Source organism: Juglans microcarpa x Juglans regia, chromosome 4D, assembly GCF_004785595.1.
Source record: "Juglans microcarpa x Juglans regia isolate MS1-56 chromosome 4D, Jm3101_v1.0, whole genome shotgun sequence".
NCBI classification, from domain to species: domain Eukaryota; kingdom Viridiplantae; phylum Streptophyta; class Magnoliopsida; order Fagales; family Juglandaceae; genus Juglans; species Juglans microcarpa x Juglans regia.
Genome location: NC_054600.1, coordinates 16059216 through 16131304, shown reverse-complemented (window position 1 = coordinate 16131304; position 72089 = coordinate 16059216). Strand labels below are relative to the sequence as shown.

Genomic DNA, 72089 nt, shown 5'->3' with positions numbered 1-72089 from the left:
TTAAAGTAAGCCTTAAAAGCTTCATTTATCTCCTTTGGCTTATTAAAAACTCTGCTGTTGAAATCACTAATTTGTTATATGTTGTTTTTCCTTCTCCTCTGATTGACACAAGTATGGAAATACTTGGTATTTCTATCTCCATGCTTATACCAATTCTTCTTTGTCCTTTGTCTCCACTTTAAATCTTAATTCTCAAACACTATTCCCAACTCCCTTTGGGTTCTTCTAATCTCCTCAATGTTGTGGCGCCCTTCCTCTATTTGTAACCTTTGAAAGCTTTCTATTTTGTCTTTGATTTCCTTTTCCTTATTCTTCTCAAACTCCCTGCTCCACTTGGTTAAAGCCCCATTGCATCGACTGAGTAGGTCTTGCACTTTTGAGACTGGATCCAACAACATTGAACATTTATTCCATTCTTACTCTATTATTTTCTCAAACCCAACCTCAATTGCCCGCCCTGCTTCATATTTAAAACCTTTCTTCCCATACCAAATTCCCTTTTTGGACTTCCACATGGATAAAACAATGGGTCTGTGGTCTGAACTTCTGGCTGTCAGGACCTCCAAACTTCTTTCTCTACAAATGTCAGACCAGAATGTGTTAGCCATTGACATGTCTAAACGTTCCTTTGTGAAAGTTTCATCACCATGTTTATTGCTCCAGGTGAATCTATCTTCCCTCCATCTAATTTCATTCAGATCACTCTTCTCCACCACTTTTATGAAATTCGACATTAAATATTCCTTTCTAGGCGTGCCCCCTTCCTTTTCTTCATTTGTAACTATTTCACTAACATTACCCATAACACACCATCCATGAGGAATGAAAGGTTTGAAAGAGTATAAAAAATCCCAACTTCTCTCCTTTTGTTGACAACTGGTTGTCCATAGAAGCATGTTAACAACCATAAGCTTTTTAACACTTCATCAAAAATTCATACATTAATATGTCTCTGTGAATAGTTGTTAAGTTCCACCTGCATCTCCACTTTCCAAAAGAGTGCTAAACCATCCCCCTCCCAATTGGATCCACCACAAATTAATTTTCAAACCCCATCTTCCTCTTTAAAGCCTTATACTTCCTAGATTTAAGTTTAGTCTCCATGACAAAAATTGTTTCTCTTTTCCTTTTCCAAGGAGCAAAGGTCTTGAACTTTTCAAAAGTTCTCAAGCCCTCACCTGTTTCTGCTTGGTAATTTATTGTTATTGGTGGGGCTGATTTATAGCCATCGCCAAATCATTTGCCAAATTGTCCACAACTGTCTTGCTACCTGTTTTAGCTTTTTTCATCTTGCTCTTCTGTAATTCATCTTTGTCTTCATCAATTAAACTTCGTTTTGAGTTACCACTGTAAGCTATTTCCTCAGAGTATTTACCAGTTCCCCTTGCTCTCCTCTTCCAAGTACCCCCATTCTTCTTTTGTCCTCTTAATTTCTCCTCAACCTTCTTAATTTCTCCTCAAAGTCAAAGCATTATCATGGGCCAATCGATTATATTGTTGACCTTTGGCCTCGTAGGGAAATTGCATAAACAGTTGGTGTCATTTGTGGGATCGATTTGCCACTCTCCAAACAAGAGGTCGCATAACCCAACAAAAACTAGTTCTACACAAAGGAGGCACTGTCCTCAATGGAGGATTATAGAGAGAGAGAGAGAGAGAGAGAGAGAGAGAGAGAGAGAGAGAGAGAGAGAAGGAATGGAGTTTTAGATTTAAAAAAAGTGGAGCAGTCTAGCAAAACCACACCTAATCATCTATGAAGAGCTCCTCACATCTCTACAAACCTCCAAGAGAATGGGTAAGCTGGAATGTGGAGATAGAATAGTTGATACATCCCTACTATCTAAATTATTTAGATTTTAATCCAGAATACTATCTTGGGCTCAACTATAATTCCAAGACATGCAAGCGAAACAAAGAGGATATGAGAGTGGGAGAAATCAAAACAAAAGTTACTTAATGGCAAAACAATCTCCATCACTCTCCATGAAGAAAAATCGCTCAACGATGAACAATCTCTATCATGCAAAAATACTAAAAGGGGAGCAACCCCCGCCAATCAGAAATTTGAAGTAGTAGCTAAATGGCTCAGATCTTTATGAGACTCCCAAGAGATAAATAAGCTAGAACATGAAGATAGATAAGCGACACATTTACTCGCTAGTATTAACCAAAAATATGTTTGGACAACTAGATCTCAAGCAAGAGCCTCAAGGCCAATAGATGGAAAAAAGAGGATGCACATGCAGAGCATTACACGAACTATCCGCATTCAATGGTAATCAACCATCTCTGAAAAAAAGCTTGAATGGTTGGTCACTTAGTGATATGAATCCGCGGGAATGGATTCTCTTAACTCACAATCAATTTGAAAACTCTCCAAGAAAGCCAAAATCAAGTTAATGGATGGAAAATCTAAACTCGATGCGAAGTCGTTTCAGGAACCTAGATTATATCAAAATCTAGACCCGTTGAAGAACCTGTCTCAAGAACCCAGATTACAAGGAGGAATGCCACAAATGTTGTGATTTACCTTTGATAAGTTCAAAAGTTCAATCAAGAACAAGAGGAGTAAAACTCAACTCACAATGAATAAATTCATCAAATTTCATAAACTCAATTATTCTAAACTAATAAAATAAGTACTTTAAATGAATTAAACAAGTTGAAAGCCTTCAAGTGCCCAAAGCCTTTAAGTCATGTTGTTGCCCTCTTCCATAGCTTATCAAATGAATCCAAATTGGATCTTCATCCTTCAAGCCCATCTTGAATGTTAGGCTCTTGCTAAACTTGTTCCAAGTGGATTGCATCAATCTTTACATTGCCTCCATGATCTTCTTGGCTCTTGACCTTGTAATTGACCCATCTAAAAGTTGCAAAGGATATTTAAGAGTAGGCTCACCTTGGTTCCTATCATTCCCCCTCTCCTCAAAAGAATTCGACCTCGAATCTCCACCTGGATCAAAGGGAAAATGGTTAGTAACATTGCAAATAGCAGAAACATGATACTTACCTAGAAGATCCATTAGATATGCATTTTCATTAATTTGTTCAAGAATTTGGAAAAGTCCATCCAAGCTACTCCTGTTATCAACAGGCAAAGGTGTTAAATCTAAAGTAGTAAATGGATTAATTCTATAAACAATTTAAAAAGGTGAAAATTGAGTAGTAGGATGAACACTCCAATTTTTTGTAAACTCAATGAATGACAAACAATACTCCTACAAATGTTTATGAAACATATCTAAAGCTTTCCTCACACCAAAATGACCACTCCAATTATATGCAAACTCAATGAAATGCAAATTATACTCCCACAAATGTTCATGCAACAAGTCAATGTATGACAAATGATACTCACACAAACGTTCATGAAACACACCTAAAGCTTTCCTTACACCAAAATAACCACTTCAATTATACGCAAACTCAATTAATGGCAAGCAATACTCCCATAAACGTTCATGCAACACGTTAATCAATGACAAATGATATTTCCACAAACATTTATGCAACACTTCAATGAATGGCAAATGATACTCCCACAAACGTTCATGCAACACATCAATGAATAACAAATGACACTTCCACAAATATTCATGCAACATGTCATTGAATGGTAAATGATACTCCCACAACCGTTCATGCAAAACATCAATGAATAACAAATAATATTTCCACAAACGTTCATGCAACACGTCATTGAATGGCAAATGATATTCCCACAAATGTTCATACAACACAACAAAAGTCTTCCTTACACCAAGGTTACCCAACAAACCACCATGTCTATCACTCACAAGCAACTTACGCATAAAACTAGTAGGCATACAAAATCTATTCTCTCTAAACAAGTACCAATCTAGTTTATAAAACTTACCAAACGATGTTTTCTCACATGTTCCATACACACTAGCAAAGTCATCATCATTAGCATGCAATTCCTTATCATATTCAAGTCTCAACAATTTTGCATCTAAAATAAAGACAATGGCATACCTTCTTGCTAAAGCATCAACCACAAAATTTTCCATACCTTGTGTGTATTTGAATACATGAGAAAATGTCTCAATAAATTGCACCCACTTGGCATGCACTCTATTCAAGTTACCTTGTCCCTTCAAGTGCGTTAAGGACTCATGTTCTTCAATGAAAGGTCGGGTAGAAATTGCCGCACCAGGCACAAAATCAATGTAGTGCTCTATTTCTCTAATAGGTGGAAATCCATTAAACATACCACTTGGAATCATGACCTCATATCCCTGCAACAAAGAAACAACAATACTAGGCAAAGAGTTGTTAAATTCGTTAGTATAAAAGCTTGCCTTAGCATAAAAACTTACTTTTGTCTTTCTGTTTCTCTCTGCAATCTCTCTTTCTTTTTCCTTTCGTGGCTCCACTCTTTTTTCTTGACTCTCAGCCACCTCTCTATTTTCTTGATGTTTCGGCCTCATTCTCTTTTTTCCTCTCACTCTCTTTTTCCTTTCCATTCTCTTTTTTTCTTTCACTCTCATCTTTTCTTGAACTCTCGGCCTCACAATTGTTTTTTAACTCATTCTCTCTTTTTCTTAAGGTTTCAGCCTCAGCCTCATCTTTTCCCTTACGTGGTTCGGTCTTCCACTTTGTTACAGCTTGATCATTTTTGTCCCACTTTAGTTTCCAAGGAGTACTAGAAGCCAAAGTATACCTTGATGTACCCTTTCTTTTCAACTGCCTCTCCACCTTCATAGCTATATGTACCATGTCTTCTACCTCCACATAATGTTGCAAATCAACTACATTGGCTATCTCCTTATTCAACCCACTCAAAAATCTAGCCATTGTGGCCTCCCAATCCTCCATTACATTAGCCCGAATCATAGCCACCTCCATCTCCTTATGGTAATCCTCTACACTCCTAGACCTTTGTGTAAGATTTTGTAGTTTTTGGCAGAGGTCTCTATAGTAGTGGCTAGGTACAAATCTCCGCCTCATGATAGCTTTCAACTCTTTCCAAGTTTCTACAGGCCTCTCAAGATTCTTCCTCCTATTGGTCATTAATTGGTCCCACCAAATATTAGCGTAATCAGTGAACTCAATTACCGCCAACTTCACATTCTTCTCCTCCGAGTAATTATGACAATCAAACACCAACTCTATTCTTTTCTCCCACTCTAAATAAACTTCAGGGTCAATTCTACCTTGGAAGGATGGTATTTTCATTTTGATGCTCCCAAGGTTCTTATCTACTCCATCTCGACTCCCTGGCTTTGCCCTAAGTCCTCTTCGACGCCTAATTCCTCTATGTCTACCCAATCCAACTTCAGATGTTAGGTCTTCCTCATCCTCACCATACTCTCCATTCTCATACCCATTCTCAATACTAGGCTCACGTCGCCGCCTATCTCTCCCACCTTGTAGATTTCTAATCACTGCTTCTTGATGATCCATACTATCTCTCACTTCACCCAACACCAAGTTCAACCGCTCAAACTGTTGTTGCATAGCTTGCAACACAATGGATGACTTATCTGACATCACCTTTGGTGAAGAGCCACTCCGGTGAGACATTGTAAAGTGCTGCACGAAAGAATGTTAGTGGAAAATCTCACACACTCCCTTACGTGTTTACACTCGAATAATGGCACTCCACTCGTGTTTCACTCTTAATTGACTTTTTTCTGATAATAGTCTCACACTCTCTTGTCTTTTACCTTAGTAGTTTTCCCGCTGAAGTTCTTTAAGAACTAGTTGAACTAAATCAAGACAATACAACCATGTATTATTCCAACTAGTAATAGAGATCTAAGAAACAAGAACAAGAAACAAGGAAGGAATAAAATGACATGAGACTCCAAGAATTTATACGAGGGAAATAGTAATTATAAAACAAGATACCAACTAGAAAGATGTATTCAGCCCCTTTGATGATAAGATTCAATCAATAAAAGTATTTCCTTCTTTTTGTTATAACTATGTAGCAACCTTTGAATATGCTACATTTTCTTATCTTCTTCTTCTTTTTTTTTTTCGAATTTTCTTTTCTTTTCTTTTCTTTTCCTTTCCTTTCCTTTCTTTTCTTTTCTTTTGTTTATTTTCTTTTCTTTTCCTTTTTCTTCTCTAATTCAATCACAAACAACAACAATACTCAATTGTGAAAATCAAATAATTGAATTCAAGCACAAATGAATTGACAACGAAATAGAAGAGAATCAATAGAACGGCACTCCAAGCAATTGACAAACTTAGAGATGCATTAAACCCTAGAATTTTGAAACCCTAGGTGATGCAAATTTCAGCCAAACCCAAAACCTTAAGAATTTCGGCAGCCTACTTTTTGTTTTTGCAATTTTTTTTTTTTGCAACCCTAGAACAATGTAGCCCTAGAATTAAATTTAAGGATGCAAGAAATTAAAAGATAGAATCAGACCTGATTGGAAACCTTGCTCTGAATACCAAATGATATGAACCCGTGAGAATGAATTCCCTTGAACCCACAATCAATTTGAAAACTCCCCAAGAAAGTCAAAATCAAGTCAATGGATGGAAAATCTAGACCCGATGAGAAGTCGTTTCAGGAACCTAGATTATATCAAAATCTAAACCCGTTGAAGAACCCATCTCAAGAACCTAGATTACAAGGAGGAATGCCACAAAAGTTGTGATTTACTTTTGATAAGTTCAAAAGTTCAATCAAGAACAAGAGGAGTAAAACTCAACTCACAATGAATAAATTCATCAAATTTCATAAACTAAACTAATAAAATAAGTACTTTAAATGAATTAAATAAGTTGAAAGCCTTCAAGTGCCCAAAGCCTTTAAGTCATGTTGTTGCCATCTTCTATAGCTTATCAAATGAATCAAAACTGGATTTTCATCATTCAAGCCAATCTTGAATGTTGGGCTCTTGCTAAACTTGTCCCAAGTGGATTGCATCAATCTTTGCATTGCTGCCATGATCTTCTTGGCTCTTGACCTTGTAATAGACCCATCTGAAAGTTGCAAAGGATCTTTAAGAGTAGGCCTACCTTAGTTCCCATCACTTAGCCTAGATGACTAAATGTGGGGTGCCCTCGATATCTGCTCAGGCACTATAATTCTCTATTCTTGCTAGAACAAACCATGCTAGAGTGCTTGCTCAAGCGCAACATGTCATGATTGGCCTAGAGGAGAGCCCAAAAATCCAAACCCAACCCATCGGTAAGAACAAAAAAGAATACTAAACAGTGCATTTTGTGGGTTAAGCCCTAAGCCCCCTATGCTTTTTCTTCTCCCGCCTCAACTCTTTTTGCTCTCTCTCTCTCTCTCTCTCTCTCTTTCTCTCTCCAGTTCGTCTTCCATTGCCCTCTCTTGCTGCATTATTACCTTCTAGCTCCTTTACTACCATGATCCACGTCGCTCGACCCTAATGTTTCTTAAATATAGCTCTCTTATTTTTGAGATTTTGTATTTTGTAATTGGTTTGTATTTACACACTAGTATAGGTTCGTTGCATACTGAGTCGGTAGATTCACCCGTTTATCACCACCATCTTTTTTCAAATGGCTTTGATTATTGTGACAATTGGAATAGATATGACGTGACAAGATTAGATGAGAAAGTTGAGATAAGTGCCAGGTGACATAAGTGGATTCGTCTGATTTAAGAGAAATTTTTACCAATGTTTAGTTTATTCTGTTTGGAAGAATTTTTTAGACATTTAATTTTGGAGGATTTTTGTATTCAAGTTCTTATTATTGTGGGTTTCTGTTTAAAGGGTTCACCCCGGGTACTGGGCGTGACACACTAGATCTTGATTATCATCGAGGCATGATCGCCTTCAAGCACCACCCAGGAACTTTGAGCCCTCACCACACTTCAGCAAAAAAAGAAAGAGAAAAGAAAAAACCCAAGAGTGGGGTTGTGTCTTAGCCACACTTGAGCACTCAAGAAATTGAACACTCACCAAACACAACCTTGAATATTAGGCCACTTAACTAAGGTTTGCATGTTTCACGCTAGCTGTTTGGATTATTTACACTTACTAGTTTAATTTTTGGTGAAAACTTGTCATAAAAGACGGGCAGTCCTAGAGTCAAATACTCGAGCCCCCCATGGGGCTGCCCTAGAGTCTAACACTCGAGCCCTTTCACAAAACAAGCAATCAAAGTTAATGCACGAACATGCGATCAGTCATACACTTGCACAAACAAACGTTCTAAAGCTCCGTCCTCAAAGGCCCTTACAAGGAATTTACAAAGTTTTCTTGAGTCCCACCCTCGCATATTTTTGGTACATGATAAACAAATGGAAAATCAATGATAAGTTCCTATAATTATTTTTCTACATTTGTCTTAGACTTTCTTTTATCATAATTGACTTTTCTATTGAAAATGCTCAACTTTTTTGTTAGACAAATCAACCTTAAGAATTGAGGGGTTCCAGTGGATATAAAATGAACTATGGTCTAGCCTATTAGAAGCCCATTGCTAGGAATAGAAGGAATAGATTAGACAAGTAAGAGATAAAGTCAAAAGTTGTTGACTACATATAAGAATGTGATAGTGACATAAATCAAATAGGGCTCAATTATTTCAAAGAAGAAAGAAAAGCTCTATAAAAAGCATTACAAACATGGAAATCATTTCAAAACTCTTTTCGACATTGCTCTACACTCTCGTGTGACTCTCTCTAGATTTTTAGGATGAAATTTTTTTTAATCCTATTTTCTCTATTGTATTGAGAATTGTGTAAGACCGTGAGAAATGTAAAATCACTAAACATAGTGGATTTCTCCATCATAGGACTCGTGGAGATAGACTTTTATGTCAAACTACGTAAATCTCTGTCTCTTGCTTAATTAACATTTTATGTACTTTATTTATTATTTAATTCATAGATGAGTATCCAAGCACAAGATCAACGTCAAAACATCATCGTTAGCCATTCAATCGTACTGTTGGCTTTTGGCCATAATGAAAAATTGCACCAACAATATTAAAAAGTCGTTTTATAAAATTTAATAGGTTTCTTTTTTAAATTTCTCAAGAACCACCATCCCTATTATAGTGAGAATGGTGAATGAATCTAATTAAGAATTGTAGTGCTGCTAGTTTTACAAGAGAGAATGAGTCATCCCTTTTACTAGGGTACCATATGTGACATGACCTGTAAACTCAATACGAACACAATATGAAATTAGCGGGTTTAAATTTGATATAAATTAGTTTACGTCAAAACAAGTTGACCCGTTAAGACACAATTAATAAATGGGTCAACCCGCTTAACTAAAAATCAACCCGTTTAAATTTTATTTTAAAGTTACAATTTTATTATTATTGAATTATAATATTGGTATTTCTCAATATGCTTATATTTTTATTTTTTAGATTGTAATTCTGGACATATACTCATATTTGTTATTGTAAGGTTTGTAATATTGGCTTTATTATTGGTTAATATTTGAAAAATATTTATATTTTTTGTTAGTAGGTAGTCTTATTATAGATATTGTAGCTACTAATAAATATAAATTTCAACTTTTATATAAAATTATGTTAATCAGGTCAAATGGGTTATACGTGTTAGTTTAACCCATTTATATGAAATGGGTGACACGACATGACACTACACATTATTTAAATGGGTCAGATTAACATTTGAAAGTTTGACATGTTTAGCTTAACAGGTCGGATTCGGATTGATCTATATAGTTGAATATTTATGACTTGACGCGACCTGCAAACACGAATTACAACCTCTACCCTATATTATGCGATTAAGGCGTCGCTTGACTTTGAAAGTTTATAACTTGGGCTATCTAGATTAAATGCTATCTATTCTTTTAAGTGGAAACAAGTTTACAATATTTTTTGAAAAAATAGTTATTTGATTCTTAAGTTGATGTGTAGAGCGCACCATCTTAAATGATAAGATTTGATTTGTAAAATTTAAAATTTAAAATTTATCTTTCAAATTAAATTATGCTATATAAGTACTTTAATAAGTGTGTTTTATGTTCCGACTTGAGAATATAAATTTTCCTAGAAAAAAGAAATAAAGACAAAGAAGTGGAAAGTGCTCATTTAAAAGTTGTATAGTTCATAGAAATTACGAAGTCATATTTCAAGGACATGCTTCTTTTTGATAAATGACTTTTGAGTAGTACCAAAACATAATTCCTTTGAACTAACGAAAGATTCTTCAATTTGGAAAAAATTCACGCAAAGTTTTTGTTTAGATTGAAGGTTTCAAATAGGAGAGAAGTAAACATATAAAGTGAATCCTATAACATTAATTGCTCATTTACTACTATCCAAAATATTTATTTGGGTGTCATTAAATCTTGTAAGACTCACTATATACATTTATCTCTCTCACTTGAAACTTTCAAATTTAAGGAACGTTACACCCTTTAATTACTATCAATTTTCTTTAAAGAAATGCTAAACATGCTATATATTTAACTACAAAAATCTTACAAAGTTCATACGATTGATGGTACATCGGTTTTATAATAAATATCAATTTGACTTGTTTTTAATTTTAATTTTTGATTATGCTTAATCATAGGTGTTGCTTAAGAAAGTTGACAAAAATAGCAAATGGCCATTTTAAGGTGCCGTTCATCTCATCTCATAAATACTCTCAACTCATTTCATCTCATCATTACAACTTTTTCAAATGTTCATATAAAATATAATAAACAATTTAACTTTTTTAAATCTCAAAACAATAATAATATTAAAAAATAATATTCTAATAATATTTTTTTTAACTCATCTAAAACTATCTCAATTTATCTCATCTCACCATCCAAACGAACCTTAAATATTGGAGCGTGAGATGAAAATAAGACTCGCGATTCAAAGAAGACGATTTTAATAGCTATAAATTAACCATTCATGAAGTCCAATAAACGACACGGTTGTGAGATTGTCTCATTTATCAACAATAAATTCAAGGCTTGAAATCATGAGAATCTATAGAAATTAATGAATGTCTTTTCCACAATAATTTTCCTAATTTGGACTTTACTAAATAAAAAATACTACAAGGAAATCTTGTACTGTACACTTCTACTTAACCAACATGTAATTTGTCATTTTTACCATTTTATTTAAATATGCACATATTTAAGCATTAAGATAGAATGACAAAAATAACAAATCATATATTGATTGAGTGGAAGTGAGTGGTGTAGGGCTTCTATATAGAATTTCTCTTATAAAATAGTATAACTTCAATGTATTGAAATGTAACCACACACGCCCTTAAGTCTGGTCCACATACGCCCAACCAACCGTTTGCCCATGCTAGGCTCCACCATCGCCTACCCCATGAGCCACACTTGCCACATAGCCACACACGTTTCCCTTTTCCACTTATTTCTTGTGGTGCCCCTAGCCTCTGATTGGGATTGGACGGTGATTGAGACACAGGGACATATAATACAAGGCTACACACCCCTTGTACATGATAGATAATATGCTATGCACCTAAATACACTAACAACATGCAATAGTGTAGCAGCATAAAAATTAATAAAAGTCAGATAAACTAAGCAACATGATAAGCAATTGCGAAGCACATTGCACCATACTAATAATATAACCCAAAAACATTGTCCAAAACATAAACATGAGTCATAAAGGCATAAAATCCCAAAAACCATGAAGCATAGTTTAAAATTCTCAAAACATGGGATCTCCACAAAAGCAACATAAATCCACAAAAGTAGGCCATAAATATTGTTGCCTTCTTCTTCTTCTTCTTCTTTTAAAAAAAAAAAAATACTTAAGCTCTCATACTCTTAAAAAAGGTTTTAGGCTTCACACGCTTTTCCAAAGCCTTATCCTTGTCCCAGTTGTTACATCGCTTGAACTCTAAGATGAATTCAAGTATACCCGTGATCTCCCCATCAATGGCCTTGAGTCGCTCCAGGATGGAGGGTTCGGGCCGATTCATAGCCATCTTAGGCACAATCCTCTCCTGAGAAGGAGGTGTCGTTCTCTTCCTCTTGGTCATGGTCGTCGTTTACTAAACCTGTCACAATTTCTATCATTCCAGTTGGGGAATGGTAGTGGAAACTACTACAATGAGATTTCAAGAAATCTCAGCAAGTAATTATACAACATATCACAGTTAACACAAGCATACAAAAGGTATATCATGATATGCGTGCATGGACATGTACTTGACTTATGCCTTAACTAGAATTTGACTTATGCACTTGACCATTTTCAAAACACTTGTAACAGAGACTTAAGCTTTTCATAAAAACTTCTTTACTTTTTCTTATTCACGTGACCTTATTCAGAACTTGTCTTATTAGAACATATCACAAGATTTGCATCGAGTGATCCTTAGCACTTATGCTCATATTCTTATTCAGAGAGTGGATACAACACGGTTCCCCTTAGCACCGGATGTTCCTGCTAGTTACCGCACCATCAACGGTTAGTACACCGTGATGAATAAGTCATAAACAGATATTCATATTAACTCGACTTTACTTCGTCAGGTTACATGTCTTATGCACCCACTAGCGTTAGGCGCTTCCTCGCTCCGGAATCTTTTAAAAAGAATCCATTCGAGGCTCGTCGACCCAGGGGTTACCACTCCATTCTTAAGCACTCCAAAGTGGACAGAAGAGTTTCACTAGGATATTGCCCCGCCCTAGCACTTGGGGTCGTGATAAAAAATTTTCCTTGAAAACATTTTCTTTGGAAACACTTTTTGAAAACACTTCTTCCCCAAATGCATGTGACATGAGACTTAAATATGCTTACTAATACTTGACATATGACATATCAAATGCCGTGCATGAAACAACTAATCATAACATATTCATTTCATAGTATCATAACATAAACCATAAGAGATATCAAAACATATACATGGAACCATGGAAACTTGCTTAGGCCGAAACTCGTGGGTACAAAAACATGAAGATTTATCACATAAACATGTTTCAAATTTCAAACATATAATATAGAAATCAAGACATAGTGAAACAAAACATAAAATCATAGGTTTGTGACTAAGTCCGAAACCTCCAAAACATATTCAAACCAAAACTTCATGCTTGCATATACCATCAACCTCAAACAAGTGAAAACCGAAACTCATAGGCATGTTTCATGGCATTTTCATCATAAATCTGAGACATATAGTTCATTCCGTAAAGTTACTTAAGATCATATTATCATATTCAAACAAACAACCAAGAGATAACAAACAAAGCAATCAAAATCATGGAAGAATTTATACAATCATATACGAATATTAACTAAGAGTAAGTTGAGTGTATACTTATAAAATCCTTGTAAAAGAATATTAGCAAGCTGTAAATCCGAACATACTATATTGGAAAGAGCATCTAAACCCTATCTCATGTTCTTGAGTGTGTGTGTGTATTTCCAAGACATCACTTGATTTTAAACCATTTGGCTTCTAGGGTTTTAAGGTTAAAACCCATTCATTTCACACATAAGGTAAAACAAAACCTAAGGTAGGCAAGAATACATATGATGGTCGAAACATGGAGGATGAACTCCCCATTCATTATTCGACCTCAAGGGTTTCTCTTGAAAACCCTAAGTTATTTCCAAGAAAATGGTGGAAAGTGTTGTATTCTATCTTTCTCAAAGTCTAATGAGATTTGAATCTCATTTTTGGATTGAGAAAAGACTTCTGTAAGTGCAAGACTTAGGAGAAACCGATCCTTACCTTGCTAATCCTTGGTAGTGCCGAAATCCTTCTCTTGCAAGGATCCTTCTTGTTTGGTTGGAAAGAAAACACAAGAAAATGAGAGAACTTTTAAAGGAATATGGGAGAATTGTGTGGAGAGAATGGAAGCTCATGTAAATCCGGAAAATGGTAAGGGAAAAGCCCCTTAGGCGTGAACCATTCTCTTTATATATGAGGCCCTTCACTTCCCTCCTTGGTTGCATCCAAAACCCTTGCATGGATGACAAGTGGCAAGATTTCTTATTCTCCCTCTCTTTAAAGTCGAAATGCCTCTTGAAGTTCCCACTTGGATTGCATTAAGAAGGGACATTCTTGGGAGGTGGTGTGTAGGACTTTTCTCCTTGGCTGAAAATCCCCTTTTTCCCTTTTATGTCCCCTTAAACAAGTAAATATCTTTTCAATTATAACTTGGTAAAACCATACATGCCTTTTTCTATTCCCAACAAGTGACTCTTGGCATGGAAGACAAGTGGCATTGGGTGTGTGCCATAGCCCTAGCCGTCCTCTCCATTTTTCATTTCCCAAGATGTTGCTTCATATTCCCAATATTCATTCCCTAGGTGACCTTTCATATACCATTGGTTCAAAATGCACAAAGTGACAAGTGGCAAGTGAATGAGATGCTTGGGAGTATGCTAGCTGAAACCCTAAGGGCAAACTTGTCCTTGATCCAAAAGTCTCTTCACAAAAACTTCTAGAAACTTGGTGCATGCTTGATACATGGCAAAAGCTAGCTAAATTCGAAATCCCAAAGGCTTCCCTTCGGTTTCCTATGCAAAACTTCTAGGAAAGCTTTATATCACTTCTCTAGGCTCCACTTTCGAAAAAATTTACATTGGAACTTGAATTCTGGACAAAAGAGCAATGGGCTAGGCGTGTAAGCCCATCTTGGTGCCTTCCTACACCTCTCTTCTCCCCTTAACCCATTTTCAAGACTAGGTTCAAGGTATAACATCCTCATGACATATGGCACTAACAACTTAGAATTGGATCATGGGCCTGAACCATTGGACCTAAGTTTCCAAATAAGGCCAAAATTCCAAAATAAACTAGGGCCACTTTCCTCTTGGGCTCAAGTTACTACATCAAAGGTTCTAAGGCCTTCCAAAGTAATTAAGGCTCCTAAAATGCCATAGCAACCTAAAACAAATTCTAAGGGCCAAGCCTAGACAAAAACTCGAGTCATCACATTTCTCTTCTCCTTCCGATTGACGACTTCTCTCACCTTGAGGTCACCCTTACTTAGCCTAATTTTCTTCATCTAAAGGATGAGGGGGGCGAAGATCTTCTTCATCCACCTCATTTTAGGCAGAACCAATGCCCCAGCTTTCTCTAATCATCACTGTTTGTATTTTTGGGGAGTTTGGGGGCCGAGACGACGTACCCTCCTAATTTTGTACCTTGAACAACTATTCACTGAAATTATTTGCCAATAAAGAGAAAAAGAGCATCATTGTTTATGCATGATTGGGTTTCTAGATTCATTTACTTTTGTTCATTTCTCCATAATTGTTTCCATATTGTGCCAAGTTATATGGGAAATAAGGTGAATTTTTGAACTGAGTTGAGTTAAGTTGAGATGAAAGTTAAATAAAATATTATTAAAAAATTATTTTTTAATATTGTTATTATTTTATGATTTGAAAGAGTTGAATTGTTTATTATATTTTGTGTTGAAATTTTAGAAAGTTGTAATGATTAGATAAGATAAGTTGATATGAGTTGAGATGGATTTCGGATCCAAATTGGCAAAGGATGAGATAGACAGTGTCTGTAGGACCTACACTATTTGAGGGCTCCACACAAGTGACATTGCCCTACATTAAAATGTGTCTCGCTGTATTTACCCTAGATGATCACCAATTCCAAGATATCTCAATATAGATTTTACCAAGAGACATTTATGTTAGAATTTGAATCCAAACTATAGAATATTGTTGTCAATCCTTCTGCTCACTTTCTCCAATTTATAAATGAAAAATGCTAGTTGAACCTATAAAAGTGATTGATTGAATTTTTTTTATTTTTTATTTTTTTTCACTTAATGGTTAAGGAAGTGATTATAGTGAGTTTGTATTTTTTTTTAATTTTTTTTAAATGTTTAAATATGTATAAAAAATTATTGAAAGAAAAGGAAAAAAAAAGTACATTTGCACTTATCAGTCGACTTTCTCAATTAAATTATCTGTCCGAGTAGCACTGTCCTTTGTACATTCTTCATCAAAATCATTTATTTTCTTTTTCTATTGGATTTCACAAAATTATTTTCATTTTATAAATGAGTAACAATATATACAAGTCCTAAATAGACAAGCCTCATACAAGCTATTTGTAAAAAATCATGTCTCATTAATAAAGAATAGTTTTTTATGCTTGTTACTCTATAAAATAGCAAAAAATTAAAGAAATTTGTGCTTTCATTTCATGGATTTTCAACGTGTTTCACTTGGAGATGACGCATATATGTTCCTTGGAGAAGGCCACGAAGAAATTGATGAGGATGATGAGTTTCAATTTTGAATAACACTACACCCACTGAAAATTTGTCCCAAAAGTGTGTTCCGAAAAGTACATTTCATTTTTTTATTTTTCTTATTTTTTTTTCATGTATTTTTTTAATCATCATAAACATTTTTTTAAAAAATAAAAAATTCACAACATCATTAAAAAAATACTTTCTTAATCACCAAGTAAAAGAAAAATTGTTTTGGAACACACTTTTGGGATACTTTTTCGGTGGGTTTAGCATTTCTATTCAATTTTTATTAGGAGATATTTAGTGCACAAAGAGAATCGCAAAAAATTAACTCATGCCAGATTGTAAAACTTTCTTTTATTGTAAAATAAATATGACGAACTATATCATGACACATTAGCTCATAGGATAATGATATTGGTTTTGACTGCTTAGTTTTGGTTTTTAATGGAAACACACCAAGGTGAAGATTAGAATTATGGGTCTTCCTCTAAAAAATGAGGGGTTTTCAATAAATTTACAGGGTGACTTCTCCTTTTTCTTTTTCTTTTTTTATAAAAAAGAAATTGTGAGTTAGTTTTTTATGATTTTCTTTTTATTTGTTTGTTTGAAGTGTAAGCAAAATAAGGGAAGGGACTGAAATAAAATAGGAAAACTCTAATGCGGCAGATTGGTAGGTCAGACAACGTGTAGTTGAGAGAAAGAATAGTTCTTTAACTTCATTCTTGAAAGAAGAAAAAAAGAAAAGAAGAAAGGAAAATGAAGTGTACATACGTGTATCTGTTATGGTCCAGCTCTGGTGGGTTAGAAGGCGCAGATCCAGAGTAGACGAAGGTGGAAGAAGCAGTAGGAAGTGTCGGGCAGAACTGAGAAGTGTCGAAGTGAAGTCTCTGGAGTTATGAAGCTAAGACTGATGCGGTGCCGTTCTACCCAGGATAAAACTGGGTGTTTTGTTTTAATATCCCTTGTTATGCGTTTTGTAATAAAATGTGGTCCACGTCTCTTTTATTTGGTAAGTTCTAGAAGTAGTTTGTTAAGGGTCAAGTGTGTCTTTTCTGTCAAATTCCGTTAGGATGATGGCTGTAAAGGGGGTGCAGGGACTGGTTAGTGGGTATTCGGACAAACATTGAGCAGTACTGTAGTTGTTTCTTTGGAGGAATTGGGACCTCGAATCCCCAAGGCGTGACCACCTTTTTCATCTTCTTCATCTTGCTATTTTCATTTCTTCATTTTTACAAACAGTTCATACGCAAACTGCCATAAATCATAGCGTTTACAGACCATCAATTCACCATCCTTACTTACATCTTACCCAGACTCAACAGCACCTTAACAAATTGGTATCAGAGACCACCGATCCAATGGCTGAGGGAACACGGTCCAAGCAACAACAAGAGCTTCTGCAACAACAGGTAGACACCCATGAAGAGCAGCTCCAGGAAATCCGGGAAAGACTTGGTCAAATGGCCGATATGATGAGGACTGTTGTGGCCAACCATAATCATCAACGGGAGCAGCATAATGAACATGAGCTTGAACTTCATGATGGACGGAGGAACTTTCACAGGGGAGTCCGCATGGAGTTTCCAAACTTTGACGGCGGGAATCCTGCAGCATGGGTATTTAAAGTACATCATTATTTTGAATATCACCAAACACCACCTGCACAATGACTATTAATGGCATCCTATCCCATGAATGGTGAGGCCCTGATTTGGTATCAAGATGCACTTGAGAGTGCTCTCTTTAATAACTGGGAAACATTCACTCGGGCGATACAAATACGCTTTGGCCCTACAGTGTATGATGACCCCATGGAAGCGTTAACACGCTTAAAACAAACCACCACAGTAGCTGCATATAAGGCTCAATTTGAGTCTTTATCTAATAGGCTAAGAGGCCTTCCTGAACATCATAAATTAATCTGCTTTCTAAGCGGCTTAAAGGATGAAATCCGCCTCCTTAGTCGGATGCTTAGTCCTATTAACTTGAACGCAGCCTTTGGATTAGCAAAAATCCAAGAGGAATACTTACTGGGTACTAGGAAACCATGGAGATCATCGGGTGATTCACATCAGTTTGCTCATAAGGAAGGGGGTAATTTTCGTGGACAGCATAGCGATAACTCTAAAACATTAGTTCCTTATACACCAACAAAGAAAGTATCATCGATGCAAATGGATGAGAAACGACGAAAGGGCCTATGTTACCATTGCGAAGAAAAATGGAATCCTACTCATGTTTGCAAGCAACCTAAGCTCTATTTACTTCAAGGAGAAGAAGAGACTACTGCTGACAAAGTAGAAGAAGAATTTTATGATTCTAAAGACATCGATGATAAGGGAGATCCTAACTCAGATGCTGCCCCTGAAATTTCACTCTATGGAATAGTAGGAACCCCAAATGCTAACACCATGCGTTTGGCTGGACGGATCAAGGGTATTTCAGTGGTGGTATTGGTCGATTCGGGGAGTACCCATAACTTCCTAGACCCATCCATTGCCAAACAAGCTAAGCTTCAAGTGGAGGGATCGACCCAACTTTCAATTCGTGTAGTTAATGGGGAAATTATTAAAAGCACGGGTCTATGTAGCAAGTTGGCTTTGTCAGTGCAAGGTAACAAATTCTCCTCTTCATTTTTTTTGTTATCCTTAGGTGGTTGTGATGTTGTAATGGGAGTACAATAGCTTAAAACCTTGGGCCCGATTATGTGGGATTTCTCAAAACTGTTCATGAAATTTTTCTGGGAAGGCAAGAATGTTTACCTCGGGGGTATTCCACTTAGCACTTTGTCGTTTGAAGGAAGTTCTAAATGGTTGAAAACTGAAGTGACTAAGGGCAGGGGTTATTCTTACAATTACTGTCTATAAATTGTGAGAAATCTCAAGTTAAGCTAAGAAGAGACTTACAAGCAGTGCTAAGTAGATTTTCTACAGTATTTGAAGAGCCTAAGGGTCTCCCACCCTCACGGCTACAAGATCATAAAATAATTTTAAAAGAAGGAACCCCACCAATTTCTACTCGACCCTACCGTTACCCCCATTACCAAAAGTCAGAAATTGAAAAAAATAGTAAAGGAACTTTTGAATTCAGGAGTAATAAGGTCGAGTTCTAGCCCTTTTTCTTCACCCGTTCTGTTAGTCCGCAAGGCGGATGGAAGTTGGAGATTGTGTATTGACATATAGGGCTTTAAACCAGCACACGGTAAAGGATAAATTTCCAATACCAGTCATAGATGAACTGCTGGATGAGTTATTTGGTGCTGTGGTGTTTTCAAAATTAGATTTACAATCCGGTTATCACCAGATTCGTGTAGTACCAGATGATGTTGCAAAAACAGCGTTTCGCACGCACGAAGGACATTACGAGTTCTTAGTAATACCCTTCGGACTGACCAACGCCCTAGCCACTTTTCAAGGCTTGATGAACGAGGTCTTTAGACCATTTTTGAGGAGGTTTGTCCTTGTATTTTTTGACGACATACTCATTTACAGCAGGTCGTGGGAGGATCATTTAGTCCATTTGCAATGGGTTCTTGACTTATTAAAGGAAAACCAACTATTTGACAAGCAATCAAAATGCAATTTTGGTGTCAAGGAAGTTAATTATTTGGGTCATGTTATTTTCGCGGAAGGGGTGAAAACAGATGGTTCAAAGATTAGTTCGATGCTTGAATGGCCTATGTGCCAAAGAATCTGAAATCCTTAAGAGGGTTTCTTGGACTAACCGGCTACAACCGGAAGTTCATAAAAAACTATGGCATCATTGCAGCACCTCTTACTGCCCTTTTAAAAAAGAATTCTTTCAACTGGACCAATGAGGCAGCCCAAGCCTTTAGCCACCTAAAAGAGGCAGTTTCACATCCTCCTGTTTTAACACTTCTTGATTTTTCTAAGCATTTTACAATTGAATGTGATGCTTGTGGAGTGGGTATGGGTGCTATTTTAATGCAGGAAAGAAGACCGGTGGCTTATATGAGTAAGGCGTTGAAAGGGAAAGCACTATTGCTGTCCATGTATGAAAAAGAACTACTAGTCTTAGTCACGACAGTGCAACGATGGAGGCCTTACTTGTTGGGTCAATCTTTCATTATTAAGACTGACCAACAAGTTTTGAAGTTTTTAATGGAGCAGAAAATAGGCATGACAGCCCAGCAAAAATGGCTTACAAAACTCATGGGGTATGATTTCTCCATTGAATATAAAAAGGGCAAGGAGAATAAGGTTGCGGATGCCCTTTCAAGAAGGGGTGAAGATAAGGAACAAGGGGAGGGGTATTTAGCCATGGTGTCATTTCCCACACCAGATTGGCTAACTGAATTGAAGCTGAGTTATTCTTCCTCAGCTGCGATGGTGACTTTACTGGACAAGTTGCAGAACAAGTTAGAGGTGCCTAAGGGATACTCTATTCAGCAAGGTATTATTTTGAAGCGGGGTCGTATTGTATTAGTACATGATTCTGATTTCAAAAATAAAGTCCTCCACTACATTTATGTTAATCCTCATGCGGGTCATACTGGTTATCTCAAGACATATCAAAGGGCAAAAAGGGATTTTTTCTGGCAGGGAATGAAGAGGGACATAAAGAAGATGATTCGAAAATATGATATTTGCCAAGCAAACAAGACTGAAACTGTGGGAATCATTGTGGAAACTTCAAGAACTTTATCCCCACCTTGTGGGCAAGGTTCTTTAAGTGGAGGATAATGTTATGGTCCAGCTCTGGTGGGTTAGAAGGCGCAGATCTAGAGTAGGCAAAGGTGGAAGAAGAAGCAGGAAGTGTCGGGCAGAACTGAGAAGTGTCGAAGTGAAGTCTCTGGAGTTATGAAGCTAAGACTGATGCGGTGCCGTTTTATTGCCAGCCATACAGTGCCGTTCTACCTAGGATAAAACTGGGCGTTTTGTTTTAAGCTCCCTTGTTATGCATTTTGTAATAAAATGTGGTCCACGTCTCTTTTATTTGGTAAGTTCTAGAAGCAGTTTGTTAATGGTCAAGTGTGTCTTTTCTGTCAAATTCTGTTAGGATGATGGTTGTAAAGGGGGTGCAGGGACTGGGTAGTGGGTATTCGGACAAACATTGAGTAGTACTGTAGTTGTTTCTTTGGAGGAATTGGGACCTCGAATCCCTAAGGCGTGACCACCTTTTTTATCTTCTTCATCTTGCTATTTTCATTTCTTCATTTTTACAAACAGTTCATATGCAAACTGCCATAAATCATAGCGTTTACAGACCATCAATTCACCATCCTTACTTACATCTTACCCAGACTCAACAGCATCCTAACAGTATCTTTGGAGCTTGCTTCAGTATTCACGAAAGTGGCATGCTTTCAATTTGCATGGCTGGTGATTGAGTGTTCAAAGGCATTGGGAAGAAAAGCATTGGGATGAAAACAAATATCCAAACTAAGGGCTATTAAGTTTTATTGATGGGTGTGGTCAAGTGTTAAAAAGGAAAATTGGTTGAAAGCATAATGAATCATCCCTTTTACTATCATTATTTCATCATCCTATGATGTGATATTAAATAATTATAAACTATTTATTTTATTTACTTGTAAGCTTATCATTTAATACTATATCAAGAGATGTTGAGAGAATGATAAAAAAAAATGATAAATTGATTTTTTCTTGAATGAAAAATGAAATGAAAGGTAGATAAATAATAGAAGAAGTCAACATTTTCTTGAGTAATTAAGGCCCGGTTTGGATACCCAGATGATATACAAACTATCTCATTTGGACTGTATGGGAAGTCTCATTTGGGTATCCAAACGGTAGTGGGATGCTTTTATTTCATCTCTACATTTTCAGCCTTCATTTGCGTTTTGAAATTAATAATTGATATAAACAGTAAAAAATTAAGTGAACAATGCAAAAATTGACATAAACAGTACAATAAACAGTACAAATTGACATAAACAATAAAAAGTTATGGAAACAGTGCACTTTTCTTTTTTTCCACTCCATTTCGAGATCATTCTTCCTCCCTGTTCATGCCTCTTCCCATCTGCCGAAACCCATCATTTTAAATTTTGTGAGAATATAGAGTAATTTCAATTAGAAAAATATATTTTGGAGATATAAATTTATTTATGGTATATTTTTTGATTAATTATAAATATTAATTTTGATTAATATATTCATAACTATTACTCAAAAATTATAAAATGATTTTCAATCATTGGTGGGACCCACACTTTTATTAAATTCTAAAAAGTAAAAATTATCTCATTTCATCTCATTATCCAAACATACACTTTTTTACAAATCATTTCATCTCATCTTAAATAAAAAATCTTATTACTATTTAAAATATCTCATTTGGACTGCGTAACCAAATGAGACTTAAATTTTCTCGATTTTAAGGCCTCGTTTATTTTGCAGATGAGATGAGATGTGTTGAGATGAAAGTTGAAAAATGAATAAAATATTGTTTGAATATTTTTTTTAATATTATTATTATTTTAGGATTTAAAAAAGTTAAATTATTTATTTTATTTTGTGAGGAAATTTAAAAAAATTGTAATAATAAAATGAGATAAATGTTGATCAATTTTTCGTGTTCTTGATGCTTGAGCATAGGCGAGCTCTAATTGCAAACTCGATGCTTGTAAGATAAGTGATATGTTTGCCATGTCTTAATATGATGGTTATATTGCATTGAGAATTTCTTTTAAGAAAAGAGAAAATGTATTTATAATTGTAAATTGTGCAACTGCCACGTAATCATTTTGAAAAAAAATGAATAAAATATATAATTCACATAAAAAAAATTAAGATTTTAATAATAAATTTTATTTTTTTTCAAAACGATTATGTTACGCACTTCACAATTATACGTAAAATTACAAAAAATATGATGAAAGGTGATCAAAGCACAATTCAAAGGATGGCACAGTTCATGAGCCGAACTTGGCCTTTTACGGACATGAATTTGAGTAATATTAAATATATTTTTAGTACTTACAAGTTCCATACAGTTATTAAAATCATTATTTTTTTTACTATTCTTTCATCATCTCATGATATAATATTATATAATTAAATATTATATATTATATTTTACTTATAAATTTATTATCTAATATCATATTATAAAATGATGAGAAGATAATAAAAAAATAGATGATAAATATATTTTTTCTTAAAAAAATAAGATTTCGTGTGAATTGGGATTATGTCTTATTTTTTTTTAAAATATATTATAAATCATTTTCCTTTTTTTTTTTGGCACACATATTTATGGTCAAAGACAGACAACACAAATTTAATTTAGTTTTGATAATAATTATAGGAAAACCAAGAGTCCTGCAAACAATTATCATATGACTTGTTTTAGATTTTTTTTTTTGGCAGGAGACCGTTCCGCCTCCCATATTTATGTGGTCACGAAGCTCCAACACTTGAAAAAACAACAAATACATCATTTAAGATACTAAAAAAGATTTAAAACATCCAAGATTTTTGTAATCTTTCCTAGGGCAATTTTGTCTTTTCACAATCAGAGCACCAAACGATCCCCATTATTTACCCTATCGCTTTCGCCTTGCCCCTCACCTCTCTCAATATATGTCGGAAAATGCCACCGTCGTTTTCTCATATCAATGAAAAGAGAGTTTTCACCATGAAACCTTCCATTGGGAATAAACAAGTCTCCTTTTTAGCAAAGACACGTGAAATTATATTTTTTTAAATAATTAAACTATCCTATAATTTTAAATAAATACATATAATATTAAAAAAAAGAAATAATATTTACAATTTTAAGATATACAAATCTCGTACGCTCTTTTTAAAAAAATTAATAATTTGTATAAATTTCAAATATACAAATTTTAAATAGACAAGTCTTGCACAATCATTCTATAAAAAAGTGAACCTAATCATGAAAATGTGTAACAAAATCTATTATTTTGTAGTGACTCATTTTTTTATAAGAGACCTACTCTAAACTTGTCTATTTAAAACTTCTACTTAGCATTACTGATTTGAAAAAAAAAATTAAGCTAAAAGTTAAATGAAAAAATTATTTTTTAATAATAAATCTTATTTTTTTAAAAAAATATGCAATACTTATACGTTCTTAAATTATATTTAGCATTACTCTTTCAAAAAATTTTAAAACTTTAATCTTGTGCACACGTGTAAAGGACATTTTAATCCTTCATGCACCCAAAACTTTTCGTTTAGAATAAGAATATCCAATGACCACGGATATTCCCTCTTAACATCCTAAACACCTTTTTTATTCCTTACCGACTAAAGAAGATATCCCTTTATTTATTTTTCTCAGGACAAAACTCTATTTATTTTCAAAAATCAAACTTCTATATGGCTGCTTTTGCGAAAACAGAATTAAATTGATTATTTAAAACTAATCAACAGGAGCCTTTTTTTTTTTTTTTTTTGCAAAATATAAATTTTTTAACTCTTAAAAAAATCCAAGGACATTTCCGTCTTTTGGATTTTAGCAACCATATGCATGTATAGTGACGAAAACAACCCCCCATGTTTTCTAAGCCACCAGAAATACGAGGTCCATCGCGTCTTTTCACTCATCTCCTCCTTCCTCTCTCAATATTCTCGGGAAACAAACACTCACCACAAAGTACATACCTCCGCATCCATCGTAAACCTCTACAGACTCCGGCTCTACCTCTCACTCTCTCTCGCGTAATGGCTCTCAACCTTTCTCTATCCAGTCCTCCCATTCGCTACCATCAACCTCTCACATACTCCGCGAAGCACCCGATCGCGCTTCTCTGCTCCTCATCCACCTCCTTCTCCACTTGCTCGAAGAGCAGCTTGAAGAAGAGCAGGAGTTACCTTAGTACAGTGGTAAGATCCAGTCTAGAAACGGTTGGACCCACGGTTAAAGTGGGCCAGGTGACTGAGGTCGACAAGGACACCTTCTGGCCCCTCGTCAAGGCCGCCGGCGACAAGACCGTCGTCCTCGACATGTACACTCAATGGTGCGTATTTCTTTAGTTTGTTTGTTTGGTTGTGTGGTTACAGAGAAAGCCCGAGAAAATGGGAAATGAAATTTAGAAGAGACAAGAAAGAAATTAGAGTTTTTGGAGTATTTAGTTGTTTACTTATAATGTAAATATGTTTTACGTGAGTTTCTGTTCATCCAAGGATGATCTTCTTCTTTTATTTTTCATTTACGGTTTTTATAGTTTTTGCTTTATGCTTGGTTGCTGAAAAAGTAGGGAAGATTGAGGAAACCTGAAAGAATATGAACACAGAACAATGAAAAAAAAAAAAAAAAATTCTTAGATGTGTTTCGTTGGTTTTTGTTTGAAGGCATTTTCCTTCTACGATTTGGACGATGAATTAGGAGGTTGAAATTTTAAATTCGTTTATGTGGGTTGGAATTCAATTCTTAGTGTATGAATTCTTAATTTTCGGAATCCGTTCCCTTGGTTTCTAATAGAAATGCTTTTGAGATTTAGTGGCTGTTTAGGTTTAGAAAGTTCAATTTTTCAGATATTTGGTCTAGATGGAGAAAAAAATTCTCTCGTGCCAACTGCGAAGTAGATTCGTTTGTTTTTGCAGAGAAATCAAAATTGTTAGTCTGCAGCGTTACAAAGCTTGAAAAGGATCCATCAATCAATCGGAACATTCCAGCCTATTTCCTCCCAAACTTATTTCACGATTAATTTTGATGTAGCAGATACGTAATCTTGCTCCTTCAATGCTGCCATTGGTGGGGATGTACAAGCTTGGGTCAAGAGAAATGCGCCACCAGGGCATTTCTCTGGTGGCGCATTTCTCTTTTTTAAGTTGACATCTGTTCTTTTGTGGTCATTGGTAATTACCTTGCTCTTGGTATTTTGAATTTACTTCATGCCTCCCCTGGGCATTGTCATCTTCATAGGCTTGAACATACTTTGGTATTGATATTCCTCCAAAGTTAATTGGACAAATAGATTGGGTTTCTTTGGGATGTGAATTGAGTGCTTGTCATGCACCCTCAGCTGGGGGACCAAGCTAATGAATCCAATTTAGTGTACAAACAGGGGACTATGAGTCTATGATTATTAAAAGATAGAAGCGATGGAACCGGGCCTTTAGAGGTTCAGATTTGTACTCAATCGAGACTGATCTGAATTTCTACTCATTTGGTAATTCTTAACTTGTATATATTATTAGGATCCAAGATCCAGTGGTTTCAATGACTTGTTATAAATATGAGTCAGCAGTCCAAGTATGTAAGCTCACAACTTTTCCAAAATCATCTTCATATTTTTCTGAACTCTAGGATTCTTGAATATGAGCTGAAATTTTAGTGTGTTTGCTTTTATTTTGATTTTGTTATGTCATTCGGTTTTATTTGTGGATTGTGTGATGCAACCATACTTTGAGGTGTAGTGCCAAGGAAATCCTAAGTGTGATGCTTAGGAAGTACTGATGCTTTGGCTTTTTTCCTCTTTCTTCTCTATGTTGTTTTAAATTTTATAAAATTTCTACTCCAAATTCCAACCAGTAGTGGATCTTTACATCTATTATATCCCAAATTATAATGCTAAAAAGATATAATGCCTAAAATACCCTCAAACCACTCATCTACCAAATCAAATAGCTTCCAAACAACCCAAATTACCAAAATATTGTTCTTGATTTACTGCTCATAACCAGGAACAGCCATCCTGAACCTACGTCTTCTTTTGTCTCATCTTCACATGCACCATTAGAAACCCTCTATTCTCTAATATTTTCCTGTCCTTTTGTCATCAAAATACTACCCCTAACTTTTCCTAGACCCTGAAATATGCTACTGTTCAGAACCTTCTTCATTGTATTTGACATCACACTTGTCAAGCATCACTTCCAACTTAGACCTTCTCTGTTTGATATCAGTACTAATATATTTATATGACACGGTAGTTCGTTGGATACAGAATTGAAAATATTCTTCTATATTGGGTTTGATGTGCATAAATAAAAATCGCCGTAGTTGAGATTATTTTTTAGTTGTGTTTATTATGTTTGGAATCATTCTCAGGTTGGTAGGACTTTTTGTTGTTGGTGCTGTACTATGGGATCGTATATGGAATGTGATGTGATCCATTGAGAGGCCTAGATTTTTATTTACACTACTGCTAGAGTTATATTATAGTGGTTATTTTTTTTTCATTGATTATCGAGTTTTTATGCCCACACCTTCCACTTCTCAAACTTCAATAACTTTATTTCTATTTGTTTCATTAATTCTGCAGGTGTGGTCCATGCAAGGTGATGGCTCCAAAGTTCCAAGAACTGTCTGAGAAGTATCTTGATGTTGTCTTTCTAAAGCTTGACTGCAACTCAGACAATAAGGTCTGTAGTCATCATGCGTTTTGCGATACCTTGGCTTAAGCTTGAGCATGCACTTCATATCCACACAACTCCACTCTTTCTTATTCTTTATAATTGCTGGCAGCCATTGGCAAAGGAGCTCGGGATAAGAGTTGTTCCGACTTTCAAGATTCTGAAGGAGAGCAAGGTTGTAAAAGAAGTCACAGGGGCCAAATTTGATGATCTAGTCCTTGCAATTGATACTATTAGATCCAGCTAGAAACTCTGTTCTCTTGTCTTCCCTGTGAAATGTTTATAATATATTGGACAGATTCTGCGTCAAACTAATTAATGGACTTGTATGTATCGATCATTTGTTTTTTGTTATGAAATTATACCGAAAGGAGTCTCTGTCACGTCTTTGTTAGAGCATTGGCAATGGATTAGTCAAATGCCAATGCAAGTTCAAATTTTAGCTAGATGTGAGAAAAAGTCTCCACATTGGACTAGCCAATTGTCCAAAGTTTAAGATTTTATCTACAGTAATTCTTAGATACTCTCTAAACTGGGCGAGTTACTGTTCATACTGGATAAATATATTTTATTATTTCATCTACCTCCCTCTCTCTTTCTCTCGTTCTTTTCTCTTTCTTCATCCTGAACGTTTCCCTTGTTCTTTCCATACAATTTCCCGAAAGCTCCCACCAGTACTTGCATCTTCTTCAACCCATCCTACAACTCCAGCGATTCGGTATTTGTATGCTTCTCTCTCTCTCTTCGTTTGTCTTCGGTTCACTTTCTCTTTCTTCTTCTCGTATTTCTCATCTATCTCCAAGTATCCTAACCTTAACCATTTGTATGTTTGTTTGTGCAATTTTAGTTGACCCATGTCTGCATTCATGCTCATATTGGTGTAAATTTTGATTGATTTTTGAGATATTGGGTTTATGGGTTGTGATTGTTGGTGCAAAAGTTGGTGTCTTGGGGGACTGGTAAACCAGAACCTTCCATACAGTTCACTTAGAACCTTCCCGTGCACACCAGAAAGTAGTACCGATACAGTTCCCCTATTAAAGTAGTATCGATACACCATAAATTAAAGTTGGTTTCTTTCTCGTATTTCTCAAATTGGTTATGGTCAATTTGTTGATTAGTTTCTTTAATTTCTGTAGTACCCATACAGTTCTCCTTGCTGATTAGTTTCTTTAATTTCTGTGGTTATGGTCAATTTGCCCCACTGGTTCCCACCAGCAGCATCTGTTGATCCCCAATTGTTTCCCCTACTTCCACTAGCTTCATTTCTACTAACAGAAAAGAGAATCGAACAATTAATTTACTATCGAATAATGTAAATAATAAAAAAAGAAGGAATGGAAATAATAGATAAATTGCAATCGAAGTACCCATCCTGGGCCAGCAATTATTTAATAAAATAATGGCTTTTATTTAAAAAAAAAAAAAATCTGGGTACAACCCAGAATTCGGATTTCAAAAACCCGGATCAACCCGGATTTCGGCCCGGGCCTAACCCGGATCAACCCGGTCCGGGTTTGAAACCCGGGTTCCGGTCCGGGTATACCCGGGTTCCCGGGTCAAAACCGGATGAACACCTTTAAGATTCCTGGCTATTATTTTCTGATAAAAGGGAATTATTGGAGTGAGATAACTCTGGAATGGTTATACTTTGAAGATATACAGAGAAGGAAAAAAAGTTATGATGTCTATGCTCTCTTTTATAGTACATATAAGAACTGTAAACAACGAAGTGTAATTGTACAATCTTGCCTCCCGTACAATCTGATGTGTAATTGTAAAATTCCCCCTCAATTGATGGAGTATAGGCGTTAAGAATATCCATCTTGTTCAATAATGAGGCCCAGTTTGGATAGATGGTGCAGATGAGAGGAGATGAGATATTTTAAATAGTAGCAAGATTTTTTGAGTTAAAGTGAAATGAGATAGTTTGTAAAAAAATATATGTTTGGACAGAGAGATGAGATTGGATTGTTTTGACTTTTTGGAATTTGAAAAAGGTGGGGTCCCACGGTATTTATAGAGTATCTGAATTTTTGAGATTTTGCACTGTTCACGTAAGTTTGTATTGTTCATTTACTTTTTTGAATTGTTCACTGTCAGTTTTATACTGTTTATTTATTATTTATTTAAGTGAATGTTTTCAAAACTTAGAAATGAAATACAATGTTTGGATAGAAAAAACTCTAGGACCATACAACACAGATGAGATGCTTTGGCCATTCAAACCGGGCTGAATTAAATATAGGAGAACCTAATGGTTTAGTAAGTAAATCAACTAATTGATTTTTAGAAGAACCATGAAAAGTGTGCAAAACATAAGCTTGTATTTTTTTTTAAACCTAACTCGCAGTACAATTCGATGCGTAGTAAGCTTGGAAAAATTGGGTTAGTTGCAATGCGAAGGGCAGCTTGATTGTCCCAAAAAAGTAAAGCAGCTTGTGAATGATCTTGGTGCAGGTCACCAAGTAGAGAAATGATCCATGGAATCTCACAGACTGCAGTAGCCATAAAGCGATATTTTACTTCAGCAGAAGACCGAGTAGCTATGTTGTTTTCAACTTTCAAGAAATGAGGGAATCACCAACAATAGCCTAAGATTGAGTGACTAGAATCCGAGCAATTAGTCCAATCCGAATCAGCAAAACCCTTGACATGTAGAGATGAGTTAGCTGGAAAAAAATGCATTGACTAGGAGCCTTCTTAATGTATAGAAGGATTCTATGTGCTACTTGGAAGTGTGTTGCACGAGGAGGATCATATCAAAATTGGCTAAGATGATGGACAACAAATGTAATATTAGGTCGTGTACGAGTAAGATAAAGTAATCTACCAATGAGTCTTCTTGTATGATGATGGATTTGACAATAGGTCACCATCAGTTTTAAATACTTTCAGCTAGGAGTGTACAATAAAGTTGCATGGCCGACCAGAGCAAAAGTTCTGAAAATAACTGAGTTGATAAGAAACGGGTTAGAAATCGAAATAATTCTTGCTATATTTCAAAATATATTGGGCCGATCTAATCCGATATTCGAAATATGTGTTAAACGGCATCATTAAATTTTGATTGCGCAAAAAAAAAAAAAAAAAATGGAAGCAGGTTATGTTGGAAATGTCGATTTTTTCGAAACAATATTCAGGTTCAAAATTTGGCTAAACCTTTTCAATTTGGAAATATTTATTTCGACTCAAAACAAATTCGGGTTAGATAGGGTGAACAGTCTTACTTTTAGTTGAGCATCCATAGAAAAGTTGGTAGGCTTAGCACCAAGTAATCCAACTTCTGAAAGAAATTCTAATGCATATTTTCCTTGGCATAAGGAAATTCCTTTTTTGGAATGTTCTACTTCCATGCCCACGTCTTTCAATTTAAAATGACTATGCAAGAGTTGAGTGCTTCAACAACCTTTGCATCATTATATACTAATATAACAATAAAACAAGAACCTTCTTTTCGTGCGAACAAGGAATAATTAGATTTGGAATGTTGAAAACCCTTTGTCAAGAAGAGTAGAAATAAATTTAGAATTCCATTGTCTAGAAGCTTACTTTAATCCATGTAAGGATTTTTGCAATTTACATAATCTATTGTCCCATTTTTTGAGATAACCAGGAGGTAAAGTCATATAGACTTTTTCATCCAAATCACCATTTGAAAAAGCATTATTAACATCTAGTTGAGTGAGATGCCAACCATGCATAGCAGCAAGTGTTAACACACATCTAACAATTGCCATTATTGCAACTAGAGAAAAAGTTTTATAGTAACCTGGGCCTTCTTGTTGTGTATAACCCTTAGCAACTAATTTTGCATTGTACCTGTCAATTGAACCATTAAACCATGAATATTATATTTCATTTTATAAACCCACTTGCATCTTATTAGGTGTTTTGCCATGTGGAAGGTAGGTAAGGGACCAAATATGATTTTCTTTTATGGCATTAAGTTCAGTAGTCATAGCATCTCACCAATGAGGATGCTTGCCTGATTGATGAGAAGTAGATGATGTGGTGGAAAGTGAAAAGAATCATGTAAAGAGGGTATAGAAGAAAATGGTAACGAATTAGAATTAAGAGTAGATGATGTAGTTGAAGTAGAAGGCAAATGTTTAGACACGGAAAAATAAATAACTAGGTTTAAAAAAGGATTTCTAGGTGACTCAAATTTGTAAGGAAACACAAATTTATGAAAGAAAACATCTCTAGAGATAGACTACTTTAGATTCTCGTTTGTTTTTACATATAAGATGAGATAAGATGAATTGAAATTAAAGTTAAAAGTTGAATAAAATATTATTAGAATATATTTTCTTAATATTATTTTTGTTTTGAGATTTGAACAAGTTGAATTGTTTATTTTATTTGTGTGAGAATTTGAAAAAATTATAATAATTAGATGAGATGAGATGAGTTGAGAGGGGTTGTAAAAACAAACGAGACTCATGTAATAACTTGTAGCCTTTGACCCCAAATGAATAGTCAATAAAAATGCATTTTTTGGCTTGAGCATCAAATTTTGATCTATTTTGGCTTAAAGTGGAATTAAAACACAAAAATCCAAAGACTCTTAAGTGGTCATACTATGGAGGAGAATTGTGTAGTAGTTCATGAGGTGTTTTGTTTTTTAGAAGTGGGGAAGGTATTCTATTGATGAGATGTATAGCAGTAAGTATACAATTTCCCCAATAATACAAGGGAATGTTAGATTGAAATTTCAAAGATCTAGCAACATTAAAGAGATTATATGATTTTGTTCAACAATGGAATTTTGTTGAGGTGTGTCTATACAAATTTTGTGGTGGATAATGCCTTTTAAAGAAAAAAATATGTTAGGAAAAGTTACGGACCATTATCAGTTCTAACGACTTGCATTTGGGTTTTAAAGTGAGTCTCGACCATATTGTAGAAAGATATAATAAGCTATTTAACTTCATATTTAGATTACATTAAGTAAATCCAAGTAGACCTAGAGTAATCACCCATAATAGTCAAGAAATATCTAAAACGAGAATGAGTAGAAACATGAAATCGACCTCAAATGTCACAATATATTAGTTGAAAATAAGTTGTAGATACATGGGTACTTTGATGAAATAGTACAAAGATTTACATGTGTATTTGAAAAAGAAACATCTAGTTTTATTTGTGAGACAGGAGACATTCCAAATAATGAAGGATCCATGAGTAAGACCTGCACTCCAATGTGGGAAAAAGTATCAGTAATGCCCATAACAGTCAGTCGGTGTTGATACTTAAAGAAATTCACAAAGCACCTTAAGAACAGCTTGGAACCGGACTATGACAATGTAATTCTTTTGATAAAGCCTTCACTTATGTAGAATAGGTTCTCATAGAGGGATCTTGGACCAACGATGAAAGTTCATTTTCTAGCTCATAAATTCTTGGACCAGTATTATGAAGGAAACAACCGGTCAAATCTTGCCATACCTCCCTTGCTGTAGTGGTGCGCATAATGCTTGTAGCAATTTTTTTTGCATTCTAAATTGATGAGCCATGAAATAATCATGTTATTGCAATGGTCCTGAGCAGTATAAGAAGGATTTGACTCTAGGGGTTGTGAGATTGCACCATTGCCAATCTTGTTCTTGGCAATAGTGCCACTTGTATTGCCCGACCCCATGTATGAAAGTTATTAGCTGTGAGAATCTGTGTAATGAGAATGGAACCTAGTGATTCACCATTTTGTAGAAAACAAGGACTATTAGAATCTTCTACTGTTGATGCAATTTCTAAGTATGCCCACGGCTTGCCCTAACGACCTGCAACTAGAAAGGAGACCTCAGGGAACCCAATAGGGGATGCCTTCGATGCTTAAGTCAACGAGGATGGAGATGTTTGGAAATTATTTTCATTTCATCTCATCCCATCTCATTTCCTTCCAAATATCACTCAAACAAAAACACTTTCAAATTAATTATTATAAATTTTTCAAATTAATTATGACAACTTTTCTAAATTCTTAAACAAAAAATAAAAAATTCAACTTTTTCAAATTTTAAAACTAAAATAATATTAAAAAAATTATATTCTAACAATATTTTAACTTTATAATATTTTTATTCAACTTTTTTTCTTCTTTGTCAAAACCCAATAAATACTTAACTCAAACTATCTCACTATTATTTACAAACCATTTTATTACTATTCACAAAATTCTCATCTTATATCATTCTCCAAGCATCCCATATAGTTCTTTCAATGACCAATGAATCTATGAATCAATAGTTGATACCTTATAGGTTATCTAAAAGGGTTGAGATAGTCCACTATAGCAGAACCTCTCCTTTAGCATGACTCTCTTTGCCCTGTTTGGTACGTTACCTTTTAGAGCACGATTTAGCCGTTGGTAACTCTCATTCAGAGTGGATATCTCGCTTGTACTTATTTCGACAGATTCATATCTCATAGGGATATGTTTAGCTAAGTTTCCATATTGGTGATGCCTTGCTGGGGATTATCTCTATAGACCGATCCGATGTTGGAGGGACATGGGTAATTGATTTTATTCTTGAACCTATACAGTGTGTTTGACGTAACTTAATTCTTTAATTGATCTTTGTCACGTGCATCCCATGTGATATTGGCCTTTTATTGCCTGCAACTCTTTCCTTACCTTCAAAACATATTTGAATACCTAATAGTTACTCTGCAAACACTTGCCGCATGTATGCCTAGGTATTTTCCTTTTTATTTTCTTCTCTTTTTCATCTTTTTTTTTTCCATGTCACCTATTTCAAATATGACCATTTTCCTTTGGACACACGTCCCTACCTTGTAGCCGGTGCAATTCGTGTCTCCCTTTTATATGGCGGTTCACCTTTCACCCCATGATTTACCTTATCATGCAGCATGCAATTAGTCGACTCGTCTGGCACACTGACACCCATCTCCTCATGCGACGTAGAATGTGAGATTTGTTTGGCATGTCCCTTCTATCTTTGACACGTGGCATCCTTCCTTTGGCTTCAATCATTGTGCCCTATTTCGTTCTATCCCATAATTGTCATCATCTCTCTTTTTCAACTTCTCTCAATCTATTTTCTTGCTCTAAGTATTTTCTACGTCTTCTTAGCTTTTCCCCTTTCCCAGCCTTCATGTTCTTTGCGTCTGCTCATCTTTCTCTCTTCGACCTTCGAATGTTCACATTCCTTTACGCAAATGGTTCTCAGAATTGCTTTCTGCTATGCTCCTTGATCTTCTTGACCATGCAGATCCCCAGATGCGTCCCATGGTGTTGATCCCTCGTGGCCTGTTAACTTCGAGGGCAGCCGTTAGACCCCTACCACTACTTAGGTAGAGCTAGACTCTGTGAAGAACTGATATAGTATCCTTGAGTTGACGAGGATGACCCTACCCGATTCTCGCTACAACATTGTCAACTCTGAGGGGGTCATTGAACATATATCGACATGTTTTTTATGGGTTGAGACTCCCCTTCTGTTGCCTAGTTCGCGACATCTTGGACTTTTTGGGTATGGCCCCTGCCCATCTCTTGCCTAATGCCTGGAGGTTCATGTTGTCTTGCTACATTGTTTGGAGGTAGGCCTTTGAGGCTAAGGGAGAAGAGAACCCTAATCTCATTGCTCATGAATTCTTCCATGTCTATGGTGCTAGATGGCACGATGTGAATCAGTGTAGCTTCTATTCACGGACGAGATATAGGGTTGTACATTTAGAATCTTATTATTCCCACGTTAAAAACTGGGACATAAAGTTCTTTTTCGTTCCTAGGGTTGGCTGGGAGTTTCCCATTGGTGAGACCAACCACAACGAGTTTCCTATAAGAGCCTCTTGGTGTTTCGTCCCCGACAATCGTGATTTCGAGTTACTCCCACCATGGGAGAAATAAAGCATTTGGAGCTTGTTTACTCATGGGTTCAAGAAAACCCAAACTCTGTGAATTGTGACGTGATTCTGACTCGAGAGAACATTGACCCTTTTTTGGTGACACCAGATCGATTGCAAGTTGTAGGCCGTCAAATTCTTGGTTCGATGGGTCCAAGACATTCTCGTGGGCGGAAGAGGTTTGCTCATTCGAACCCTAAAGGGAAGATGCCCTATCCTGAGGGAGATGGCGTTTGAGGTGGGTCACGCACCCATTGTGATCCTTCTTGCCCAAAGGGGGGGCACGGGGTGTCCTTGCCACCGAATACTTCTCTGTCTGGTAGCCATAAAGAAACTCAATGTTCTTTGCCACCGTTAAATCTTGATAACCTCGCGGATGTGATTAATCAAGGAGCCTAGGACTTGGATTCACTATTGACTCTATGTTTTTCGACTCAATTCCTGATGTCTTCCTGAGCTTCTTTCTTGAGTCCTTGTATGAAAGATGTGAGTCGTTGTCTTCCTCTTCGACAGTGAGTGAAACCGTTGAAGTATTGGATGTTGGCGGGAAAAATTCTACTCTCCATGTTACCAAGACCAGGGTGGAGAAAGCCTTTTTCCTTTTGGTTTCTCCATTCCTCTCATTTTCCCAGTATAAATCAAGCATTTTACACTCTTCGATGAAAATCTGACACATTAATTTCTAGTTGAATGGTGAAATAATTCAATCTACACTAGATTAAAAACTTTAAATTTAAATAACTTACATAAAACTTTAAAAATAAGGCTAAATGGTCTCTACCCCAATGATGGTTTAGCCACCCCATTTATGGTGGCTTGTAGACACCTTCGAGGTAGTATGTCGCCACTCTGGCACTGGGATGGAGGCAGGCTACCCCGGTCGGGATGGTGTCGGATCTATCCAAATTCAACATCAAAGTAAACACTCCGAGTGACACCTAAAAATGGTAGCTGGTGGTTAGCTTAAAAATATATAACATTAGGAGAGCCCCATAGCCTAGTAAGTTCCCTGGCTTCCACTACCCATTGATAGAGATCACTTCTGGACAGAGGGAAGAGTTCTAGCTCTTCCTCTCCTCCCCTTCACACTAAGAACCTCATTTTCTGGTCAACCCCCTTTTTTTCATGCTCTTTTTTTTTTATGCATTTTTCAGGTTAAGTTTTTCCTTTAGTTGGTTGATACTTGTAGTCTCAATTTGTTGCCTTACAACCCACACTGATCGTCACACGATAGCTCAACATCTTCTTCTCGTCTTCCTTATTTTGGCAAAGTAAGATTCATCCCAAACTAGTGTGCACATTCGTGATCTCACACTCCACATGCTAGCATTCCAACTAGATTTCTAGTGAGCATTTCATGATCTCATTGGCTTTTCCAACGCTAGCATTCGAACTTGTAGTCGGGAAGTGGCTTTTGTCTACCTACCATATCCGGGAAATGCAGAGGATGTGAAGCTTGAGATCTTTAAGAAATGATTAATTTGATCATAAAATAAGAATAGGTATGGTACTCAAGCGGAAGTGGAGCAAAATGCTTTCCTTGAAAGAAGCACAAGCAAAACAATACCTAGATCTGGTTGGGAAACTACAATGTTGCTTAGATTACATTGGCAATAAGTACTTAAACCATTTTCTTATATTTTCCACCAAGTAAGCTTGCCCCATGAGACAATGGACGCTTTACCAATTCACTTGAGTGAGACAGAGGAGAGTGGAATCTTGTGTGTAGGGGTGAAGTCTGGAGATCTATGAAGGAACGCCAAAAGTGAAGGCAACTCTCTGAGTCCCTATCGACACTGGAGTGCGAAAGCAAGGAGCGGATAGGATTAGATGCCCTTGGTAGTACATGCCGTAAACGATGTGTGTTCTCCCTTGGTCTACGCGAATTAGGGGCCTAGCTAACGAGTGAAACACTCCGCTTGGGGAGTACGATTGCAAGATCGAAACTCAAATGAATTGACGTGGGCCTACACAAGTGGTGGAGCATGTGGTTTAATTCGATATAGTGCGCAAAACCTTACCAACCCTTTTGACATATGAACAACAAGACCTGTCCTTAACGAGATGGTACTTACTTTTCATACAGGTGCTGGTGCTGCATGACAATCATCAACTCGTGTCGTGAGATATTTGGTCAAGTCCTATAACGAGCGAAACCCTCGTTTAACTATTGCTTTGACGTAGTCAGACACAATGCTCATCTCCCTATTGTAGGAACCTTTGCAATGGATGATTCAAAGCAATCCAATTATGGGACCAAATCGTCTTTTTGGTACTATTTCCCGAATTGCTATATTTCAAGCATTGTATTTGTTATTGCAGGTTGATTGTCAGAGAACCCCATCCCCTCTTACTGTGCTTCTCTTTTAGTTAGTTAATGAAATCAATTGACCATAAAAATATGGGATTTGAGTTTATTTCTTAAGGTTTTAGTTAGATTCTTTCTTTTTAAAAGATTTTAATCCATTATTAGTTCATTGTAGAATTAGTCAAATCATGATATGATTGTTTGTGATTGGCAGGTGTAAAACTTTGAGTTTGCACTAGATCCGCGTAGCAATTGCTTGCTTCTTGTATGGTAACATTATTTTCCGATGGTCATTTACTATACACTTGTCCAAACAAATCCCTTTTGCTTGGGAACCATCCAACATGTGGGAGACGACATGGTGATAAATCACAATCAAGATTGCATCAAACCAATTGAACATAAGAAGGGATGGTGGCCCCAATGAACAATCCTCTTCGATACACTAGCAGTTATCAATCTTATTAGTCGTTATTTAATAAGATCTAGGGAAATTACCATTTGAGTTTTTTATAGAAATGTGTTTTATTTTAAGCAATCATAAAACTATCAAATCAGTCATACAAGGGGCGCGCTTAGTCTCGTTCAGGGCCTAATTAAAAAGAGGATATGGGCCTTCGCACTTCCGGAACTTGATCCGGCTCAATCGCCCGGTTCTCAAAACCCTAATGTTTTACACTCAAAACCACAACGAACTCTTCTTTCTTTCTGTCGTCTCCGTTTGTCCGAAAATCCCCCAAAATCAAACTCAAATAAAACCAAAAACCCTAATTTCAGTAGCCAGCCCTTTCATTCAACGATCAATGGGGCTGAAACTATTCGAGGGTAGTGACTCGGAAAACGACGACGTATCAAGGATCCAGATAGACCGCGACTACGCTCGTAGATACGAGCACAACAAGAAACGCGAGGACCTCCATCGCCTCCAAGAGCTTAAGAAGAAAGGTCTCGTCCAACCCTCCCAGTCGGAATCATCATCTTCTTCTTCGGATGAAGACGAAGATGGTTTCTTCATTTCGAGCAAGAAGGATAACGAATTTTTTGAGGCACTGATCAAGGTAAAGAAGCAAGACCCTGTTATTAAGAACAAAGATGTCAAGCTATTCGAATCCGACAAAGAAGAAGAAGAAGAAGAAGAAGATGGGAAGGATACGAAGAGTAAGAAGAAGGCGATGTATTTGAAGGATGTTGTAGCTAAGCAGTTGATAGAGGAGGGTCCTGAGTTTGACGATGAAGAAAGGGAAGGGAATATGGAGGAGGAGAAGAAGAAAAGTTACGTGGAGGAGCAAGAGGATATAAGGAGGGAGTTTTTGGAGGCAGCAGCGCAGGAGGATAGAGGGGAAGATTTGTTTAGAATAAAGGAGAAGAACGAGGAGGAGGAGGGGGAGGAGACGGGTGAGAATGGTGACTTTGTGAGGAAGTTGGATGAGTATTTTGGTGGGGATGGGGAAGTAGATGAGGGTAATAAGTTCTTAAAGGAGTTTTTTAGGAATAGGATGTGGGTGGATCGGGAAATGGAGGGTGGGGAGATTGGGGAGGAGGAATTGGAGCGTGTATCCGAGGATGAGAGGGAGATTGAGAGGCAAGAGGAGTACGAGTATCGGTTTCAGGAGAATGCGGGGGATAGAGTGATGGGTCATGCTCGGAAAGTGGAGGGGTCGGTGAGGAAGAAGGCGAACTCAAGGAAAGAGCAGAGAAAGAGTAAAGAGGAGAGGATGGAGGCGGCAAGGATAGAGAGGGAGGAGGAGTTGAAGCATTTGAAGAATTTAAAGAAGGAGGAGATGGACGAGAAGGTGAGGAAGATACTGAGGACAGCGGGTATTAGGGAGGATGAGGTTGTGCCGTTGAGTAGAAAGGAGTTGGAAGAGGAGTTTGATCCAGAGGAGTATGATAGAATGATGAAGGCTGCGTTTGGTGAGGAGTACTATGAGGAGGAGGATGCAGACCCAGAGTATGGTAGCAAAAGGGATGAAGATGAGGGTGAGATTGAGAAGCCGGATTTTGACGAAGAAGATGAGTTACTTGGACTTCCGAAAGGTTGGGATGAGTGTGGGCCTGGTGATGGATTTTTAGCTGCTAGGGAAAGGAGTTTGAAGCGAAAGTTGGGTAATGAGGGCGAAAGTGATCAAGAAGAAGAAGAAGAAGAAGAAGATGCTGAGAAAGGTAAGCGGAAGAGGAAGCGTAAAAAGAGTGCAATTTTGGAGAAAGCAAAAGAGGCTATGATGGAGGAGTATTATAGGTTGGATTATGAGGACACGATTGGAGACTTGAAGACGAGGTTCAAATATGCGAAAACAAAACCTAATAGATATGGATTGAGTGCTGAAGAGTTATTGGTGATGGATGAAAAGGAGTTGAATCAGTTCGTTTCTTTGAAAAAGCTTGCTCCTTATAGGGAGAAGGAATGGAAGTTGAGCAATGAAAAGAGATTCCAACTAAAAATGAGAACTAAAGAACTTCTCCGGGGTGGAAAATTGGATGAACAGAAGGGTGGTAAGAAGAAGAGGTCCAGGGATAACGCTGAAAAATCAATTTCACTAGGGAGTGCCGTGGAAGATAGGAAAGCACAATTCCAGGAATCAAATGGTGATTTAAGCAGTTTATCCAGGCAAGCTAAGAGAAGGAGACGCCAAGCTGAAGTTAAACTCTCTCATTCGAGGCTCATGGCATATGGAAAGATACCTTCCAAATCTAAAAGAAAAGCAAAGCACTGACTTGCATTGACAGGTAACTTGCATTGACTTTCAATTGAAACAATGCAAAATTAAATAGAAAAAAAATTGATTTTTGTTAGATATTGAAACTTGTATGAGGTTAACATAGTTCTGTTGTAATTACTTCCATTGTCCCGTTTGTTGTTTACATAAGATTATTTGCTAAGATTCACGACATACCATTATCCATGATGCAGGAAAACTAAGCAAAAGTACCTTCTATGTGACATAACCACAAGAGTATAAGATACAAGTCGAGGATCTAAGTTCACAAAACTACATGAATACTATAAGGCTACGTTTGGATGTTGAATTGAGTTGAGATGAAAGTTGAAAATTGAATAAAATATTGTTAGAATATTATTTTTTAACATTATTATTATTTTGGAATTTAAAAAAGTTGAATTATTTATTATATTTTGTGTTGGAATTTAGGAAAGTTGTAATGATGAGTTGAGATGAGTTTGGAATCCAAACGTACCCTTAGGTCCTAGAGGTCAAGTTCGAAACACGTCAAAGAGTTCTAACTCACATTCAAAAGTTAAGCAAAAGTACTTTCTATATGACATAACTAGAAAAGTACATGAATATTATAAAGGGCTTGTCAAGCTGCTTGTGAGCTAGATAGGTTTTTGTAAAGGGAAGCTAAAGATCGGGTTATTAAATTTGGATATCAGCAAAAGTTTGAATAATTTTTAATCAGAGAATACACCTTTGCGTTTTAGAACAAAATGATTATTATTTATCTGAAAAAATACAATAACCCACCAAGCTTGAGCTAGGGCCCTGGGCCAAGCTCTGCTTGGCTTGGCAGATTTGTAACCCCAAGTATTATTTTTTTTTGATAGGTAATCAAGAAGTTATATTCATAGAAATAGGCAAAGCCCAGGTACACATGTAGTATACATGAGAAACACCTAACTAGAGGTTACAATAGAAAGTAGAAGGTCATGGACACTTCGTCCGTTACAAACTATGGCCCCCACCCATAAGAACAAGGATTTAAAGAAGAAAACTTTTAGTTCATCCGTTGTTCTCGCTTGATCTTCAAAGTTTATAGCATTTTTCTCCCTCCAAATACACCAACACATACATATAGGAATCATTCGCCAGATGGCCGCTATCTGTGAGTTACCATGAAGGCCTCTCCAGCTTGCGAGGAAATCCACCAATCTAAGAGGCATGACCCATGACAATCCGATTCTTGTGAACAAATCATCCCACATGTTTCTGGCCACCTCACAGTGTAAAAGCAGATGATCTACTGATTCCCCATGTTTCTTACACATACAACACCAATCCAACACAATTACTCGTCGTTTCCTCAGATTGTCTGTAGTGAAGATCTTATCCAAGGATGCTGACCATACAAAGAAAACTGCTTTTGAGGGAGTTTTCATCTGCCATATGCTCTTCCACGGGAAACTAGTCATTCTAGGACTCGTTAGCACTTGATAAAATGATCTAACAGTGAAATTACCTTTCTTGGAATGACTCCAGTGCATCTTATGTCCGGAACCCCTTGGCATACTTACAGAATACAATGCCGCAAAGAACTCAATGATAGACTCCCAACTTCCAATCTTGGGCTGCCCTAATAAAATCAACATTCCATTAAGGGAAACCATTTGAAAAGGCCAAAAGATCGACATCCTTTTCTCTTGCAAGCTCAAAGATAGCAGGGAAGGTGTCTCGAAGGCTATGATTACCACACCATTTGTCATACCAAAAATTGACACGAGAACCATCGCCCACCACAATGTGTTCATGTCCTCGAAAGTCTCCCAATGTCTCCTAATATATTTCCACAATCCCACTCCATGTTTGCCTCGTACCTCATTTGATCACCATTCTTCCCAAGCCTCTTAAAATTGTGAATCTATAACAGACTTCCATAGGGCCTCTCTCTTATGTTGGTACCTCCGCAACCATTTTACCCAAGAGGGCTTGATTGAATTTCGTCAAGTGGCGAATTCCCAATCCTCCCCTAAAAATTGGAGTACAAACCGTTGACCAATTAACTAGATAAAATTTGAACTCTTCTCCCAGGCCTCTCCACAAGAAATCCCTTTGTAGCTTTTCAATACGGTTAGCTACCTTTGAAGGAAGCGGGAACAAGGGCAAAAAGTAGGTGGGTAGGTTTGACTGTTATTGAATGGTTAATTAAGATCTTAATGCTCTTTAGTAAGAGTTTCCCATGGGAGTGTATTCAGTATCGACATGGGTCAAATAGTAACTTGATTCCCCCCCCCCCCCCCCCCAAACAAGCACAATAGGAACAGCGAATTCATACACAAAGTAGACACGTTTTATTCTATATATCTTTTATGTTCCACATAACTGTCCTCTTGAGAATCTGGTGTAAAACTCTATTTCATCAGCAAAAAAACTGTTCTCTGTACTTCTCCCTTTCACAAATATCTATAAGGTAGTTTTTTTGTTTACTTCCAAAACAAATACCGTTTGGTAGTGTTATGAATACCGGGGTAGGTTCGGTTTGTAATAAACGATATTTCTTAATGTTTGGCGTTTGATTTTGCAGGACTTTCTTTAAGATTCATCACATGTAAAGATATGAGCAAACAAGGCAGAGAATGGACTACAGAAGGGTATATGATGCGAAACTAACTACAAGGGTTTGTTTTTGGGTTTTTGGTATTGAAGAGAATGAACAAAGTGGGGGGAGGGGTTGCCCCAAATGCAAGATTTCCTTGTAGATAGGCATGAGGCAAGAAAATGGTGTTAAGTATGCTTTTGGATGATTTTGGGAATGTAAAGCATAGCAACAGAATCAAGCAGAAATGCCGGTGCATCCAAATCATCGGCGTTTCTTTTTGTTTGTTTTATGGACCTACGTGCTAAATTTATCTTTGGATAGAGAATTTAGCTATTTATCCATGTCTAATTTAGATATTATTTGTTATATATGATGCTCTTGACTTTTGGACCGGAAGAGATCACTTGGGTCTCGGACTCTAGGTCGCATTGTCCCAACCTTATAACATAGAAATAAATGAACCGTACACATCCAACAAATTGTAGCAATCCTAGGTTAGAGGTTATGACCAGACTAGTAGTTTTCTATAATACTACACCTAATAATGATGTGATAGTTGTTATATATTTGGAGTTATTTTCTGATTTAAGAACCAAACAATTTCAAAATATTTTCTCATCTAACTAGATAGTCAATATTAATGATCCTACTTTTGTTTCAGATGGTTGCACAATGATGCTAGTCTTGTTTGAATTGTATGATGCTCCATGCCATTCATTAAGTCAAGTGGCACCTTTGTTTGTCTATAAATAGAAAAGAAAAAGCACTCTGCTTCAGCAATGGTACTGTTCAACCAGATGGAACACTACCACCTTAATTTTAGACAATGGCCAAACTGGATGGTTATTTTTTGGCCAAAAAACATTAATATTTATACAATTAACTTTCTGCATTATTCTCAATTTAATATTGATCCTAAAAATGAATACATCTCCCAAGAGAGTCAAGAGACTTGACAAATGACCCATCTGAAGATCAAATTCCCTTCTTATAAATGTTAGGTTCCAATTTTATGTATTTATTAAACAATCACCAGATCATTTTTTTTTTTCTTTCTTTCTTTGTCCACTTTGTGCATCTTCGATCTTCTTCCTATATTTTTTTCCTTTATTTCTTACTTACATTAGGTTCTCCTTAACAAAACAATTATAGGAAGTATTAAATTTGTCCTCTCTTACCTATGTCAAAATAATTATTGATTGAAAAGTATGCATGGCTTGCTATCACTGTGACTTATTTTCTCATTGGTTGATATTTTGGTGGTTTATTATTTATTATTCAATAATGGAAGAAGTATAGAAGATACATTGAGTTGTGATTTTGATATAACATATGGAGCTGGTGGTGATTCTTCTTCTATTTCAGTGGAATGCGGATGAGCATGAGAGTCTTCCAACAGCTTCCTCTCCACATACACAAAATCCTACCCATTACATCCCACCTTTAATCAAGTAACCCAAAAAATACCTAGCAATCAATCGTGGTATGAGAACACTTTACTAAAGTGGAGCCAATGGACCATGATATAGGGGTGTCAATATGTGACACGACCCGTGAATCCAACAAGAACACGACACGAAATTAGAGGGCTTGAGTTTGATGTTAACGGGTTCGGGTCATAACGGGTTGACCCGTTAAGACACGATTTATAAACGGGTTAATAAGGGGGTCAACATGCTTAACACGAAATCAACCCGTTTTGAGCCGTTTAGAATTTATTTCAAAATTAAGATTTTATTATTATTAAGTTGTAATATTGGTATTTGTCAATATGCTTATATTTTTATTGTTGAGATTGTAATTTTAGACGTATGCTCATATTTGTTATTGTATGGTTTGTAATATTGGTTTTATTATATGTTAAAATTTGTAAAATATTGATATATATTTTTTAAGATATTGTGGTTATTAATAAATATAAATTTAAACTTTTATGTGAAATTATGTTAATTAGGTCAAATGAGTTATGCGTTTTAGTTCAACCCATTTATATGAAACAAATAAGTTTAAATGAGTTGTATCGTGTTAACATATTTCTAAATGATTATTAAACGGATCAAAATGGGTGATATAACATGATCCGTTATCTAAATAGGTTGGGTTAGGGTTTGAAAATTTGACATGTTTAGCTTAACGGGTTGGGTTCGGGTTGACTTATATAGTCGAATATTCATGACTTGATACGACACGAACATGATCCGAAATCATGATTTGCCACCCCTATCATGATAACCCGAAAGTTTTGTGCAATTACTGCACTAAGCAAGTCAATTGTCACTATAAGAATGGTAGTTTATTTATAATGCACCACCTTCACAATGCATAAGAAACTTCTCCTCTTAGAATTAAAATGGTTGAAAAAAATCAAAACTTGAGTGTTAAGAGAGATGAAAAGGAAAGAGTGTGTAGTCCGCGAAGGCATGTGAAGTATGATCTAGAAAACTTAGTGTGCAAATTGCTTTTTAAGCTTATGGAGCACGATGAGTTTATAAAGTATGTGGCTAATTTGGAGTTTATATTTACATTGCCGTCCTGAATTACTTTACAAAGGGATTGTCTTAAGTTGTACAACAATGAAAAGATAAAGTTAAATAAGTTGTTAAGTGGTCAAAATATTTGTCTTCCCATTGATACTTGGATCTTTGATACAAAATATAAACTATATGTGTCTTACCGAATATTTCATTGATTGGAACTAGAGATTGCATAAGGAATTCTTAAATTTTGCCAAATTCTTGACCATAACTGTTGATGTTGTATTTGAGATTGATAAAATTTTGACCATCATTATTGATAGTGTGATATGAACCCGTGGGAATGAATTCTCTTGAACCCACAATCAATTTGAAAACTCCCCAAGAAAGTCAAAAATCAAGTCAAGGATGGAGAATCTAGATTATATCAAAATCTAGACCCATTGAAGAACCCGTCTCAAGAACCTAGATTACAAAAGAGGAACGCCACAAAGGTTGTGATTGACCTTTGATAAGTTCAAGAGTTCAATCAAGAACAAGAGGAGAAAACTCAACTCACAAATAAAATTCAATATTGTCTAATCTCTCAAATGAGGCTACAAAGAGTTTTTAAACCCAAACCTAATCAAAACCCTAGCCAAAATAAAGCCCCTTTTACCCAAAATTACCCTTGATGAACAGTACCAGCTACAGTACTGGCGGCTACAGTAACCCCTACAATAAATTGATGAAACCCTAGTTCCTAAAATGTAACTTTTCAAATAAGCCCTTGGCCAAAATACAAGGCCTTCCCAAAAACATAGTTCATAAGAAATAAGACATTTGAGCCAAGCATCTTCAAGCCCACTTATTCTAAACTAATAAAATAAATCATTTAACCAAATTAGAAGCCTCCAATAGCAATAGGCCGTATCTCTAAGTCATGTCTTCCACAGCTTGAATAAAGTGGATCAAAGCTGGTTCTTCTTCTTTCCGACCCATCTTCAGTGTTGGGCTCTTGCTGGCTTCATCCCAAGTGGATTGCACCAATCCTTGCATTGCTTCCTTGATCTTCTTGGCCCTTGATCTTATAATTGGCCCATCTGGGACTTGCAAAGGATCTTTAAGAGTAGGCCCACCTTGGTTCCTATCATAGTGTCTCCTCTAATGATGTTTTTCATTGATTATATGTGGAATGAAATAAAGGAAAAGAGTTGTACCATATTAGGTGGTGAATTTCTTCATATGCGGTGTTTGCCTATATATTAAACTTGATTGTTACTAATAGCTTAAATTAAGGATGCCGTCATATATTAAACTTGTTTTGCCTATATATATAAAAAAAAGATGTTTACGGCTTGATAACAAAAATTAAGGATACTGTTAGACATGAGAAGTCTTCACCAGCAAGATTTGCTAATAACAAGACTTGTATGGAAAGGAAAAAGATTGATGGGAGGATGATTTGTTTGAATGTTCCTACTAAATGGAACTCCACACATTTGATATTGAGTACTGCTGAAAAATATCAAAAAACATTTGAATAATGTGTATGAGGATGCTCAGTTCATGAACCCTACTTCTGGAGATTGAAAAATGCTCAAATTTTTGTAGAGTTGCTGAAATATTTTTATGATGTTATATTGAACATTTATGATTTTTTGTATGTGATTGCTAACATATATTTTCAGGAACTGTGCATAATTGAAGATGTATTAAATGATGTGTATGAGTGATGATACTATCACTAATATCATGGGCAAAACACATGAAAAATAAGTATGACAAATATTGGGATAGCAAAGATAGGTTCAATTTGATGATATATATTGCTTTCGTGCTTCACCCACATATGCATCCAAAATTCGTTAAAAATAGATTATTTTTTTTTAATTTTTTTTTAAAAATTTGTTGAAGCCCTCATCCACTTCTTTAATTTGCTGGGTATTTATCATATGTGTAGTCCCTATAACATAGTTTAGCATGTGCAGGTTGCTTTATATGATTTATAACAATACCGAAAAAGAGGAGGAGATGGTTTTGGCGATTAGAAAAGGGAAGTCTCACCAAGAAAGAAAGCCATTGAAGCCCCTTGCTGCTAGTCTTGTAATTCATTTATGTGTAATTTTGTGTTTATGGAGACTTAAGTCCTTGAAGCCACCAATGTTGAGTAGGCTTTCCTCACAATCTTGATAGAAATTTATCGAATCATCAGCAATAATGCCTTGGTTGCCAATGATGATATCTTTTGGCATTATTGTAGTTTTTCTCTCAGTTTCTTGAAGAATTAGGAGTTTAAGATTTTCGGTCCAGAAAAAAAAAACCGACCGGACTGACCAATTTCAGTCACTCCAAATCGGACCAATTAGGATTTTGGCCATTTTTGGTCGTTCTTAGGGTAGTGTGTTTTCACACCGGATTAGACAGACTACATTAAATATGTAGTTAATAAATTAATTATGTAATTCTCATCTAACCTAATTAGTTATGACTATTGGCCATATAAAATGTTAAATATGCCATTAACTATAAACTAATATATTTATTGAGACTATTATTATTGAGTAATGATAAATCATAATATGAAACATATGCTGCTTTTAATTAAAATACTCAGGTACATTTTTGTAAGATATTTAAGTTGTGCGTATCCATGACCATTATTTATTAACCATACATAAAATATTAAAATGTTAAGATAGGCTATAGGCATTAACCATCATAATTCAGATAAGGTAGGGTCTCCCAAAAAAGGATGATTTAGATAAGGTAAGTTGCTTGTGAGATTTCTTAAACTCTTTCATGACTCAACCTTGCATATTTTAGAGTGTTCAATTAGTTGTCGAATAAAAAGCCTTCATATCTTAATGCATGTATTCAATTTATTCGGAGCCATTAGAGTAGGATCTACTTTTTGGGGAAGATGAGTCGGATATGTAACTTGCAATTTTGTGTTTTTTTTGTTTTTTTATGGAATTAGTTTCAATTTAAGACACACTTGATTTAGAGTGTGAAGAAGGAGGGCATGTGTTGAGATCAATGGAAATAAATATGAGGCGAAAATTTAGACACATATTGGGGCAACTTCGATAAGATGAATATATTGTTGTATGTCGGGTTTGTTCTTGATTCTCAGTACAAGTTGGGATATATTGAGTTTTCCTTGAAAACAATGTATGCCCATGATTCTACAAGAGCAATTGAGTTGAAATGAAAGTGAAAAGTGCTTTGGCCTGTATGTATAATGCATACGTTGAATATGAAGAAGGTCGTAGTTCTTATCCACAACATCAATGCACAAGTTCCTTAACTGAAGATATAATTGGTACAAGTAGTAGAGTTGAGGATAGGAAGACATTGAGTTTGGTTCAATTTAAGTAACGGTTGCAATTGAAAAACTCTTTGAAAATAAATTAGAAGCATATAGATACCTATTTGAAAATTGTTAGGAAGATGATGGAAAATTTGACATTCTAATTTGTTGGAAGGTTAACCTCATTAGATATCGTGTACTTTCTAAAGTTGCACACGATGTTCTTGCAATACCAGTATCTACAATGGCCTTTGAATCCGCATTTAGTATGACAGGTCATTTACTTGATTATTTTTTAAGTAATTAGTCTCCGGTTATGGTAAAGGCTTTTATTTTTGCACAAAATTGATTTCATTATTCTTCCATTACTATTAGCCTCAGATATTTAATAGATGATGTGGAGGATTTTGAAAAACTTAATATGGGTATGTAACAAGTTTATTTTTATTTTTATTTTTATATCTTTCTTTCTTTCTTTCTTTCTTTCTTTTTTTTTTTTTTTTTTGTTATGTGCATTTATATAGTTTGGTTTCTTTCATTTTTTATGTATAGGACTTGTGGAAATGTTGAAAATTCCACGAAGGCATCACAGACAATGTCCACACCTATTGAAGAGGATTGAGGTGAGAAGAATATATTAGTATACTAGTTACTATACATGTTAATTATTACTTTTGGCTAATGTTGCTTTGGGTTATTTTTAAGAACAAAATAAGAAAATAAAGTTAAATAGTTGATACATTATTAGAGAGTTAAAAAATTGGAAATAAGTGTATGGGCCCATTTTTTAGTTTGGTCGAAATAAAAACAATTTGTAAGGGGATTTTCTCCCCCCAAGGACCATGTGAGAGGCACATGAGGGGGCCAACCCAGCCCAAGGACCTTTCTCTGAAGGAGCCCTTTGCCACTCCTTGGAATACTCGGCCTGTAGGCAAAACCAACCCTTGACAGGAGAACCGGGCCAAAGGATGGAATGGGCCGGGCCCCGGGAGGGGGGGTGGGGGCGAAAGACAAAGCTATGTACACGAAACGTTCCCACTCCAAGCAAGAGGGCTTGAAACATTTAATGGCTTACAAACCTCACACCCAATGTTAGAAACGACCACTACAACCTCTAGATGACCGATGGTAGGAAGGATAAGGATTGACACGTCAGGGTAGAGGCACGCCACATTTAATGGCTAGAAAAGTTAACATGCCACGACAAGAGGGGTACAGGCCCGTCTCGGGTGGCCACGATCAAGAATGGCGCCAACCTGTTGCCTGACAAAAAGTTGGAAGGACAGTAGTACAATTTGAGTATGAAGCAGCATGACCATGATTGACAAGGCACAAGATTGTCTATCGACAAGGCCACGTTTGAGACACCAAAACGCTACTGCTAACAAGTATCGGTGACCACACCACCAGGTATATATACTCCCTTCTAGGGGTAAGAAAGGTTCTTTAAGACCTGGCAAACATCAAAGACTCCCCGACTACCACAAAGCCCTCCTGACCCCCCTTTGTTTGCTTGATTGTGTAGGTATAAAGGCCCTGACCTGAGTTGTTGGAACCAGTCTCACAGGTGTACAAAACACAACGTTAACAGTGGCGCCGTTTGTGAGATGAATACATAGACTTCATGTGTCATTCGTATGCCGGCGGCAACCCATTGTCAAACCACTCGGGGACTAGAAATCTTATCAAGAGACATGGAAGCATGCCTAGCAGAGATGAAACAGTTAGTAAAGACGTTGACGACACAAGTGGAGACGCTACAGAAGGAAAATGAAGCCTTGCATATAGACACCACCAAACTACCTGAACACATTGAACCCAAGCCTCGACAGGCAGGTCGGGTCGCGGGCTGCAAGTGGGATGTATGCCAATAATGAAGACAAGAAAAAGATGCAGCAAGAGCTTCGAGACCTCATGAAAAAATATGAAATGATGGCCTAAAAGGTGGGTGCCTCATCCTTAGTAGACTAGATGCTCACCAACACAAACCTACCTTATAGTGCAGAGGTAATGGCCATGTCGCTACCACCAAAATTTAGGGTCCCATAGATAGATTTGTACGACAGATCGAAGGGCCCTTTGGAGCATCTGGACACCTTCAAAACTCATATGACCTTACACAGATTTTTTGGGGAGATCGCGTTAGGGCCTTCCCACTAACCCTGAAAGGAGCGGCATAAGCTTGGTTTGCCTCACTGGTGCCAAACTCGATATGTAGCTTCAAGGACCTAGCCCATCTCTTCGTCACACAATTTATGGCTAGCAAGAGGAGAAGACGCCCCTCGGCTTACCTGCTGACCATCAAGCATAAAGAAGACATTAATTTGAAGGCCTACCTAGCCATATTTAATAAGGAATGGATGACCACCGATGACCAAGATGAGAAGATTACTCTCACTGCTCTATTGGGCGATGTATGACCTTGAAACCCATTCATGGCAGAGCTAGCCAAAAAGACCACCAATACACTACAAGAATTCATGGATCAAGTGAACGGGTTCATAAATGTTGAAGACACGTTTCGGGCATTGACAGCACCAAGTAAGACGGAACTGGAGCAGGCCGACAAGAAGGCTAAGATGTCGGTCCAGTCAAAAATTGTGGACAAGGACAAGGACAAGGCCAAGGGCCGTGATTATTCTAGACTAATGAGGGGGTGGGCGCCAATCACGATAGAGCCACGTTGACCAAAGAGGAAGAGAACAGGCCCACTCCCCGGGAAGTTGACCACCGAGATGGTGGTCGTTGGTATTGCACTTATCACCGCTCCGTGACTCACAATATTGTAGATTGTAAGTCCCTCGAGGGAGACAGGGGAAGGGCAAGATACTTGACTCCTCGACACTTTGACGGTCAGTGAGGGGAAAGGGAGCAAAGCTGGGGAAGGTTTGTTCGATCAAGAAGGAGTGAGAGCCCAAGGAGGCGAGCAGGGTGGGATGCCTTGTGAAACCGTCCTCGGTCACCACCCTGCGAGAATGGTCCGTTCGGCGAAATACGTACCATAGATAGGGGGTTGTCAGAGGCGGTTTAACCACCTCCAGTAGAAAGGCCCACGCCAGGGAGGTGTATTCAACCGAGCATTGCCAATTGAAGCTGAGGAGGAGTGAGCCCGCACCAACCATTACCTTTAGAGAGGCTGATGAAGAAGTGGTCTTTTGTCACAGTCCCGTCCCAGGAAGGGCGGGATCGCGACGTACATACTTGTCATTTTCTTTTTTTCATTTTTTTTCTAGTAATATGCAATCGGCATGGACATGACACACGTGTACTCTAAATTTCTAATCTAATAAAGGAAACACCAAATAGACATTCTATTCGAACATTTATCCATAAGAGACTCTCAGAATCCATCATAAGTTATAAAAACATTACCTATCATCCATAAACTTAATTGTTCTAGTTAGGGAAGATCCTAAGCGTCTGCCTCTTCGTCTGCAGTACTGCCTTGCTCCCCAGCCTTTTCATCATTACCTGGATATTTAAAACATTTAAAACAAAAGTGAGTCGAATACTTAGTAAGTAGTATACCATGCAGTGAACATACTAGGCATCTATTCTTTTTCTTTTGAAAGCATGCATACATAAACATTTGCTAATTCTTGAAAATGCTTTCATGCATAAACAATTTAAGGAATAAGCCATACTTTCATGCATAAACATTCTAAGAAATAACCATACTTTCATGTATAACATTTTAAGAAATAATCATACTTTTGTGTTTCACTTTCTTTGGCCGGTACATACTATTACGCCCCATGTGTTAGGGTTAGCGATCTTCCTTTGGACCTGGATTCCACCCGTGGCCATAGGTTAGGAATCCCTTTCAGTCAGGGGGCAGCACTGGGTGTACTACCAGTACTACTTACCCGACATTGCAATCTGCCCATTCCTTTGGTACCTTTTTCATTCATATGGCCGTTACGTATTTTCATACAATAAGACATTCATTCATTCAGTCCTGTCTTCATTCATTTCAGTCCTTTTTATTTAATAGTTCATTCATGGAAAACGTCGTTTAAAGGCATGAACTTAAACATCATCTTTTCATTTAATAGTGCATTCATGAACAAAAACATCATTTTAAAAGCATGAGCTTAACATCATTTTTCATGGCATCCAGAAAGCATTAGTTCATAGGAACAATTTAACATCAGTTCATATGGACATCTTAAAATGTTTTCTTCACATCATTTAAAGCATCAGTTCATATGGACATTTTTAAAATACTTTCCTCGCGTCATTGAAAGCATCGCTTAAAGCATAAGGCATAAGGCATAATGCGTTCCTTTCCTTTCCTTTGCAATCAAAACATTTTCATTATCTTTCTTACTCCGATGCACATGCATTTTTTATGAAAATATACATTTTCATGATATATTACATATATGAATGATCAATAAGTTTATTGAGAGAGCATGTATGGAAATCTCATGACTTCGAACCTACATGCATGCATTACCTTATACACATACACACAATTATAATCAATAGGATGCTTAACATGGGCTATCAAGAAAGGCTTGTACATATTATATACATTTACTCCTTGTTTAGAATAACATTTGAAAAGAGAGAGAGACATTCTTTCATAAAGAGAACTTGGTGTAAGAAGCATGGTCATAGCTACTTACCTCTATGCTTCTCGATACTTCCATCACCTATATTCCTATTCCAATAAATAACATAAGCGTGTTAATACTCATATAATATTCTTTAGCCCTCCCTTTAAAAGAGAAAGCCACGATATTACAATCTAACGTCTCTTCTATGCTTAACATTAATCCAAATGACTACTCCTCACCTCGACTTACAAAAGAAATAACTTAAATATTAAGACATGCTATCTGTTAATAGAAAGACTATTTTAAAAGCTTACATGAAAAGTAGTTAAGAATTCATAGGTTTCAAGCAAGGTCTCTTTGGTTTAAGCTCACTTTGAGTTGTGGACATTAGGAGATAAAATCTGAAAAACTCTCAACAATGGGCTTTACAATAGATTTAGGGATCTCAAGAAGGCTAAACAAGCTTAGGAAACATACCCTTTAAAACAGCTTGTGGTCCCTCATTATAAAAAGGTTAGTTTATCAACATTTTGGACTCTTGGGTTAGATAGAATTTAACCAAACGAGGAACAACATAAATGGGCTATTTTTACATCAAGACATGGCATGATATGGACTTCGGAAACACTTGGACAACTTTATATATCCTAATACATCATGCACAATTAATCTCTTATATCTAAGCTAACTAAGCCATAACCTATTCACATAAACAATATTTTAATTATTTTAGATAAAACCTCCCATTAAAATTAAAGTAGCATAAAGTATAGCAAGGTTACCCATTAAGAAACTTTAAAACCTTTAAATACTTAAACTTATGATTTACTCACTTAATACATTTTAAAAGCAAGATATGAAATTATAGGACCAAGCAAAACGTTTAAACCAAACGTCTAGCATCCTAAAAAAATAGATTACCAACCAAACCTCAACACAAGGCATATGATACCAATATATATAATTTAAAATCACTTTAATCATCACCTATGATTAAACCAAGTTTAATAACAACATAGTATTTTCGAAATATAGGAAAATACCTAGCAAAACAACTATAATACCATTCGGTTTGGGCCAAAAACAGGGCATACATATTTATTTGCAACATAGAAAATTAACTACATCAAAACACAAGCTAAAACAACTTAATTGGCTTCCAAAATCACATTAAAAACAAATAAGTCAAATTAGGATTTTTACCTTAAGCTCTTAGTTCCTTCCAAGAGGCAAGATAGAGGACCAAATAGTGGTATAGCCATGTGGATGAAGAGCCAAAATGATAGAACTGTTTTAACCCCAAAACCGAAACATAAAAAATCATCAAAAGAAAACCCACTTGATTAACCATGGCCAAGTTCGAATTACGCAAAGAGGAAGGATTAAGGGTACTCTTACCTTACTATTTTCCTCTTGAGAAGGAGGAATGATCGATGCTTGGCTTGAGATTGGAAGAAGAATCAAGTGGGAGAGAATGGGACATAGACACACGGGTGAGGGCTTGAGGAAATTTTCTCTTTGTTTGCCTTAGAACCGACGGGTGCAAGGAGGAAAAAGAAATTTAGTGGCTTGTACGGGAAGCTTACGGGTGAAAGGAGCTTAATGGCTTGCCTTAGAAGCCTATGGGTGCAAAAGCTTAATGGCTTGCCTTAGAAGCCTACAGGTAAAAAGGGATTTAGTTGCTTTAGTTAAAGCTTAACACATAAGTTTGGGAGATGGACGGTGGAAATCTATCCACCTCAAAGATGCTTTTCACCTACCAATCTAATGGTAGAGAATAATTGGGTCATTTCTTAAATGAATAAAATTAAAGGACTTTAAGAGAAAATATTTCAAAGTTTTAAAAAAAATAATATCCTTCATTTATTTTAATAATTCATATTTTAAAAATAAAGCATACTTATCTTAAAATAAAATAATTAAAAGTAATAATATTTATCTCGAAATATTTAACTTAAAGAATTAATAAAATGATGTAAGAACCTACATAGTAGGACTTGGGTATTACATTTTCTACCCCCACGACGACGCCTTGGTGGTAACAATGCTGGTGGCCACCAAGAGGACCCTTATTGACAACGGCAGCTTCGCCATCATCCTTTACTGAGATGCTTTCTCTTGAATGGGGATCGATCCCAACTACTTGCGACTGGCTCCCATGCCACTAAAGGGGTTCACAGGAGATATGGTTCAGTTGGTGGGAAGCATTAATCTTTCAATAATGGCAGGAAATGTCCCACACACTGCCTCCACAATGACTGACTTTATAGTGGTGAAGGCCACAACGGGGGTAGGTGAAACTGAGGCGAGCATACCCTGGCACAAGAATGTTATGTACAGGAGCTGAAGCTAGCAAAAGACAGGGTTAATGTGATTGAGCCCCAAGGAGTCGATTGCATCCTGACCCCACTTGGGTTTGTTGCAGGAGAGGAAAAAGTACGAGATGAGCATGCTCTCCGCTAGGCGGAGCCAAACAAGCCGCTCGAGTTGGCTCCATTGGACCCGAACCGTCCTAAGGCCATGATTAGACTTGGCAGCAGAATCACACTAGATGTGCAGCAAGCTATGGTACAACTCCTGATAGAACATCGGGACATGTTTGCTTGGGACGACAAAGACATGCCACGGATTGACCCAAACATTATTCAACATAGAGTTTTGCTATGTACAAGAAAGTTTGTGTACCAATCTGCGTACTAATGTTGTTGCCTTCATATTCTAAATTTAAATTAGTACTGTTTTCAATAAAATCTACTTTCTGACCAATCATATTGAATGAGTGCGCGTATTAGTGCGCATAATAGCTTACAATTAGATTTTTCCTTCAACATAACCTATGTGTGGATCCCGAAGCCAAAAAAGTCAGGCAGAAGTGGTAGAGTTTCTGTGTCGAGAAATGCGCTGCCATCACGGAAGAAGTCAATTGCCTCCTGGCAGCAGGATTCATACGCGAGGCACACAACCTGGATTGGCTATCCAATGTCATGCTCATGAAGAAGGCCAGGAGGAAATGGAGGATGTGTGTTGACTTCACGGACTTAAATAAGGCTTGCCCTAAGGATAGTTTTCCTTTTCCCCAGATAGACCTAAAAGTGGATTCCACTGCAGGACATCACATGCTTAGTTTCATGGATGCTTACTTGGGATACAATAAGATCCGCATGAACCTTGCGACGAGGAAAATATGTCATTCATCACAGACCAGGGCCTACACTGCTACACAGCCATGCCTTTTGGTTTGAAAAAGGCAGGCGACACAGACTAGTGGCTGGTCAACCACATGTTTAAGGAACAGATAGGGCTGTGCATGGAGGTTTATGTGGATGACTTGTGAAGAGTAAGAGACCCGAATAGCACCTAGTCGACCTGTGGGAAGCCTTCTTAGGAATTTGGGAAATTCTTGGCATACATGGTCTCGAAACGGGGGATAGAGGTCAATTAGGAAAAGGTGCAAGCCATAATCAACATGGTCCTGCCTCAGAGTGTCAACGATGTGTAGAAGCTCGCCAACTGGGTAGCGGCACTTAATAGGTTTGTATCCTAGTTGACGAACAAGTGCTTGCCATTTTTCAAAGTATTGCGGAAGGTGCAGAATTGGAATGAGGAGTGTGACCAGGCGTTTGAGAAACTCAAGTAGTACCTTTCCAGTCCACTACTGCTCAGTCGAGCTAAACTGGGATAGACCCTGAGCCTGAATCTGTCTGTCTGGGAATATGCGGTCTTCGCAGCTCTGGTACGACACTTGGAAGGCTCCCAAAAACCAGTATACTACATCAACCAGGCAGTCTGAGGTGCCGAGGCTAGATGACCCTGCATGGACCTGCTCACGTTCACTCTTGTAATGATTGCCCGCTGACTCAGACCATACTTTCAGCAACATCCGGTACGAGTTCTAACTGAAGCCCCCTTGAAGAAGATTCTACAGTGACCCGATGTCTCTGTCCGGCTGATGAATAGGGCAGTAGAGATAATTGAGTTCGACATTGAGTACGTTCCTAGAAGCTCCACCAAGGGAATGGTATTGGCCGACTTCATTGCGAAATTCACTGGCTTCTCAAAGGAGGTACAAGATGCTCCCTGATGCCCTGGCAAGTCTTTGTCGATGGCTTGTCTTACCGGGTTGGGGGAGATGTGGGGGTGCATATTGTTACGAAGAACGGGGAAAAGCATAATTATGCCATCAGGTTGGTGTTCAAAACTACCAATAACGAGGTTGAATATGAAGCACTGTTGATCGGCTTGGAGGTTGCTAAGTTGCTTGATGTAGATGACATAGAAGTAAAAGCCGACCCCCAAGTTGTCGTAAACCAGGTTCAAGGGAAGTTCAACACGAAAAGTGAAAACTAAAAAAATACCAAATTCTAGTGGGAGATAAGAGCAACCACTTCAGATATTTTCAGAATTAGTAGGTTCCGAGAGTCAAGAACCAAAAGGTCGACAAATTGGCACGAGCTGCGTCCGGGCAGGAGAACTCACCCCTACCTAGACGGACAGTGGTTAGCACTGTAGAAGTGCCTGTGATAGGGGTTGAGATCTCGAAGGTGAGGCCTAGGGCCCCAAAGTGGGCTTCAAACATAATCAAGTACCTCGACGCCAATGCGTTACTTGAGGATAAGTGGGAAGTAAGGAAAATCAAGAATAGGGCGGCTCATTTCATCCTAACCTACAAGACCCTGTATAAACGAGGTTATTCTGTGCCCTTCCTGAGGTGTGTCTCGTTTGAACAAGCGCAGTACGTCTTAGCGGAGGTACACGAAGGGGTATGAAGAAACCACTTGGGAGGGAAATCATTGGCAGGAAATGTAATGAGAGCTGGATTCTATTGCCCACGCACCCTCCAAGATGCTTAGGAGTTTGTTCGGAAGTGTCGGTCCCCCACTGCCCACCACAGGAGCTGACCTCTATCATGTCACCATGGCCTTTCGTACAATGTGGTGTCAATCTGGTTGGCCCCCTCCCTATGTGGCCACGACTAATAATCGCCCAGGCTCTTATAGACTCAAAGATGCACAAGGAAGAGACCTACTGCACCTATGGAATGCCGAACATCTACGAAAGTTCTACTGTTAATAAAAAAAAAAAAAAATTGTGGTTCTTCGAGAGGGTGAGATGGGTTGAGATGTACTTATCCCATTAATGTACAAATGATGAATAAGACCGTGGTTTTCCTGGAATATATTTTGTGCAAGGTTTATAAGTAAAAAGGGCGGGTCCAGTCTGACATACTACCCAACCCCCCTCACACCGTGAGGGCCAATGGGGCGAGTCCTGTCTAACATACTACTTGACCCCAATCTAGTTTACAAGTAAAAAGGGCGGGTCCAGTCTAATGTACTTCTCGACCCCCATCTAGTTTACAAGTAAAAGGGGCAGGTCTAGTCTGACGTACTACCTGACCCCCTCGCACTGCAAGGGCCAACGGTGCGAGTCTAGTCTAACGTACTCGACCCTCATCCAATTTACAAGTAAAAAGGGCGGGTCCAATCTAACATACTACCCGACCCCCTTGCATCGTGAGGGTCAATGGGGCGAGTCCATCCTAACGCATTGCTCGACCCCCATCTAGTTTACAAGTAAGGATATTTATGATGGTGAGTCAAAATTGTTTGCATGACAAGGAAATCAAAGAGCATGGAAGGGAGTAAGGGTGCATAGCTCCCAAGATGTAGCTAAGTGCATAGTGTGGAAGTACAGATACATAGAAGCAAACGAACAACGACAATGAAAATCCAAAAACCAAAAGAACGTAAGCAAAAGCCCTCTCAGCTGACCAACCACACCCAAACCCAAGCAAAGGCCTTTGGTCGCCGGCCTTGAACCGCCAGGCTAGGCCCAGTCTGGCACACCTCGTAGGTTTGAATTCGAATAACCTATGCTAAACAAGCCCATAGAACTCTCCACGAACAAAGAACTGCGAAAAGCCAGAAACAAAGGCAAAATCCAAAGTCGACAATGGGAAGTAGAACATTGATTACATTGCAAAGAAAAATGCTACAAAAATACATTTGTGCAGCTACAAAGGAAAGTAAAAACATAAAAAAATCAACTGGTGGGGTCATCAGTTTCTTGCCTGTTGAGGCACCATGCTTCAATGTTGTAGGGTCCGACTGAAGGTCTCCTAAATTCAGGGATCTCAAGTTGCTTTGAGGATTCTCGAGTACATGATCCCACATTCTCTCCAATCCTTCCAAGTAGCAGTAAGACCAAGCATCTTTGCTGACCAAGTAGACATGAGATAATTCCTTGTGCAGCTGCGGGAGATTATCCAAATGGGACTGCATGTTCTCGATAATCATCTAACGAGGGGCTATTATGCACTGCGCCTCAGCCAGCTTGGTCTCTAACTCCCCGACCCATTCCCTTTCACTAGCTTCCCTAGCCCGGGCTGTGGCATTCTTGGCCTTAAGATCTTTCAACTTCTGGGCCTTAACCTTGGTGGACTCTGACTTGTTTTGCTACGACTGGGAAAGCTCCTCACATTTCCCTTCGAGCCATTTGTACGCTTGAGTGTTTGAGTCATGCTGCTTACACAGTCAAGTGGTCAAGCTCACCAGACTGATGGTCGAGAAAGTCCTGCAAATTATCTCGTGCTTCCTTGCTAAGAGAAGCCTGAAGGTGATGCGAGCCAGCCTCATCCTGCAATTTCGCTAGCTCGGACTGGAGTTGGGCCTTTCGACGACAGAGCTAAGCCATCCTTTTTTGTCTCTGATGGCGGTGAAGCTTTGCTTTGACCAGAGCTTCCTCCAGTTCCTCCTTCCTTTTCCTCTTCTCCTTAGCAAGGTGCAAGGTGAGTTCCACCAAGGAATGAAGCGACAAGTCTAGCCCTCCAGAGCCTCCTGACTGTCTATAATAAAGGCTTCTAACTGCTCTACTCCCTGCACGAAAATTACCAAAGTCAGTAGAGGAAGAGGTAAAGAGGGAAAACTAAGAGAAAAGGGTAGGCGGGCAAGTGAAAACCAACCATAGAAAGGAACCCTCAAAGTATCTCCACCATTACTCTAATAGACTCAGCGCGGGCTCCTCCTACCACCTGGCCGGAAGCTAGGACATCCCTTCCCCTAGAAGAGGCACCCAACGGGAACCCCCTGGACCTCACCTCCCTTGGCACATTCAGATTGAGATCAACTGGCAGTTCAACCTCCGAGATACTTGGAGCCCTGACACCGGTGATAACCTCAGGAAGACACACAAAGGTACAAGAATCGGTTGAGATTGTCTGGATATCACCCGCTCCCACCATCCCAACTCCCTGTATTTCCCCAGAAATCACCTCGAGCTCAAGCTCAGACAATGCTAAGGCCGGGAGGTGTTAGAGATGGGCAATAACGCCCTGTGTCGGGAGAACAATTGGAGCTTCATTACCCCTCCACTTACGCCATCACGCTCAATCTTGGGCACAATGGCCAGTGCCTCTGCAGATCCCGATGCCACTATCAACTCCACCCTTGTCGCATCCTTGCGACCCTCACCAGCTTTTGAGGAAATTTCGGTTGGGGCAAACTCGACCTAGGGAGAATAGTCGAGGGGACTCAGGGATGGAAACCCTGTCGGTGTCCCCTCCGGCCTCCAGGGAGGGAACCATCTCACTTCTGTAGGCCTGGGGGGGGGGGGGGTGGATGGGGAGGATCACCGTCCGGGACTGCCTGGAGGGAGGGTCTAGAAGGACCCTGAAGAATCGCAAGGAAAGTATCTCCTCCCCCTAGGTAAGAACTACGTCACCCCCCACCTCGCCTGGCGGGTAGTAAGGGGTACTTATGAAGGGATTGGTGGGGCCCCAGGCCAAGGAACCTCTGCCACCATGGGCTATGAACTCGAATCTACTTGGTAACTCCACCCACTCTCGGAGATGGTTTTGGCCGACTAACGACCATAGGAGTAGAAGATTGACTCATGGGAGGAATCGACGCTGAGTCGGAGATACTGCCATCATGATCCTCCCTCCTAGGCTTGTTCCCTTTCCCCTCCATTGGCAGGCTTGGAAAATGTTTGTGAACTTGGGGAATAGCCGATCGAAAGGGTATACTACGATCTGCATAGCGTGTGTTTGCCGGGGGAGCTAAATATCGCCACAGGCTAGCTTCATCCAACAAAGCCTCATAGTAAATGTGATCAGGATGCGCCTTCACCTAGGCCTTTACAATTTCTATTTGACTTGCCTCTTCGGCGTTGCCACCGGTCGGATACACTTGTCATCGTCAACAACTCCTTAGATGGCACAAACTGGGTACTCACAATAGTCGACCTGGCTAAATGGAAACTCCCATGCTTTAATAGACAGAAAGAGGAAACGTCTAGTCCCTTTACCCGATTGTACTGTTGTTCTAAGTGGGCGGGCCAATGCATGAATCGCAGGCGGTGACGTTAGGATGCTCTGAACCCACCTCCTCCAACACCAAATGAAACAACAAGACACCAGAATCCTTCATTGATGGGAGCCAAGGTGGGCCTACTCTTAAAGATCTTTTGCAAGTTCCAGATGGGCCAATTACAAGATCAAGGGCCAAGAAGATCAATGAAGCAATGCACGGATTGGTGCAATCCACTTGAGATGAAGCTAGCAAGAGCCCAACACTCAAGATGGGCTTGAAAGAAGGAGAACCAGCTTTGATCTACTTGATTCAAGTTGTGGAAGACATAACTTAGAGATAGGGCCTATTGTTATTGGAGGCTTCCAATTTGGTTAAATGATTTATTTTATTAGTTTCGAATAAGTGGGCTTGAAGATGCTTGGCCTACACGTCTTATTTTTAATGAACTAGGGTTTTCGGGAAGACCTTGTATTTTGGCCAAGGGTTTATTTGGAAAGTTACTTTTTAGGAACTAGGGTTTCAAGAGGGTACTGTAGTGTTACTGTAGCCATGTGTACTGTAGTCGCGACACTGTTTATCAGGGGCATTTTGGGTAAAATGGGCTTTATGTTGGTTAGGGTTTTAATTAGGTTTAGTTTAAATACTCCTTGTAGCCTCATTTGAAGCTTTAGACAATATTGAATTTTATTTGTGTGTTGAGTTTTCTCCTCTTGTTCTTGATTGAACTCTTGAACTTATCAAAGATAAATCACAACCTTTGTGGAGTTCCTCATTTGTAATCTAGGTTCTTGAGACGGGTTCTTCAACGGGTCTAGATTTGATATAATCTAGGTTCTTGAAACGAGTTCTCATCGGGTCTAGGTTCTCCACCCATTTACTTGATTTTGGCTTTCTTGGGGAGATTTCAAATTGATTGTGGGTTTAAGGGATTTCATTCCCGCGGGTTTATATCATTTGGTATTCAGAGCAAGGTTTCCAATCAGGTCTGATTCTATCTTTTATTTCTTGCATACTTAATTCTAGGGCTTCCTTGTTTTAGGATTGATTACAAAAAAAAAATAGAGGTGGCGGCCGGATTTCTTCACTATTGTTAGGGTTGCTAAATTTCATTGTTCTAGGGTTTTTGTTGGCTGAAATCTCTTGTTCTAGTGGCTGCCATATATCACTTGTCTTACGGTTTTGAGTTATTGTTTGGGTTTTCTCAATTGCTTGATCAAATCAGATGGTGAAAAGAAAAGAAAAAAAAAGAAAAAAAAAAAGGAAAAAACAAAAAAAATCGTCCAGAAAAAAAAAAAAAAATCGAAATTTTGCCTTGAGCCTTATCATCAAAGGGGCTACATACATTATTATTCTAGTTGGTATCTTGTCTTATAGTTAGTTTCATTCGTAGAATTTTCTTGATTCACGTGTCATTTTTTTCATTCCTTCTGTGTTTCTCTTATTCTTGGTTCTTGAACCTAATTACTAGTTGGGATAAAACAAGGTTGTTTTGTCTTGATTGAGTTCAATTAGTTCTTAAAAAACTTGAGTGGGAAAACTCTTGAGGTAAAAGGTAAGAGAGTGTGAGACTATTATAGGAAAAAAGCCAATTAACAGTGAAACACGAGTAAAGTGCCATTATTCGAGTGTAAACAAGTAAGGGAGTGTGTGAGGTTTTCTTTTTGCCACTAACATTCTTTTGTGCAACACCTTATAATGTCTCATCGGAGTAGCACATTACCAAGGGGGAGAGCAGATAACTCATCCTATGTGTTGCAAGCCATGCAACAATAGTTTGAGCAGTTCAACTTTGTGTTGGGTGAAGTGAGGAATATGATGGATCATCAAGAAGCAGCGATTAGAAATCTGCAAGGTGGGAGAGATAGGAGGCGACTTGAGCATAGAGTTGAAAATGAGTATGAGAATGGGGGAGATGGTGAGGATGAGGAAGACTTAGCATCTGAAGTTGCGTCGGGTAGACATGGAAGAGTTAGGCGTGAAAGACGACTTGAGGGGAATCTCAGGGGTAGGGATGGTGTAGATAGAGACCTTGGGAGCATCAAAATGAAAATACCATCTTTTCACGGTAGAGCTGACCCTGAGGTTTATCTAGAGTGGGAGAAAAAAATAGAGTTGGTGTTTGATTGCGATAATTACTCTGAGGAGAAGAAAGTGAAGTTGGCGGTAATTGAGTTCACTGATTATGCTATTATTTGGTGGGATCAATTAGTGACCAATAGGAGAATGAATTATGAGAGGCCTATAAAGACATCGGGAGTTGAAAGCTCTCATGAGGCAGAGATTTGTACCTAGCCATTACTATAGAGACCTTTACCAGAAATTATAAAATCTTACACAGGGGTCTAGGAGTGTGGATTACCATAAGGAGATGGAGGTGGCGATGATTCAGGCTAATGTAAAGTAGGATCGGGAGGCCACCATGGCTAGATTTTTGAGTGCTTTGAATAGGGACATAGCCAATGTAATTGAATTGCAGCATTATGTGGAGATAGAGGATATGGTGTACATGACTATAAAGGTGGAGAGACAGTTAAAGAGAAAAGGGACAGCAAGGTACGCTTTGGTTTCTAGCACTACTTGGAAATCAAAGTGGGATAGGAATGATCCAGCTGAAGCAAAGAGAAAGACCGAACTACCTAAGGGAAAAGATGAGGAAACTATCAACAAACCCAAGGTAGAATCCCAACCTTCACATGTAGAAAGGCAAAATATAAGGTTTTGCCACATGGGTTGTATACACCCTTACCCGTTCCTAGTGAGCCATGGGTAGACATATCTATGGACGTTGTTTTGGGGCTGCCTAGGACAAAAAGGGGTAGAGATTCTATTTTTGTGGTTGTGGATAGATTTAGTAAGACGGCACATTTCATTTCATGCCATAAAACAGATGATGCTACAAACATAGCTGACTTGTTTTTTAGGAAGATAGTGCGACTCCATGGTGTACATAGGAGTATTGTTTCAGATAGGGATGTTAAATTCCTTAGCTACTTTTGGAAGGTGTTGTGGGGGAAATTGGGTACTAAGATTTTATTTTCCACTACTTGTCATCCACAGACTGAAGTAGTTAATATGACTTTAACTCAGCTTTTACGCACTGTTGTTCAGAAGAATTTAAAAACTTGGGAGGATTGTTTGCCATTTATAGAGTTTGCATATAATAGGACCATGCATACTACTACTCCTTTTGAAATTGTTTATGGATTTAATCTACTTACTCCTTTGAATTTGATGTCTTTACCTGTTGATGGCAGGAGTAGCTTGGATGGATAAAAGAAGACGGAGTTGGTGAAGTCACTTCATGAGAGGGTACGGCTTCAAATTGCCCAAAAGAATGAAAGGGTTGCTTCCCAAGCTAATAAAGGGCGAATGCGTGTCATCTTTGAACCAGGAGATTGGGTTTGGATTCACATGCGCAAAGAAAGATTCACATCCCAAAGAAGGACTAAGTTGCATCTTCGAGAAGATGGACCTTTCCAAATTATTGAGAAAATTAATGACAATGCATATAAAGTGGATCTTCTAGGTGAGTATAATTTTTTTGGTACTTTCAATGTTTCTGATCTTTCTCCTTTTGATATAGATGAAGATTCGAGGTCGAATCCTTTTAAGGAGAGGGGGAATGATGGGAGCCAAAGTGGGCCTACTCTTAAAGATCATTTGCAAGTTCCAGACGGGCCAATTATAAAATCAAGGGCCAAAAAAATCAAGCAAGCAATGCACGGATTGGGTGCAATCCACTTGGGATGAAACTAGCAAGAGCCCAACACTCAAGATGAGCTTGAAAGAAGGAGAACAAGTTTTGATCCACTTGATTCAAGTTATGGAAGGCATGACTTAGAGATAGAGCCTATTGTTATTGGAGGTTTCCAATTTAGTTATATGATTTATTTTATTAGTTTAGAATAAGTGGGCTTGAAGATGCTTAGCCCACACGTCTTATTTTTAATGAACTAGGGTTTTCGGGAAGACCTTGTATTTTGGCCAAGGGCTTATTTGGAAAGTTACTTTTTAGGAACTAGGGTTTCAAGAGGGTACTGTAGTGTTACTGTAGCCACGCACTGCAGCTGCGACAATGTTCATCAGGGGCATTTTGGGTAAAATGCGCTTTATTTTGGCTAGAGTTTTAATTAAGTTTAGTTTAAATACTCCTTGTAGCCTCATTTGAAGCCTTAGACAATATTGAATTTTATTTGTGAGTTGAGTTTTCTCCTCTTGTTCTTGATTGAACTCTTGAACTTATCAAAGGTAAATCACAACCTTTGTGGCGTTCCTCCTTTGTAATCTGGATTCTTGAGACGGGTTCTTCAACGGGTCTAGATTTTGATATAATCTAGGTTCTTGAAACGAGTTCTCATCGGGTCTAGGTTCTCCACCCATTGACTTGATTTTGGCTTTCTTGGAGAGTTTTCAAATTGATTGTAGGTTCAAGGGATTTCATTCCCGCGGGTTCATATCATGCGTTAGGGTGGAGTTGATTGGGGGCTAGGCGAAGAAAGTCCAACACATCAAGAATTGGACAGCAGAAGGGAAGTTGAAGGCCACTCGAGAACATGCTCGAGTACGGGGCCACTTTTGTGGCGTAACCCTTGGAGTCCATCACCCCTTCTTGAGAATCGGGCACCATGAATTCGACTATATTGGGTACCTTGTAAGTTGACTTCAGCGACCCCAACTCACCGAAGGTCACCCCCAATCGCCAAAAACAACCATCAAACGATTGGGACTCGGTGTGAACCTCAGTAGGGTCTATACCCTAAGGGGCTCGAGAAGTGTCAGGAGCATTAACGTAGTTGGAGCTCCAGGGAGCAGCACAAGAAGGGTTCTTGGGAGCCATGAGGATTTAGGGGTAAAAGAAAAGGAGGCATGAAACACATAGTAAAGAGGAAGGAAAAAAAGTAGGGAGTCCACAGAAAACTTGGGGAAGAAAGATAAGGGCAAATGAGCTCCAAATGATGATAAGGATGGGGTTTAAATAGGTCCATGCGACGATTGGGATCCCAGATTGTGGGAATGAACGGGCCTCACGAGGCTAGCAGGACGAACATGAATCCCACAATGCGTACTGTGTGATGCAACGTGTGAGAGGACAAGCCGTCTGACACCATTAATGCATGGGAAACGGAACATATGCAATCAAGTGCCAAATCCAGCTGTCAAAGAACATGACATTGAAGCTAGAGAGCGTAATAATTGCCTATTTTGAAGGCGTGGAGGTTGAACAAACACAACCCCATAAAGGAAGGAACAAGAAGACAAAGGCCAGAGATAAATTCTCACCGAACTAGTTCGATAGGAATTGGCAGTATAACTGTAAGGGGATTCCCCCCCCCCCCCTTCTTTGAGGGGGCCAACTTGGCCCAATGACCTTTCTCTGAGGGAGCCTCTTGCCCCTCCTTGGAATACCCGGCTTGCAAGCAAAACCAACCATTGGTAGTAGACTAGGCCAAAGGATAGAATGAGATGGGCTCGGCCCAGGAGGCGTGGGGGGGTGAAAGGCAAAGCTATGTATTCAGAGCATGGGAGCTCTGGGCAAGAGGCCCTAGAACATTTAATGGCTGAAAAACCTCGCACCCAACGTTAGAAACAACCATTACCACCTCCAGATGATCGATGGCAGGAAGGACACGCTAGGGTAGAGGCACACCACATTTAATGGCTAGCAAAGTTAGCATGTCACGATAAAGAGGGGTACAAACTCATCTGGGTGGCCATGATCAGGCATGGCCCACCTATCGCTTGACAAAAAGCTGGAAGGAGAGTAGTACATTCCGAGTACGACGCAACATGACCATGATTGACAAGGCGGGAGATCGTCTGCCTCCATGGCCACGGCCACATCCAAGACACCAACACACTACTGCTGACAAGTACTGGGGACCACACCACTAGGTATATATATACTCCCTCCCATGGGTAAGAAAGGCTCTCTATGCTCTGGCACTCTAGCACAAACTATTAAGAGATTAACTGACTTAAGCATCGGAGGCTCCACGGCTACCACAGAGCCCTCCTAACCCCTCTTTGTTTACTTGATTGTGCAAGTATAGAGGCCCAAACCCGAGTTGTTGGAACCAAACCCAAATGCGTACGAAACACGACGTTAACACAATCCAACTTGTTTTTCATCAGATTTTTGTAAGTTGGATCATCAACAAAAAGTCAGCCCATTTTGCACAAGCTAACCCCAAATATATTGATAGGACCGACTAGACTGATACATAACGGTCTGACAATAGGTCTCGGGGGGGAAATGGGTGGACTGAAAAATTCGGTTCAAATCCAAAAATTGCTCCTAGGATCAACTTGACCATATTGATTAAACTCCAGGTAGAACGCTTGTTAGGTTTTGAGTTTATAGGCCTAAAGGCTTTGTGTAGGCTATGTCTCCTCGTTTGTTTCCGTAGATGAGATGAGTTGAGATGAAAGGTTAAAATTGAATAAAATATTTTTAATATTATTTTTATTTTGGGATTTGAAAAGGCTCAATTATTTATTTTATTTTGTGTGAAAATTTTAAAAAATTATAATAATTAGATGAGATTAGATAAGATAAATTGAAAAGTATCGTAAAAACAAACCAAGCCGTATAGCTCCGTCTAGTAGGGATGCCTTTACTTGTGTTATATACCTTTCATGGGTGGCTTGTTTGTATACTATTTTTTTCTTGAGGAATTCTACTCATCAGTCATTATTCACTTTCACACCCTACACTTGCAGCTTTTTTTCTTCATAAGGTATGAGGGTGTTTTTCATAAGGTGTGGGATGTGAGATAGTGAATAGTGATTGATAAGAATAATTTTTCTTTTTTCTTTACCTTACCAAAATGAACTCTCTCTCTAACATCATGTCACTGACACATGCATAAACAAGTACGAATAATTACAAAGTCCTAGAATTTTTTTTTTTATCGAAAATAGACTTCATTTCATTCAGTGAAACCAAAGTTACAACTGTGACTGATAAATACAGGAAAAACCACAGATTCAAGCCAAACTACTCATCTATTTTGGGCTTCCTCGCACACAAATTTTTTGTGACGAACATTGTCATAACTTCTATAAGCTCTCTAATGACAAAACCTTCTGAGATTTCAATCACAGTTTGTCTGAGAATAAAATACTCTGTAAAAATAGAGATGACTATCACCCAATCTCCAAAAGAGAAAAGGGTATCCAAATCCCATCCTCCAAATGAGAGGAGAGGGAAAACCACCCACCATCCTCCAAAGGAGAAACGAGACAACCAACCCTATCCTCCAAAGAAGGAGATAGATTCTCTTGCTATGGACTACAAGTCCAATAATATATTTCTTTTTATTTTTACCTAACACAAACAAAAGAACAGAAAATACATAGGAAATATCGAAAAACAAAACTACAACAAAACAAAAACTTGAAATAGACTAAAACCGAAAAAACATTGAGCAAGGAGGCTATAGACTCGTGCCACGCTAGGAGTGTGCCGGACCGATTTTGAAGCTACCGAGATTGCTGACCCCAGAAAAGCCACACGTGGTGGCAGAAGAGCCCTCGTATGGTGGCGCTTGGAGGCCACACGTGCATTTTGATCCGCCCGTGTGGATCATGCGCCGCTCATTTTGGCGAAATCTTCAGCAATCTGAAAGATCGGCAGCTTAGGAACCCCATTATTAGACTAAAATGCTAAAATGTGAATAGAAATCATAAGAATTAATGTGTATTCTTGAATTGAGTTTTTATTTACTTTGGGATACTCCTAAGTATATTTTTATGTTTAATTTCAGAGTTTATAAAAGAGGAAGTCAAAACCCAATCAAATTCAAATGAGGACTTTCAAGTGGGCAAGACGTTGGAACAACCTAAGAACTTTTAAAGAGTGTATGACTCTTCAAATAAGGATAATGATGGGGTTTGAGAGTAATTCGAATCAGAGTCCAAAACATGCTAAGAGACAGTCTGAACATACTTTAGTATTTTGTTCGTAACTTTCCACTCATATATCTGATTGATGTGATTCTTGATGCGTTGGAGATCTATCTTAAAGGGCTACAAATTTTTCTCTAATAAGGATTTTTAACTTCAAACTACTGAAACACGTATGTTGCTGCCAAGATGAGTTCTAATATTTAGGTGATTTTTTTATGCCCGAATCATGAAGACATTAGGGTTTCTTTCCTACCCTATATAAGCATATCATTAGCACGAAATTGGAGAGTTTTTGGAGGGGAGGAGGCACATATATAGAGAAGAAAAAATACCATTTTTATTTTTAGTTCTTCTATGGAGAACTAAATCTTGGGTAAAGCCTAGGGCGGAAATTGATCGGTGAAAATATTTTGACTTTATTTCAATTTATAAATTAAGCTTTATTGTTTAAGATTCTAGGATTCAATTCTCTATTTGTTTTGGATATTATAAGTTTGAGACAATTATATTAAATCTTGTTATGATTTGATTTTATTGAGTTATAGGATTACGAATATATGATTGTGACTTAAACAAGTTTTTCATGCCATTGATGTGATCTTTTGCTATATTATTGTTTGAGAACATAATGTCGTCTTTAGATCTGATATTCATTTTTATATAAGAAAACTATGGTTTGTAAAGAGAAAATAGATTCTAGAATTAAATTTGAGAAAGTAAATGAATATAATGTCATATCTTCCAATTAGAAGTTTGGTGCTACAATTCTTAATTTTATATATAGTTTGGATTGAAAAAGTCAGAGTATTGGATCCGGTTGATGGAAGCCCAAAGCTTTATTTGCCTTCTTATTTGTGCCCTAATCTCATTTTAAATATGTGCTTTAGGTAGAATTTTCAGATTCTTGTTATATTGTAATTTGATCTTTCCTTTCAACCTTGCGTCTCGTTGTGTTTCTTCCGACTCCCTGAACTATACTATAACACCGTGTACTTGTTTGGGCGTAATTAGGTGGTCGCTAGCCACCAAAAAACCTCAAAACAATGATTCGCCATGCTTTGACTGGAAAAAACAAAACAAAACCAAAGGAACACAGACTAGAAAAAAAAAAAAAAACTAGAAAGACAGAGGTTCTAAGTTGGGAGGAGGGAGAGGGGAGGAGTTGAAAGTCTCACCCCCCGACTGGTTTCGGTTTAGATGGATTTCTAGAGAGAAGTCAAAGGTTCTCTTTAAAAACTAAGATGGATGTAAATTAATCTTACGTGCGTTCAGTGTATTTAGATAAACTTTATGTAGCGAGACTCATGTGCAGTGTATTACTTTTTCAACATTATTTTTCTTTCTTGAAAAGGTTATAGTTTTAAAAAAAAAAGATTTAAAAAATTAAGAAAAAATATGTTTGTTTTTAAAATTCTGGATACTCTGGTACAACTCTAACCTTTATTTATGGGTTTAAAACTTGAGTATGTTCAAGTATCCGTACGGGTCAGAACTTGGACTAATCCGTAGATACCCGAACAACATTACACACTCTGGGTAGAGATCCAAGTATAACCAGGTTTTCGGATGTTTCCGGATCCGCACCCGGGTAATAGTTCTACCAATAAGAAGTTGATTGCACATTGAATATGGGAGTTCTATTTTTGGTGATATGCTCTAAATTATTATTTTTTAATTTTTTTCTAGATCCAACTTTTCCGTTAGGATTTTGGACAAATAATTGAAAGATACTTGAAAAAAAAATCTAAAGCCGTTTCTTTTGAAATACGTTGAGATTCTTTCTTTCTTTCTTTCTTTTTTTATTATTATTTTTATTATTTTACCCAAAGGTTAATTTCCTAATCCATGCCAGCTTGCATGACGATAGTGCTTACAATTACTTTTTTGGATAGGGATCGAAATTAATGCATGCTTTTCTTTGCACCTACTACCAGATTGGGAGTACAGTAACTTGGGTTGAAGAACACAGAAATCCTCGGACATCCAAGACCTACCACTGACCTAGGCATTAAGTTGATGGCAAATATATATGTGGAGGATCAACTGAACATTCAGGCCGAAAAACTATAAAAACTACCTGTTCCCGTTGCAGCATACAATCTGTCTGGAATTTGGAGATTCATAAGAAGATTCATACACAGATTAAAGACAAGATTTCCGCTGGCAGTTCTCTAAATGTTACAAGCAGATCACAGCAAGACACGAGTACACTGGTAGGTTGTTCGACAACAATATTCAGACAGTTCTGTCCATTTACAGCAACTCAAAACTGTATGTAGCGATATGTTAACAACAAACATAAATTTCTAGTATATTTTTATTCATCACAAACCAACATGTTACACGACCAATACAAATTTACAGCAACTGAATACAAGAAGCCATAAGCTTGTATGTTCACTGATATGATAACACAATAAAAACATTTACAGCATACCATTTGTGAAAACCAACCTGACCCAATGTCCCTCTCTAACCTCATCTATATCAAGCATAAAACCCAACTTTTAATGCACTCTTCTCCTTCCCATTTTTCAAATTCTTCTTCCTTCTGCCCAGAAAAACATAACTATCACGCCAAAAAGTCTGTACAAAAC

The 72089-nt window shown here is 37.7% G+C and overlaps 3 protein-coding genes across 3 annotated transcripts in view; 2 read left to right on the top strand and 1 right to left on the bottom strand.

The window, feature by feature from the left end:
* The first annotated feature begins 24699 nt into the window (after positions 1–24699).
* On the top strand, positions 24700–27872 carry LOC121260850 (thioredoxin F-type, chloroplastic-like). The gene is made up of 3 exons (XM_041162900.1): positions 24700–25158; positions 27409–27508; positions 27612–27872. The coding sequence occupies exons 1-3, from the start codon at positions 24863–24865 to the stop codon at positions 27744–27746; spliced, it is 531 nt and encodes a 176-aa protein (XP_041018834.1). The 5' UTR covers positions 24700–24862; the 3' UTR covers positions 27747–27872.
* A 10470-nt stretch (positions 27873–38342) lies between these two features.
* On the top strand, positions 38343–43343 carry LOC121259865 (protein KRI1 homolog). Its single transcript, XM_041161661.1, has 3 exons — positions 38343–40403; positions 42690–42696; positions 42933–43343. The coding sequence occupies exon 1, from the start codon at positions 38345–38347 to the stop codon at positions 40388–40390; it is 2046 nt and encodes a 681-aa protein (XP_041017595.1). The 5' UTR covers positions 38343–38344; the 3' UTR covers positions 40391–40403; positions 42690–42696; positions 42933–43343.
* Positions 43344–71778: 28435 nt separating this feature from the next.
* Positions 71779–72089, bottom strand: part of LOC121260587 — a 2942-nt gene continuing 2631 nt past the window's right edge. The window contains exon 2 of the mRNA XM_041162528.1: positions 71779–72089. This exon is cut by the window's right edge and continues 252 nt beyond it. The gene's annotated coding sequence lies outside the window, so the exon portion shown is untranslated.

Excerpts from the sequence above, each read along its gene's own strand:
- LOC121260850 (XM_041162900.1), top strand. The coding sequence starts at position 24,863 with ATGGCTCTCAACCTTTCTCTATCCAGTCCTCCCATTCGCTACCATCAA. Across the intron at positions 25,159-27,408 it reads CTCGACATGTACACTCAATG|GTGTGGTCCATGCAAGGTGA; the intron begins GTGCGTATTTCT and ends TTAATTCTGCAG. Across the intron at positions 27,509-27,611 it reads ACTGCAACTCAGACAATAAG|CCATTGGCAAAGGAGCTCGG; the intron begins GTCTGTAGTCAT and ends AATTGCTGGCAG.
- LOC121259865 (XM_041161661.1), top strand. The coding sequence starts at position 38,345 with ATGTTTTACACTCAAAACCACAACGAACTCTTCTTTCTTTCTGTCGTC.